This window comes from Trematomus bernacchii, unplaced genomic scaffold (assembly GCF_902827165.1).
Source record: "Trematomus bernacchii unplaced genomic scaffold, fTreBer1.1, whole genome shotgun sequence".
NCBI classification, from domain to species: domain Eukaryota; kingdom Metazoa; phylum Chordata; class Actinopteri; order Perciformes; family Nototheniidae; genus Trematomus; species Trematomus bernacchii.
Genome location: NW_022987770.1, coordinates 1 through 65,705, shown reverse-complemented (window position 1 = coordinate 65,705; position 65,705 = coordinate 1). Strand labels below are relative to the sequence as shown.

Sequence of the window (65,705 nt, the reverse complement as noted above, 5' to 3'; positions counted from 1 at the left end):
ACAAACATGTTTTTGTTAGAGAGATTTCCTTAGCTTAGTTCTTCAAATCACTTGCTATTCTTTTTCCTCTTGTCTTTCTTCAAGCTCTCCTCAACCACAGTCTTTGCGTTCTCCATGCTGCTCCTTACACACTCTCTCTCTTACTGTGTTCGTTCCTCAATAGCTAGTTTACAGATCTGCATTGTCCAACACCCAGGCTTGAAGGAACTCACACTTCTTGCTTGCCAGGAAGCATTTCTGTCTCTTTGCTCCTTCCTCTCCTTCTTTGGAAAGGGCACTTCGAGCCTTGAAGAGCACCGAGCGCAGCTGACTTAAGGCAGAATCCTGTGGCATCCTTTCTGTCTCTGCCGGTCATGATGTGAGCCACAGCTTCCTCCGCCCTGGTTGGGGCAAGAGGGTCTTCCTTGTCTAGGTAACCTCCATCCAGAATCAGAGCCTCTCCACAGCTTAAGGCCTCTTGGACAGAGTTGAACACCCTGTTTGAGTTCAGTGCCTCAGACAGGGAACGAATCATGTGACAGAACTCACACATCAGTGAATCAGTGTCATTGTTAAACAGGCAGGGTGAAGGTGTAGCCAACAAGTGCATTCATTCCACTGATAAACGTAACACTCTTTATTCACCACAGTTGATGCTGAACACTAACACAGTTCTTCCTCAGTGTGCTTCATGTTTTGGTGACACTAGTAGAAAGGAACGTCATTCATGCACTATTTGATCTGTTCTATTTGTTCTATGTCCTATATCTATATTCATGTTGCTCTGTTGGAGGAGCCTGTGTTTTGAGACATCCATTTATCCTGGAGGCAGGCAGTTCAAAATGGAAAGTGAAGTTGTGTTTACGGATGATGTGGTCAAGAGGGAGCATGTAAACAGAAAAGAGAAGTGGACCCAGCACTGATCCTTGGGGTACCACCTCTTTACCCTCTTAGTGCAGCATTTACCAATTTACAGCCATTCATAGAGAGGCTGCCATACAAGGAGCCCACTGCTCAGAGAAACTAACATCCACACATCGGCCATCGGGAGCAGCTCGGGGTTAAGTATCTTGCTCAATTTACATCAGGATCAAACCCCCAACCCTTCCATTGGTAGAAAACCTCTCACAGCCCCAGTCCCCCAAACTGGTGTCTGGACCCCCTCAACTCTAACCATCAGATCAATGTCTTCCTGTGCAGCAAACTCAAGATATCAACATGTTCAGATCAGAAGTCCAGACACGAAGAGCGTGGCTTTGAGGTAAGTCCAAACCCAGAGATCACTTGATAACTCTAACCCTTCAAAGTTTCCACTGACGATGAGATAAAGATGTCATGTTTTCGGTCCACCAATGAGAAGCTGTTGCTGAGGGTTGATACAGATCTTAGGAAGAGGTGTCAGTGTTTGCACAACACTCACGAGGAAACAAAGTCTCCTTTCACACCGGGGACACATATCTATGTATAGAACACATCAAGAAGTGCATTTTGCATGATAGGTGACCTTTAAAAACATATATATACCTCATCATCTCGTAAAAGGTACTCCTTACGTACTGGAGGGTCTGCACACATGTTGCTGTTTTGTTTTTGCTTCATTAAACGTCTTTGATTGGAGCAAAAGTCCAACTGGTCCTGAGCATCCTTAAGTGTTCCCACAATGCTCCCTTCACTGGTTCACAGTAGCTTCCAGACACTGGGACAGGCCTACAGTTCAGGACTTGGTGAAACCATTGGGATTACCAGCAGGGATACAGGGAGACAATACATCAACACACTATATATTACGAAGCATAGGCTTTGGGTGCTCTTAATCCATGTACTGTATGAACTACAAAAGAGCATATAGTGTTTGTTGGAAAAGGATCAGATTGTATTTCTGTTTTTTAAACTGTAGTATGTGCTCTTGTGTTTCACTGTTGGTTTAAAGGCTACTGCCTGCTTCATGAAAGGCAGGTTTTCCTATAAATACAATCATTTCTGATCCTAAATGTCTTTGTTTCTTCTTTGCTAAGGTCACATCGTTCTGTTGTCTTACAGAATACACTTCAGTAAAAAACATCTCATTGATAAAAGGTCATCCCAAAGTAATCAGGTTACATTACTTTTATATTGTGAGACTCAGATTAGGTTACTGAAGTTACTCGTTTGTGTTCCTTAAGTTTGTTTTGTAAATACTTTTGGTATCCAGTGTTCTGAATGATTGTAAATGAGAGAGATGCAGCTGAAGACAGAGAGACTTTTCTCCGTCTCAGTTGAACCTCTTTTTAGGCGGTGTTACAACCACTTCTGAATCCATACTGCACTGGAGCTGAACTTAATACATTAATAATAAGTTTCCCTCCATCCCAACAGAGACATTAGGTGGGTCTAGACTTAGAGAAAAATGGTCCTAGTTTTAATACATCTTATAAAACCGTTCCTTGAATACCTTTCTACTAAAAGCCCCAAAAGAAATACCATTAAAGGGGTCCTATTCTTCTTTTTGCTCCCTTTCCTGTAGTGCAGGGGTGTCCAAACTACGGCCCGCGGACCATTTTGAATCGGCCCTCACTCAGCAAATTAAAAAAGTATAATGAGTATAATAAACTTCTGCTTGTCTTATATTGTACTTCTTGAATATACATGTTCAAATATATTACACAGTATTCATGTGTTAATAAGCCCAATTTTCAAATAAATTCAGTCAATTAAAGTTGAAAACATATTCTAACAAATCTGAGTTGATAAGAAAAAGTCCAATAACACATTTACATAACAACCTTGAAATATACCCTTCATATTTCCTCTTATTATCAGAAACCTGAAGCTCCTGTTTTAAGGAATTAGCTGCCAAAACAACAAATGAAACCCTCTGGAGAGCTGTGAGCGGTTTGTGTCTTACAGCATTTTCAAGTATCAAGAATAATTTACATACATTGGATTGACTTTTCCAACTTATAACTTAAAGGTCCCATGACATGGCCATTTCTACTGATCATAATTCCATTGTTGAGGTCTACTCGAATAGATTTACATTGTTCAATGTTCCAAACTCACATTGGTTTCTCATACAGCATCTCTCTATGAGTATTCACTCTCTGTCCTACACGCCTTGTTGGAGCTCCTGCCCCCCCCCCCCCCTCCTTTTGAGCCCACTGTGCTCTGATTGGTCAGCTCGCCCACTCTGTTCTGATGAGTCCACCACCGTTACAGCTGAACATCAGTGTTTATGTGTTACAATGGCGTTTGTTAGCAACCAGAAAATGACACCAGTAAGGACAAACAGATGAGAATGCTGCGTGGGGTCTGGGTGCCGTGTTGGCGGGACGTTGCGGGGCTCGCTGCTCCGCCCTTTGAAAGTCGAGGAGCGGACAGTGTGAGCTGGATTACTGGTGTCGTTTCCTGGTTGCTGCGTGGGGTCTGCGAGACAGCGAGACACCGTGGAGCTCAGCCTGAACTCAGCCTGAGCACACACACAAAGTCACAGCCAGGCTGAGAAAAGATAAGGCTGAGTGAGTGTGTGTGTGTGAGGAGCTCCACGGATTGGTCCATTGGGACCTGGGCATGGTTACGTCACTGTACTCAGGAAGACAACAATGGAAAAATAAAAAATGTCCAACGAGGCGTTCTGGGGCAGCATCGATAGGTCTTTTCTGTGTTAGAGTTTTACTCGCTACAGGGTGTACTTTGAGGGTTTGTGACTCTGCAGACCGTTTACATGCAGAAGCTACAGAACACACAAGGGGACGGGTCATAACCGGGAAAGCATGACATGGGACCTTTAACTTATGAGGCAGAATACCTCTAGTGAGTGCTCCAGCCATTCTTATATTTTTCTGTATGTGGCCCTCGGTGAAAGAAGTTTGGACACCCCTGCTGTAGTGTGTTATATAGGTTTTAGTGCATGCATATGGTCTGCAAAAGCTGAAATCCCTGTGTTCCCTCCAGAGGGAGTTTCTCAGCCAATGCAGTAGCACGTACAATACTTTGGCTTATTTAAAGCTAAAGTACTTTCAAGATAATCACTTTTTTAATTGGATTCTTCACGGTTGAAAACACTTATTGTAAATCACTTTGGATCAAAGTGTCTGCAAGTGAAATGTAATGTAATGTCATCTTTATGCAATATCAGAGAAATGTTCATTATGGGTGTTTTTCTACAGAATCTGGACAGGAAATACATGTATTTTATACCTTTGCTATTATTTATCAGCTTGTTTTATGTTTATTTCTCTTTGCTTATAATGACTGATTTAAATGCCATGTAATGTTTTTTCTTATTTTGTTAATGCTCTTAATGTTTTCCATGTTAGCCCTTTGAATTGCCTGCTGTTGAAAGGTGCTGTATAAATAAACTTGCCTTGCCATTGTATTTTATTTCTTTTCTTTACGATTACTGTCACCTTACATTTGTTTATATGGGCATGTAAGATCATCCTCATTATGCAGAATGGACAAACCTCAGAACATGATATATTATATCACAACATGTAGAGGAGTAGTAGTATTTAAAGTAGCTTGAAATGGAAAGTATTGAAAATGTACTCAAATAGTGCATTTGAGTTGTGTGTCTTGTGCTTCTGTATCACTGGCATGAATACACTGAGGTGACATGGTTCAAGATTTGTGGAAAATTATATTGTAATTTATTACAAAGCTAACCTTGGAAAATAACCTTCATGTGTGTGAGGATGTTGAGATAGCACATGTTTCCTATTTCTTAGCATTACAAATCATTGTTGACCTTCAATAGAGTACCTTCAGAAAACAAGGGTCTACAAATAAACGTTCAAACGCGTATCCTGTTGCTCAAAAAATGAACTTTCCTCAGTTGCCAAGAAAATAGAAAACAGCAATTACATCTCTCAAACTGAAAACTCCATGAGATTGCTTCTATATGTTTTTTGACAATATCAAACCTTATTTATATTTGCTACATTCATTCAGTGTTAACAGTATATTAAGAGCAGACCAGTAATGACCTTTAAGTGGTTACATATCACAGTAAAAAGGGTCATTCATTCAAACATTTGTATTACATCATGAACATTTACAAACATGTTTTTGTTAGAGAGATTTCCTTAGCTTAGTTCTTCAATTCACTTGCAGCAAACTCAAGATATCAACATGTTCAGATCAGAAGTCTAACCAAGAAGAGCGTGGCTGTGACGTAAGTCCAAACCCAGAGATTACCTGATAACTCTAACTCTTCAAAGTTTCCACTGAAGTTGAGATAAAGATGTCATGTTTTCGGTCCACCAATGAGACGCTGTTGCTGAGGGTTGATACAGATCTTAGGAAGAGGTGTCAGTGTTTGCACAACACTCACGAGGAAACCTCCTACATTTCTTTAAATGTATACGTAAAATGATGTTTAAAATAAATGAAGATACTCTCTGTACTCTTAAAGGCACAATGTCAGCAGATCAGGTCCACAGCAGTTCTGGAGCCCTCTCTCATCTGTGGCCCGTCTGGTCAGCTGCTGCAAAAGATCAGTTTGGAGACACAGAAGTCCTAGACTTCTTAGCCGGAGGAGGAGAGGTAGACCCTTCCCCAAGCTCCCTAGGACTAATGTCAAAATAATGTTCTAAATGTTCTGTAACATACCAGCGAGGTGGTTCCCTCTCATTACTGCAGAGTCTCAGTGAGAGACCCCTCCTAGATGCTGGCAACAAATGATCAGTTAACTCTTCTCTCTGATATGAGTGTCTATTATTAACCATCACTCAACAGAACGTCTATAAAGGGACTGAAACATTGCAATAGTAAATATCACACATTTTCTTAAACATATTGTTACTTCTACTTGGTTTTAAATTCATTACTACCAACCAGGAGTTGGATAAACACCAGATACAAAAGGAGTTGGTCAAAATCTCCAAAGTGAGCAAACCTATTCTAATGACTTTTAGCAGTTAAAAAGCTTCTAACATGATTCTACTTATTGAACTGCTCCCTGATAGGAAGAAACTAATAACACAACTGAACTCTTCTTCTTAGAATAATAAGAAAAGCCAAAAGTCCCCACTTAGCTTTATTGAAAGCATAGAACATTTTTTGTCGTAAATCATTCACAAATGTCTTCTTCATTTTCCCCAAATCAGAATGCATTGGATCCTATATTGAACTAGCAGACAAAACTGCTCTGAACAGAAAAAGTCCCAGATGGGACTCGCAGGTCCTTCATTTCTCCCCATCCCACGTGCAATGACAGCTAGATATGCTGCCTTATCCTGAGGTGGCCAAGTGCCAACTACCAGCCTCGGCTGATGCTCCAAAGAGCAGTCTCTGCACAGTTACACTTTGCCTCCCTCTCTTTCCGAGACGAGGCAATCCTGTGGAGGATTCAAAGACGGCCCATTAGGGAGTCGTGCCGGCTTCTCATGGTTTGGGCCGTGCCATCTTACCGTGGCAGTAACAACTCGACCAATTACACATTCACCGGGAACATAAGGTCCCCACTCCAAAGGCTCCAGTCTCTCTTCACGAAGGTATCCTTGCTTGGCCATATTGGCACCCAGTAGGGCTTTCCCCACTAGATGAGATCACACACCCCGTCCCTGGACCAGGGTTACCAGCCCCCCGAAGGTATTCGCTAGTGCAGTCTGTGGCAGGGCCATTATTTGACTTTCTTATCTGTGTGCAGTGTACTTAAGCAAAATGTGTCAAGCTCAACAGTAGTCTTTGTATTTACCTGCACTACGGTGTCTTCTCCCTCAGTTTTAATAATAATAATAATACATTTCATTTCTAAGTGCTTTTTCAGCAACACCATTAGTTTCAGGTTTATAAGAGACAGACTAGATTTGTGTGACACTGTGTGTGTCAGGGTTGAGCGAAGCAGGCAGGACCCAAATGCAGATTTAACAGAAAATACCTTTATTTCAAGGCTACAAGTAATATACAGAGCTCCCCCCGTGAACACAGTCAACAACAAACAAGGATCTCACAAAGACTAACAGGAAAAAGCGAACCTAAATGCACACAGGACTAATCAAAGAAACAAGAGACAGGTGAGGAGGGAGGAGAAAACACAGGGGTACAGGGTGAACACAATCGGGTAATCAGGTAGGAGGGAACACACAGACAGGAAGCAACAGGCAAGACGGGGGGTGAACACTTTTCAAAATAAAACAGGAAACCAAAGACAGATCTAGACAAGACAAAACACAACACAGATCGTGACAGCGTGATTCTAACAAATCTTGAACATCAAAGTTCTTCAAATGTTTTCCATTATCTATTCTCAATGATTCAATATCTGGAAATTGAATTAACAGTTCTGTCAATCTTGTAGAAAAAGTCTTCCCCGTAATAATCTAATTCAATAATAAAACAATGAGTTGCGAGAACCAAAACAAGATTGGACTTTGTTTTGGTTCTCGCTCAGGTTGTTTATGCAGGTGCAGCCATGGTTAGAAGTATTAGTATTAGTGCAGGAGTAGTCATGTTGGAGATGGCAAGGCATTACAGCACACAGGAGGCTCTGGAGATTATCATGCACTCTGATTGCGAGGATGGCTCCTCATCCTCCTCGTGGACTCTGAGGCTGACACAGAAGAGGCCTCAGAGTCCACGGAGGACGCCTCAGAGGTGGGAACAGACTAGCTAGAGTCCAACTCAGACTCATCTGAAGCTGAGAGCGGAGGGGAGATGGAGGAAGCAGCTGCGGGATGGACTTCAAAAAATGGAAAAGTGTTTTGGTCTCCCACAAACACTGAGACGCTCCGCTACGCCCCAGCAGCCAGAAGTTTGATCCCGGGACCAACACACTATGCTGTCGCCCGAATCAGTGACCCGGCATCCAGCTTTGCACTGCTGCTGACGGATGACATCCTGCAGCATATTGTGGCCATGACAAACCTGCATGGGTCAATTGCAGAGTGGCGAGATATGGACACAGAGGAACTGCAGGCTTACGTGGGGCTGCTCATTTTGGCCGGTGTCTACAGGTCAAAAAATGAACCAACCCTCAGCCTCTGGAGTGAGAAATCGGGACGGAGCATTTTCCGGGCCACGATGTCCCACAAGAGGTTTCACCCAATCAGCCGAACACTGCGGTTCGACCACAAGCTATCCCGACCGCGGCGCCGTGATGACAAGCTGGCTGCCTTCCTCAAAGTCTGGGATATGTGGACACCGCCTGCCGATGCTGTTCAGCCCAGACAGCGACATCTGCGTGGATGAACAGCTCGTCCCATTCAGAGGCAGGTGCAGCTTCAAACAGTACATGCCAAAAAAGCCGGCCAAATACGGCATAAAGATTTGGGCAAACTGTGATGTAAAATCATCCTACGCCTGGAGACTGCAGGTGTATACAGGCTAAGCAGCTGGCAGTCCTTCTGAAGTCAACCAGGGGATGAGGGTGGTCCTGGAGATGACAGAGGGGCTCCAGGGACACATCATTACCTGTGACGATGTGTTCACGTCCTGCGCACTGGCTGAGGAGCTGCTCAGGAGAGAACTGGCCCTGGTTGGCACAATTCGCCGAAACAAGCCTGAGCTTCCCCCTAATTTGCTCCAGGCAAGAGCGAGAGCGGTCTTCTCCTCCACCTTTACGAAGACCCTGACTTCCACAACCTGGTTGACATTTCACTTTAACGCCTACGTCCTGTGGACATCAATCGAGCCATCCTGGCAGCAGCAGAAACCGTACAGGAGGAGGCTCTTCATTGAAGAGGTGGGAGAAATGCTGGTGACCCCACACATCAAGAAGAGCTTCCCCGCTCATCAGCCGCTGCAACAATAGTGTCAGATCTGCAGGGTGCTGCTGCAGGCCCCTCTCTCATCAGTGAACGGAAGAGCAGGAGGCAGTGCCACCTTTGCATGGCCAGAATAAGAAGAGTTGGCAGCACCTGCTGCACATGTGGGAACTTCACATGCAAGGTCCACCGTCTGTCCACTTGCAGCCCCTGCTCGACCTGAGCTGGACTCTCACAGCCAGACACTCAGTGTTCATCATTCAATGTTCATCTTTGTTAAATAAATGTGTTTCTGGTTCAAACTGATCTTGTATTATTCATTTTAGCCCACAAGAGGGTAAAAGGCATTTAGTGGGAAAACACCTTTTACTAGTGGTAGGAGACGGCCTAGTGAAAATCATCATATATCATTATAGGCTACAGTTTTCAACTTTAATCTGACACTGCAGAAAAAATAATGATGCATCAAAATCATTGTTGCTGCCAATCCTTGACCCATTTCAGGCTCTAATAATAATACTAATCAAATATTCATTAAAATGTATTTTATGGAAATTATTCTAGTTTTTGTTTTTTTCAATAAAAAAACAGTGGAGTTTTTTCAACAAACTAGCATTTAAAGGGTTAAAATCCCCAAAATGTAATTCATATTTCACATGTATATGTCAGGCGGGAGTAGTTTTAAAAGATTGACTCTTTTAAAGTGGAAAGAAATCAGAATATATCATATTTTTATAGCAGTTGTTGTGAAGGTGGCATTCTTTGACGTTAGGAACAAATACGTTTATTTTTTAGAAAACAATTTGATATTTGCAGAGTCTCAAATATATTGACATGTATTTTATTTGCAGATGATACTAATACGTTTTGTTCTGGTGACAATTTGAAACAGCTAATGGAGGTAATAACAGCAGACATGATGAAAGTCAAACATTGGTTTGATGAGAACACATGATCATTAAATATAAGCAAAACAAAGATTATGCTCTTTGGAAAACATCAAACAAATCCTCAGGTTAATACTAGACAGCATAAACATAGAAAGAGTATATGTGAACAAGTTCCTTGGTGTGGTTTCAGAGCACAACATCATCTGGAAACCTCATATCCATCATGTCAAAGCTAAACTGGGACGAAGCCTGCGAGCTAGTTCAGGCAGTCAACTGGAGCACCAATGATACATGAACACGTGACGCGTCTCTCTCACATCCAACCAAACACAATCTCCTAAACTTGCCGCTCTATTGAAGCTGCCAGGTCTGCTGCCTCTGCCTCGCTCATGCTGCTGCTCTGTCACATTGCTGATGCGTTCACGTGCTGCTGCTCGCCTGCCCCCCCACCACCCCAGCTTCCACCTGTAGGCTCGGGGGGGTAGTGATCTAATCATCACTCAATGCTCTATGTTCATCTGTGGAGTGATGAGGCCCGAGCCTAGACGCCAAACTCAATCTATATGTTGCTAATAAACATATAAGGAACACGTGAGTTGTCTGACTGAACTGGCTAAGACTATCTCAATGTTGGGGAAAGCAGGACACATTCTGGAGTACACATCATACTCTGTGTGATACACTCATATCTCCATGTCTGAGTTACTGTGTGGAGATCTGGGGAGACACAAAACCAACCTGCAGCCGTTATGCACATTACAAAAAAGGGCTCTAAGAGTAATCAATAATGTTGGATATCTTGAACACACTCATTCATTATTCTTGAAGTCTCACACACTGAAGTTTACTGATCTGGTTACATTTCAAACTGCATCATGTACAGAGCAAGAGATCATCTACTTGCTAGGAAACTACAGACGGTGTTCATAGACAGAGAGGGGGGGTATCATCTGAGAGGAGGTCTACATCTGAAACAAGTCAAGGTCAGAAGAACTCTGAGAAGAGCAGAACAATCTGTGGGGGGGGGTTTCATGGAGCGGCTTGGAGCAGGAGTTCAAACAAAGCACACATAGCATTCACTTTGAAGGATGCACAGAAACACTTCTTTGGGAAAGTATGAGAATGAAGAAAGGAGATTGAAGAGGAGAAATGATTGTAAATGTATAAATGTAAATATGTAAGTAGGAATAACTTGCAGAAATGATTGAAAGGATAATCATTGATCAGCAGTAAGTAAGGGGGATCAATAAGCATCTGCTTCCTCCTGCTCCCTTCGGACACATAGGATTTATTATTATTATTAATATGAACATTTTTGTTGAATATATAAATATGATTATGAATATTGATAAATACTGTATTCTAACAATACGCTATTCTGTTTTTCACATTTGCTATTTTTTATTAGTTTTTTTAATCTGTTTGAAATAAAGATGGAAATGAAATGAAGTAAACATTGATATATTGACTGCAGGGGCTGGGATCAAACCCCCTACCCTTCCATTGGTAGAACACCTCTCTCCATCACAGCCCCAGTCCCCCAAACTGGTGTCTGGACCCCCTCAACTATAACCATCAGATCAATGTCTTCCTGTGCAGCAAACTCAAGATATCAACATGTTCAGATCAGAAGTCCAGACACGAAGAGCGTGGCTTTGAGGTCAGTCCAAACCCAGAGATTACTTGATAACTCTAACCCTTCAAAGTTTCCACTGACGATGAGATAAAGATGTCATGTTTTCGGTCCACCAATGAGACGCTGTTGCTGAGGGTTGATACAGATCTTATTAGTGAGCGGTGTCAGTGTTTGCACAACACTCACGAGGAAACCTCCGAGCAGAATGGCTGCAGTCTCAGAGCTCTCCGTGCTGCTGTTTGCTCTCATCAGCAACATTCACGCTGAAGAACTCATCGTCATCCAAAAGGAAAGAGACTCTTTCACCTTCAAGCTCCCAGAGGAGGCCGGCTCCTGCCTGATCTCCAGATCTGTTGGTGAGGAGAAGCTGGTCCTGTGGAACACCTCTGACCTCTGGCCCCAGAACTCCTCAGTACCTGAAGACCTGAAACAACGACTCGTCAGCATGGCCGATACTTCTTCCTACAAGATCAACGACCTGACCCATTCAGACTCCGGCCTGTACCAAGAGGAGTGCTGGACTGAGGGCAAAGTGACTCATGAGAGAAACATCACACTTACTGTTTGTGGTTACATAGATAGATACAGAGCTGCATACATGGAAGATGAAGAAACAAAAGACCTGCGTTGTTCTGGAGCAGCTGACCACCTGGATGTCCAGTGGCTCAAACGGGATTATCGATATGAACAGAAAACATGGACCAGAGTTTTTGGGGACGATACGGCATCAGTGATGGACAATGATAGAGGAAGATACCAAGTGGTGAAGAACACATCAACTCTACGTATATCCAACATCTCAACAGCTGACCTCGGAGAATACAACTGTCTGCTGATGAACCAACAGCAGTGTGTTCGCAGTAACTTTGTAGAGTATCTGCTGTCAGAGAGGATCTATCACTCAGTGGAAGACACGGCTGTGCTGCAGTGCCTTGACACTGGTTTCAATAAAGAGAAGCCTCCATATTGGGAGACTGACTTATACAACAATCACCAAGGACAACATAACCAGTCTGTGGGTGTAATGGACCAGAACTACTCTCTGGTGTTAACATCGGTAATGGTAAATCACACAGGTCTGTACTCTTGTTATAACTTTAATACTGTGAAAACATATGTGCTGTTTGTGTGCCCCAAATTCCCCCCCCCTGCTGTAGAGCTCTTCTCAGGGGGAGAAGAAGTCACTCTCAGATGCAAAGATTGGGAAAAGGGTCGGAGTCACTATTGGTTCTTTAAGTCGAACCGAACCAAAGGAAGAACCTTTAGTTTAGGTTATAATCAGATCAGTAATGTGCGCAGGGACAGAGATGGGAGATTGGTGATTTCTGATGTCTCTCTGGAAGACACAGGAGAGTATTGGTGTGAAGTTGATGACACAAATAATCAGTGTATGTTTTCCACCAAGACCCTCCTGCACAGAGACCCCTTTGGGGTTCACTCCACCTTCTACGCAGTGAGATGCTCAGCGCTCAGTGTTCTGCTGCTGATGCTCTGTGTTGCTGTAGTCACTGTGACCCTGAGGACCAGAACACGGGACACTTAATATGCATCTGTTCATTTCACTTCCCTCTGTCCTCGTCCTCTTTCATACAGCGGCTCAGAAACAGGATTTAAACACTGGATGTTAGAAATTCATGCAAACACAACATCTGAGTCTGATCACAAGAGAGAGAGAGAGAGAGAGAGAGAGAGAGAGAGAGAGAGAGAGAGAGAGAGAGAGAGAGAGAGACAGAGAGAGAGAGAGAGAGAGAGGTTACAGAGACCAACGGCAACATGTAACATCATCATTATTATTATTATTGATAAATTCATTAACAATTTAAAAAATAGAAAAGGTGAAACTTCAGAAAGTAAATAAAATATATAAACACCCCAAAATATAAATATCCCAAAATACAGAGAAAAAAGGGTTTTAAAAGTTGAAAGTAAATAAAGATATTGTTATTAATATAAACATATATTTAGTTTTGTATGAATATATTCTTGTATATTGTAAATATATGTGTGTTTTGCTCTTTTTGTAAAGACTTGTGATGTTAGGATCCCTGCTCCGCTCTGCTCCGTGTTGTTTTCATAGATATTGTTAAATGTTCACTTATCAACCTTTTAAACATCGCTTTCACATTCAATGATTTTAATCCCCTTATTTGTAATCCTGTGTTTTTATTCTGATGTTTTATTTCAAATCAAATAATTGTGATTTTCTTTGAATTCGATGTGAAAGAATGTGATTTATGTTTGATGCATTTCATAACTCCTGTATCTGTCATGGTGTCAGTGTTATATCATGTGTTCTCATACCTTGGTATATATATCAGTTATCAAGTGTCTGTATAATAAAGATTACAAATAACCAATCAAACCTGGAAGACCCTTCTTGCTGTTTTGTGATCATTATAATATTATTATTTACAACAGAGCTTTTCAAATGACTAACTCCTATTCTAAAGTAACGTCCACAAAGTCGATGAAATGATGAATCCTTTCCCTCCTATCAGATGCTTCTCTTTGTAACGAGGCCACACTTCAGGACATTATGATTATAATGTATTATTCTTATTCATTTTCTCTCTCTCTTTTATTGAAGTAATTGTTATGTAAGCTGAGATAAACATAGATATCTTTCTACATGATTCAAGTCAGATGATTGCCCCCATGGAGAGATGTGTGTTATATGCTCAGTAACTACTCTGCACACATTTGAGTGCGTATGCAGGTCTATGTTGTATGGGGTCAGGGGTTACGTTGGGATTTGATATGTGGGGGAGGGGCTCTGTTTGGAGGTGTGAGGGGGGGGGGGCTCTGTTTGGAGGTGTGAGGGGGGGGGGGGGATCTCATTATTTGACCTTCAGGGCTATACTATGAGGCCCTAAAGTTCTGCTACATTATCTGAATCAAATGCACACATTGAAGCCAAATGACACAATACAAATAGAAAGTACTACAACTAAGTTCATTTACATCTTAAATGATTAATATATACACAACAAGTTTTTACAAATATCCAACCTTCAAATTGCTATTTTAAATCAACATTGCTCTGCATACTTGCTAAAGATCATTAGTGTGGAAATCTCAGTTCACACACACACACACACACACACACACACACACACACACACACACACACACACACACACACACACACACACACACACACACACACACACACACACACACACACACACACACACACACACACACACACACACACACACACACACACACAGTCCGGGCGGTGCTGCAGCTCCTGATCGGAGAAGAGTGTTCATGCAGCCCCTAAATAATGGTAATGATGATTACAAATCATTTCTAGGGCAGAAGGTATTTTAAAAGTGAGAACAACTATTTTAAATGGGAGGAAAAGTGTTTTTTAATATGGGCAGAGTGATGGGAGACAAGCAAGCTGCAGCACCTCACTGACAAGGGTTTGAAATGGGGACAGAGTGTACCCAGAGAGCAGGCTGCAGCACCTCACTTTCTAAGGGAGGAACAGTAGTTTAAATGTGGGGGAAAGAGTGCTAACAGTCTGATACAAGTCTGCTAAACCTCTGATAACAGTGTGGTAAAAGTCTGATTGTTTCATAGACCCATAGCAATGATACAATAAACCATTTACATCGAAAAGTATTGATTAAAATTCATTTTTAGGGGAAAAGTGCAGAGAGAAGCCTGACAATTCCTCCCCAGCACCCTGGAGAGCTCCCAGGTGCTGAAGAGGGGGAGACAGCCCCCCTGCAGCACCCCCAGCGGCTGGGCATCGACATGGAGGGGGGCAGTCCGCCTGTCAGCACCCAAACTCGGCCCTGGAACCTCCAGAACTCCTGCTGGAGGTCCCAGCCCCTCTCTGACCCAAAGGAAAACAAATATATATATTTAACAGCAGCAGTGTGTTCAGGTATTAACATATTTAAAGTTGGAATAAAGTATAAACTACACAACACAAGTCTAATGCACAGCAATCCATAAGATGAGTCCGATATGTTCATGAAACTCTCCAGGAGGCACCAACACTAACGTGGCCGAGTGGACTCCGGAGTTTGCTGCATGAGTTGCACTGTATGATCTGTGGTGTAGTGGGCTGTCACTCAAAAACTGAATAGCCAATGGGGACGCACCCCTGAAAGTCCCGCCCACCTGGGACGTTTGTGTCAGAATCACAAACAAAAAATGAGGGAGCGCAAACGAGAGCAAAAGTCTGATCATTGAGAAAGAAGCAAAGAGAACTGCAAACAAAGAGACATGATAAACTGACAAGATCACCAGAAATGTCACTTTTGTATTCGTTTTTTAATATAAACAAATATATTTAAACGTTTTTTTTCAGAGTCAGGAGGAAGTGGTTTTTACATTTTATATTAGAAGTTTACTGACATGTCCAAATTGCTGATCACAAGAGATAAAGACAGAGAGAGAGAGATTACAAAGACCAACGGCAACAAGTACCATTATTATTATTATTATTGTTATTATCATTATTGTTATTATTATTATTATTATTATTATTATTATTATTATTATGGTTGATAAATTATTTGACAATTTTAAAAATAGAAAAGGTGAAACTTCAGAAAGTAATTAAAATATATAAACACCCCAAAATATAAATATCCCAAAATACAGAGAAAAAACGGTTTTAAATGTTGAAAGTAAATAAAGATATTGTTATTAATATAAACATATATTTAGTTTAGTATGAATATATTCTTGTATATTGTAAATATATGTGTGTTTTGCTCTTCTTGTAAAGACTTGTGATGTTAGGATCCCTGCTCCGCTCTGCTCCGTGTTGTTTTCATAGATATTGTTAAATGTTCACTTAACTATGGAATGCCATTTAAGCCAAAATTAAATAAATACATAAATAATTAAATAAATACATATACATATAAATATGCCTATGAAATACATTCTGAAATAAATAAATGAGGCAATAAATATGTATACATGTACATTTAAATGTATTTATTTCAAGAGACTTTTATTTCATAACGACACATTTATTTATTTCAGGGGACTTGTATTTCATAATGACACATTTCCATTTCTTATATGCAAATGAACGGGGCGTGGTTAGCTCACAGATCCAGACCAAAGCAACAGCACTGCAACACTGATTCAATAGCTCTTGTTTCACACTCAGCCTGATGTAGCTCTGGTTCTCCCTGTTTCAGCCGCAGCGGAGCCGGCTCTAAACACCGAACACCGGTTCTTAGCTGACCCCACTTGGCTGCCCGGCAAGAACCAAGAACCACGCTCACGTCGGAAGGGGGCGAGATTGACCTGAGCCATAATAACAGTTTATGGCGAGTACGGAAAATGAAAGTTGTAACAAGCAGTAGCGCTGAGCAAAGTGACTAGAAGGCAACCACACACTTATAAACAAACACACTTTATAAAGTCAGGCAACACTAACCAGGCTTCGTGTGATTCTGTTTATTTGTACCTTACTTTGACCATCCGTTCGCTGTTATTGATCATTGTGGAGAGCAGGCAGACGTTTTGTTTTGTATTATAGCAGCTATCAGATGGAATCAATACATGGGCTGCACAGGTTGTCATGTCCGACTATCACAAGTAGAATCATAATGAAAAGGTAAAATGTGCCTGTAGGAAACGGCTTATGCCACAATAGGATAGCAACAAGTAGTCAAGATAGTCAGTTTAGCTTCGGTTGCTGTTGCATAACTGCGGTCAACTCAGCCGTCTCTCGCGTTCGCTTGGTCAAATCAGCAGCTATTCATTTTTGAGTGCGCAATTAATAGCGCCTTTACGGTAATCGCTGTACAAGAGCAAAATAATGCATGTTTTTTTCTGCTTTATTTGCAATACAAGTCATTTGTACCATAAGCTCTTAATAAAACTGGCACTGTTTGACTCAGTCCTAGTTTGACTGCTACAATAAAATGAAGTAGGCTACTTGTACTGTGTACTTTTTGGGTAATACTCTCAAAGTCCCTGAGAACAAACTCATGCCACTTCTGCTATATTTGATGAGAGATAAAATAATTTTTAGCCATAAGTTCTTAATAAAATTGGCACTGTTGGACTCAGTACTTGTTAGACTACTACCACAAATACAATGAAGTAGGCCTACTTTTATTGTGTACTTTTTGGGTAATACTCTGTCAAACTCCCTTCCCGAGTACAATAATGCATGTTTTTAGCTATCTTTGATGAGAGATAAAATGATATTTTGCCAAAAGTTCTTAGTTAAATTGATACTGTTGGACTCAGTAGCCTACTACTTGGACTACTACCACAAGTACAATCAAGTACTTTTACTGTGTACTTTTTGAGTAATACTAGGTCAAACTCCTGTCCTGAGTACATTCTTTCATGTATTCTGCTATCTTTGATAAGAGATAATATCTATATTTCAGGTATTTATTTAAATAAGAAGTGACCTTTGAATAAATATTGCAAAACAAAGCCTATATCACCTGCAGGCTTAGCCGTGTGTATTTCTTCCTGCACTACAAGATTTCGATGTGTACACATCTGGGCCATTTATTGTGTAATTTCTCCAAACATATACAAATGCCTGTATTGGAGTCAAAAAGGTGCAGCAGAAGGACTTTAGCAGCATCATAAGAGGCCAACAAGAGTGACAGGGGTGTGTCACTGTGCTGAAGGAAGGTTGTGAACAGCTATCCAGGGTAAATGTGTCATTATGAAATAAAAGTCCCATGAAATAAATAAATGTGTATTTAAATGTATATGTATACATATTTATTGCCTCATTTATTTATTTCAGAATGTATTTAATAGGCATATTTATATATATATATATATATGTATTTATTTAATTATTTATGTATTTATTTAATTTTGGCTTAAATGGAATTCCATACTTATCAACCTTTTAAACATCGCTTTCACATTCAATGATTTTAATCCCCTTATTTTTAATCCTGTGTTTTTATTCTGATGTTTTATTTCAAATCAAATAATTGTGATTTTCTTTGAATTCGATGTGAAAGAATGTGATTTATGTTTGATGCATTTCATAACTCCTGTATCTGTCATGGTGTCAGTGTTATATCATGTGTTCTCATACCTTGGTATATATATCTATCAGTTATCAAGTGTCTGTATAATAAAGATTACAAATAACCAATCAAACCTGGAAGACCCTTCTTGCTGTTTTGTGCTTTTAATAATTATAATATTATTATTTATTTAAAATTACAAGCTCATATTCAATAGTAACGTCCACAAAGATGATGAAATGATTAGTGGATATTTGGAGACTAACAAATCCAAATTCCAGCAGCTACACATGGCGCAGGGAACAACGAGCTAGTCGCATTGAATACTTTCTCATCACCTTTTCCCTGGTTCACAAAGTATTAAAATGTAGTGTTGGTGAGCGATTAAGATCTGATCATGCCATAGTAACACTGCAAGTTATCACAGCAGAATATCCCCGAGGGGGGGGGATTGGAAATTCAACCTATCACTTTTAAATGATACGGATTTTAATGAAAAAACTAAAGAATTAATCAAAGATTTGTTTCAAAATAATGACAATTCTTGGGACCCTCGCGACGTCTGGGAAGCCTTTAAGTGTGTGTTCAGAGGACATGCTGTTAAGATGGGGTCATGGAAACAAAACAGTATTTGATAAAGGAGAAGAGTGTAATAGAGGAGGGCAATGAACTCAAACGTTGGATGAAAAGCAGTTGCCATAGAAACAACTGATTTGATGACAAATACACAACTAGAACTGGAAAAGTTATACTCTGAGCGTGTAAAAGGTCATTCATAGATCCCGTGCCACATGGATGGAAAAAGGGGAAAAGTGCACGGCTCATTTTTTAAGACTCAACCAAAGAGATTCTGCCAAAGAACCCCTCGTGAGCTTGTGACGCCCGCACTTTGATTTAAGGAGTTTCTTCTAAACTGTAGTGGCAGGGGGAAAAGGTTTAAGGCATGTTGTTTATCATGAAATGAAATGAACTATGATACATGTAGATTATCCTCGCAACTGCAATGTCCACTGTTATGTACGCTTTGAGGGTGTGGGTCTGCAAGCCTCATCTGCATATTCACCTGTCGCGCGCCCAGAGGCTTTTTAGTGCGCGCGTCACCGGGACGCCAGGGGCTGGTTCTCACGGGAGGAGGTAGCGTGTGTGTGGGGAATGCGGGTATTCAGCGGGATATTGAAGTGTCCTCAGCATGTATACATTATGTTCAAATGCAACGGGGAAGTAACTGAAAGTAACTGAATGTGGATATTGCATCGACCGACCTGGAAGCACGTCTCCGTGGAGAGGACGCGCACAGAGAGAGAGAGAGATTCTCTCCAACACAGGGTGAGATCGCTCCTTTGTGCCACGCCGATCATCGTGTTTCCTTTTTTGTGGATTATAGCCTAAATAGGCCTACAAACATTTCCGTGTTTTGCTGCCGACGGGCGCAGGAGCAACAGCCTTTTGTTTGTCAATGAACTATAGCGGCCTGGATTAGGCAGTAAAGACCATTTCTGTTTATCGCAGAGCGGACTTTTTGTTGAGTTTTGTTTGTGTTTCGCTGGAAAACTGTCAATATAATTGAATAACGTATAAAACCTGTCATTGTTTATGTTGTGAATGTGTGGATGGAGACAGTAGTAAATACACTTCCGAGGGGACTATTTTGTGGAAAGAGTAGATTGTCCGTTTATCAGTTCTGTTTTTCCTTTATAATATTATTTCATATCAAGAAGCCCTCGTGCGTTTATTTAACACAGCTGTTTTTGATAGTTGATCGTTACCAGCTTGTTTACTCCAAATGGTTCTTTACTTACATCTCCACAGGAAACATTATCTGGAGAGGTGGATTATTTTAAAACTTTATATGCTCTGGAGAAGGCTCCGGAGTCTCCTGTAGGATCCAATATTGATGTATTTGTTCCACAGAATGATGATCAGATACTGTCAGTAGATCAGAGATGAAGTTGTGAAGGAAACATTTTAGAAGGAGAGTTACTGGATGCTATGAATGATTTCGCTCCTGGCAAATCACCAGGGATTGACGGGATGCCTGTCGAAGTTTATAAGACTTTCTTCACAGAAATAAAAAAAGCTCTGTTGGCATCCTTACTCCTTTACTCAAGTAATATGATCAGAGACACAGTGTCGAGACGAAAGTCAATATTGAAAGAAAAATAATAATATCTGAGAAAAACGGACGGATAAATAATTATTTGTAGGGAGAGTGGGGTAAATTGAGCCATGTTTGTGTTATGCTGTCCTCTAAGCAAGGAGAAATGACACATAGTAAAAATGAAAGCACACACCTATAATTCAGGATGTCTCCTATCAATGGCAATGATAAGAATTAATATTTGATCAAGGGCAGTGAAAATATTACTTCTAAAAAAATTAAAATGTTGTGGCGGGTTAGGGGTAAGTTGATCCAGGTCAGGGGGTAAATTGAACCACTGTTCAAACTTGGGCATACCTGTTCAAACCTGGGCATACCTACAAGAAATATTAAAGGTAACTTTAAACAATAAATAACAAACCAAATACAAGTTTAGTTTTTCAAATATTTTTAATATAAATTTCGATTGAATTGATTGATTTTTTTTTAACATGTTAATAAAAGGAAAAGTAATCATACAAATGGTGATCCATTTCATACATCTTACCAATCAAACACAGGGTAAATTCAACTTTAAATGTAGCCTACAATGAGCTCTTATTATCAACTTGGCCTACTTTCATTCATTTCTCCATTGGAAAAACTGGCTCAACTTACCCCAAGGCCCACGGTTCACTTTACCCCATAGCCACCATTTTAGAAAAAATAGCCCAGCATTAAAATTCAGAGTCATCTTTAGCTTAATGATTCACATGGTTTAATACGCTGCCAACACATCAACATATACAATATATTTGTTTAAACCTGGATACATTTTTTTTGACATGACAGCCGATATAGCTGACATCTAGAAAATGTACTTTGACAAGCAAAAAACGTTTTTTTTGTAAAAATGTTTACTTACCAGACCTCAATGAGCATCTCTCTTTCACAGGCAATGAGAAATGGGAGGAGCTTGCATAATTTCTGGTCACGTGATTACAACTATAAGGCGTTGCCTGGTTACAGGGGGTGGTTCAATTTACCCACTGGCTCAATTTACCCCCTTCAACAAAATAAATATTTTCGTTTAGGTTATTTATTTTTTATTTATTTAATCGTTTATTTGAACCGGGACAGTAGGCTACACATTAATGAACATTTTAAATAAAATAATGCTTTTAAATGCAAATGAGCCGGATTTTAGCTTTGAGCTCATTTCCATCCGTAGTCCCGTCACATACAACATTTATGAACATAACATTTATATAGGCCTACATGGCAAACAGACATACATGATATGCAGAAAGAGCATGAGCAGCATACAAGCATTTACCACAAGGCAGTGCAATGTAGCAGCTACGATATATAAAGTGCAGGAGGAGATACCCCTGTATTAAAGTGCATTTAGCGGTGATTGCACGTCTGTTTGTTTCTTAACCATTCTTTTAGTTGACCTTTGAAAATATTGAGAGTGGGACAATCCCGTAACTCAGTTGGGAGGCTGTTCCACAATGTGCTGCCTTTAATGGAGAGGACATTTTGTCCAAAAGTGGTCCGTACGGTGGACCTCACAGTCTCCTCTGGTTTCTGAGTGCAGCGTCCAGTGTGTTTTCTGTGGATGAATTATTGTGATAGTATTGTTCAATACCAGGGGGGTATTCGTTTTATTTTGAATAGCGTAGTCTACTTTTCTTAATGAGAAGCGAGCTGCTTCCGGTAACACGGCAACAAAAGGGGCAGGAATTATGATGGCCGGTCTTTTGTTCCTAAAGCCACAGAGGGAGAAGTTGGCGACAGTGTGTGTGAGGCTCCAGAGACGCCGTCGGTATGTTTCTCCGTTGTTTATTGCGTTTTGCGTTCTTGATCTGTTGCCTTATTGTGTGAGAGTGCTGTTGCGCAATCGACGGCTTTTACGCAGCGTGGTTTGTGTGCGCTCCGTTTTGTTTAGTGTATATCTTTAGACAGCGCAGATGGTGTTCACTGAGGTTTTCTGGGTTGCTTGGTTTCAAGTAGAGAAAGAGACTTTCTTATTAATTCATTCAAGTTAATGATGTTTTGTAGAATAACTCACAATTTATCATTTGAATTATAATACCCTGAAAATGGAATGTGACTGTGTTGCGTGAGACATTATATTCAGCAGAAGTCTCCACGTTTGCAGTCAACCAAAGTAGTTTGTAAGTATGCTACCGACAGAAAACACACACGACCACATCGCTCAGAGTTTGGCCTGGAGTACGGGCCGTTTATTGAATCTGCGCATGCTCATTAGCATGACCACGTTTCTTTCACTCAGGCACATTCTGATGATGTCATACACATGAACTGAAACATGACTTTGTTCTTATACAAATATGCTTAACACTCCCACTCAAAGACATGTTAATAACTCTCTACAGTGGTACACAGAATCCAAATAAACAAAAAAAACTTCTCTAGCAGTGTTCAATTTTTACACCTGCAATTCACATTACTCTCCAAACAAATACCCTTTGAACTTGTCAAATTTAGCCTTTGTCAACGGCTTGGTTAGGACATCAGCTACCATATCTGCAGTAGGACAATATGTAATAGATATCTTGCCCTCAGCATGTGCAGATCGTACAAAATGGTATTTGATGTCTACATGCTTGCTTCTCTGTCTGGATACAGGGTTTTTGGATAGAGCTATTGCTCCCTGGTTGTCCTCATATATCTTCACTGGTACATGTGGGCTATTAAGGTCTACCCCTTTTAATAGCTGTACAAGGTACATGCTCTCTTGAGTAGTAGCCGCTAATGCCATGTACTCGGCCTCACAGGTCGATAGCGCCACTGTTGGCTGCTTCCTACTTTTCCAGGATATAACTGGACCATTTCAGTTAAGCTGAAACAATATCCAGTTGTGCTTCTCCTATCATTTTGATCGGCTGCCCATTCAGCATCACTGTATCCCTCAAGCTTTAGGCTTTCCTCACTTTTCTTGTAATGTAGCTCTTGGTCTATAGTACCCTTTAGATACCTCAACAGTTGTTTTGCTGCAGCCCAATGTTGTTGTTTTGGTTCTGCTAAGTGTTGTGATAGTTTACTCACAATCCAGCTCAGATCAGGTCTAGTACATGTCATAATGTATATCAAGCTACCTACTATCTCTCTGTATCCTGTTGAATCGATAACTTCACCCTCAGTGTCAAAATGTAACTTTTGCTCGCATGGAGTTGACCTTGGTTTGCACTCTGACATGCCAAACCTCTCTAGCATCTTTGCTATGTGTCTCTTTTGGCTCATTTTGATCTCCCCCTCACTCTGTGTAAAGTCGATACCTAGGAAGTGTTTAAGTTCACCCAAATCTTTCATTTTAAACTTCCTCTTCAACATCTCTTTGACATCACTGAGTGAGCCGTTGTTATTGGCTGCTATGAGTAGGTCATCTACCCATATCAACAGAATAACTCTTTCGTTCTCAGACTCTTTTCTGTAGACACAATGATCAGCATCATTTTGCACAAACCCATTCTCTGTAAGATGATCATGCAGTAACTTGTTCCAGTTCCGCCCGGATTACTTTAAACCATACAATGACTTGTTGAGTTTGCACACTAAGTGTTCCCCTGTTTTAGATTTTGCCTCAAAACCTTCGGGCTGTTCCATATATAACTCGCAGTCTATTGGTGCATGGAGATAAGCTGTCTTCACATCCATTTGGTGTAGGATAGGATCATCCTGTATAGCCACCTGCATCAATGTACGTACAGAAGTCATATTTGCTGTCGGTGAAAAAGTTTCCTTGTAATCAATTCCCTCTACTTGACTATAGCCTTTAGCTACATATCTGGCTTTAAAAATCTCAGATCCATCTGGGCTTTCCTTTACTGCATATACCCAACGACCTCCCACTGCTTGCTTGCCTTTTGGCAGTGTGGTCAGACTGAAGGTCTCATTCTCTGTTAAAGAGTTAATCTCCTCTTTCATTGCATCAGCCCACATTTTTGATTTCTTAGAGCCTACAGCCTGCATGTATGTTTTGGGTACGTCACAAGCAACTCTGTAGAAATAATCTACATTTTCACCTTCATCATTACAATCAGCCTTACACTGATACTCCAATAAATATTCTGGAGCGTTTCTTTGTCTAATGGGATAGCGTCGTGCACTCTCTCCCTGTTCTCTTTGAGTACCATCTGTCTGGATCTGACTAGCCTCAATATTCTCCTCACTATCGGACTGTACACCCACATTAGGCTCTCTCTGATTCTGGTTGACCATTTTTGTCCCTGCTGGTGTTGTGGGAATATAGTATCTGCGCTACTCTTTGTGATACATTTTACCAGCCTATGTTTCAGGACTTTCCCTGTCTCAGGATAAAATACTTGGAATGCTGGGCTATATTTGTCGTATCCTACAAAAATACCCTTTGCACATCTAGAATCTAGCTTCTTCTTATCCTGCTTATACCCGTAGCATTCAGAGCCAAATATTTTCATGTTGGACAAGTTGGGTGTTTTGCCAGTAAAAACACGGTATGGTGTCTGCTCTAGACGCTTACAGTAACACCTGTTACGTATCTGTGCTGCTGTTTGTACAGCATATGTCCATAACTGCTTTGGGAGGTTACTCTCTAATAGCATGCATCGTGACATCTCAAATAAGGTCCTCCAACCTCTCTCGGCAGTACCGTTCTGGTGAGGTGAGTATGGTGCACTTGTCTCGTGCCTTATCTCTTTCGTCCTAAGTAAAGTTTGAAACTCATGCCCGGTGAATTCAGTACCGTTGTCAGATCTTATGCACTTAATGTATCCATATGGAGCAGTATCCGCTATGAATTTCTCAGTAGCTTTTGCTGTATCACTCTTTGCTTTGATAAAGTAGGGAAAAATCATCCCACTATAATCATCAGTAAATGCTATTGCATATCTGTACCCGTCTTTATCTGCTGGTTCTATTGGACCGCATAGGTCTGTATGTACTAGCTCCAGTACTGTCTTAGCTTTTACATCTGCCTGCCTGTTTCTGCTTTGAGTACATTTTCCCTGCGTACATATTTCACAGTTATGGTTAGACATGTCATGTTTCCCTTTGATCGACATACCTTTAACCACTTTCTCTAGTTTAGACACATCCTCAAAATTACAATGACCAAGTATTCTATGCCATGTCTGGATGTCATGACAACCATTACAAACATCATCAGTATTTTCATCCTCTACTGTGCAACCCAGTATCACGGCAAGACGTGAACATGTGACGATCTACCATGCTGGGAGACGTGAATATGTCACGGTTTCGTCCCTTCAAACGTGACAGTTACACGGTATTGTTAACATGGCCCAACCAGTGGAGAAATACCCGGAAGTGCCAAGCAAATGGTCTACCGCGCCGATTGGTCGGTTTTTATTGTCAAAATGAGATGTTTTTAATTTATTTTTTAATCGTCACACTTGATTTCGCCGATTTTCTTGTTGCCCTAGCTGGTCGACACCTCTTTTAGCAGAAACAAAGGCTACATTAATGTATTAAATCGATGTTAATCCATGTGTGTGGATCATAGACTGGTGTGGATGTGGAATTAACGGACGTGACGTTGTGCGATTGCGTTGCCAGGCAACGCAATTTACAAACTCTTCAACTACAACCCTAATTATATTTTAAAACATTTTAGAATGCCTCACGAAATACTTTAATGTAAATTAAAATGTAAATGTGAAGGGATGTGTGTAATGTGGTGATTGACATTATTCACCCACGGATCTATGGGTTGGGGGTATTGTTCCGCACGGACATTTTAGTTAACCGGACTTACTGTTGATGTGAAATCCGAAAACATTTTTTTAAATAAAATAATACTTTATTCCGAGTTTGCTTACTTTTCTGTTTGGAGGTCATCACATAACGTCATTGTAATACACGGTTCGGCTGCATTAAATATTACATATCTGCCGTAGTTCTGTATTTATAGAGCCCTGATGAGAAGACTTCTGGACAAACAGGAAGCACTGCCGCCAAAACTGAAAACGTGACGTGGATCATAAATATATCAGCAATTAAACAACATCTTACATTTCTTTTCACACAATACGTCTCCTTGCAGTATCAATACTAATTCGGCTGACTTTTATATTTGATCCAATTGGTAGATAGGCTGTATTTACACCATAACGGTGCACAGCTGATAGAAAGGCACATCTAGTGGTTAAAGCACGTTATTGAATTTGATTATTTGATTATTTTTCACAAAAATGAAACCATCAATAGCAGAAACAGTATTAACTGTAAAACACCCAAAAAAAAAGATCATTAGTGGTTTTGTTTTATATATATTTTAAGGATAATAATAGCAATGTAACACTGTCTATGACACTTACTGTATAACACTGATTTGAAAAACATACAGAAAAAACTAATTCACTGCCCTTAATAAAGTATTTAATACATTTCAGGTGTGCTGTTTTGTTTAGATCATTGACATCTGGAGCTCTTTTAATGTCCTTTTTGATTATTGTTACACCAGGTCTTGTCAAAACCTTTATTCCATATTCAATATCCATTACTAAACAAAACAGCAATTCTACTCCACTACAATTCAGAGGTTAACCTGGTATTTTTACTCCACTACATTTATTTTAGTTACTTTGCAGATTCTGATTAATGATGTGAAATATAAACAACCCTTAAATCAGGCTTTAGTTACACCTGAGTAAAATTCAGGGAAAGGTGATTGTCAAGTGCCAACAATCAGGAGAGATATTTGATAGTTGCTGCTTGAGAAGACTAAACATTTATCTGCAGATCCCTATAAAGTATATTCATTACTCGTTATTCTCTACTAATAGTTAATTAAAGACTATATATAATGCAGTGACGTGCGGTGAGGTTCATGGCTGGTGAGGCACTAACTCTTTCAGAGTCAGATTTACAAATATTATAGCCTATTTTGACCTTAATCGAAATATTCTGTTATTTTCAAAAGCTTTTTTTAGTCTGATGCTATGATTAATTTTAAACAGACCGATCAACAAAAGGATACCCAAAATCTAAATATTGGATTGTTCTTTCTAAGTAAGATCCCATTTTCATTACAGTTGTGGTCTTACCTTGACTTGAAGATGAATAGAAGTCCATGCTATCCTTCTGGACAACAATCTCTATTACTGTTTTGTAAAAGTCCTCCTTTTCTTCCTGTAGTTTGTTGTTTGCGGTAGAATAACAGTAGCAACAAGAACCTGTGGGCTCACGTGCGCCCCCTTCAGTGCGGCAGAGGTTATGGCTGCCTCCCCTTGTGATTTTTTCATTGCCGTTGTATATGTGTAGCGAGCCTAAATATCATATATACGTGAAATAAGTTATTTAGAGACTATGGATGGCGAGGATAAATGTAATAAAGGGATCTACAAACATTACATTGGTGACCTACAGTGAGATGGGAACAGGCATGCGCTTAGGGTTCGCTTTCCAGCCAGTTTCTGTGGGGTGACGCATTCTGAAGTGAGGCAGATCTCATCTGTGCCTCACCTACCCCACAGTAAATGGCTTGAGCGCGCTCACAAAATAAGTGGCCGCGCTAAATTAGTGCCCGCGCTCCAGCAAGTTACTGTGGGTTTACGAGAGGCAGAGCTCGTGCCTGCCTCACTTGTCATCGCTCCCGTAGCGGAGCTCGGCAAATTAGCTGATTTTGACTATAAAATGCGATTGGAATCATACAGAAATCACATTTACACAAGATCAGTGGAGACATTTTATTATTATTATTATTTAGTTTTTCTTTAATTGTTTTTCCGTTACATTGGAGTATGACAGGTGAGGCTCTGCCTCCCCTGCCTCCACTGACTGCACGTCGCTGATATAATGGCTATTTTGCATATCCCTTTCAAGATTTTCTAAGGTTCATTGACATATCATATACACAACTAATTCAATAACGTGCTTTAACCACTAGGCGGTGCACACAAGGTACACACAGCCATAATAACTTTGTATTATTAATGTAGGACACTTGTGTATGTATAACATCTGAAGATGTGTAGTTTTATTCATGTTTTCACATAATTGTACAGGATATTGCTATATTATTTCACATGTTTTACTTATAATATCTGATTTGTAAAACATCACAGACAGAAAGGTATATCCGTCATTTAACAGTAAGCTATTGAAATTCTGAATCCATAGATGTGTCTCCCATCACCCAAATCCCCTGACTATTCTCTCAACTCAGTATTTACATTCTTATATTCAAAGAAAATCAGTAATATCTTTAAAAACGACAAGTCCTTTTATATCAGCTGTGCACCGTTATGGTGTATAACGTATTTATTTTCGGATTTCACATCAACAGTAAGTCCGGTTAACTAAAATGTCCGTGCAGAACAATACCCCCAACCCATAGATCCGTGGGTGAATAATGTCAATCACCACATTACACACATCCCTTCACATTTACATTTTAATTTACATTAAAGTATTTCGTGAGGCCTTCTAAAATGTTTTAAAATATAATTAGGGTTTAGTTGAAGAGTTTGTAAATTGGGTTGCCTGGCAACGCAATCGCACAACGTCACGTCCGTTAATTCCACATCCACACCAGTCTATGATCCACACACATGGATTAACATCGATGTAATACATTAATGTAGCCTTTGTTTCTGCTAAAAGAGGTGTCAACCAGCTAGGGCAACAAGAAAATCGGCGAAATCAAGTGTGATGATTAAAAAATAAATTAAAAACATCTCATTTTGACAATAAAAACCGACCAATAGGCGCGGTAGACCATTTGCTTGGCACTTCCGGGTATTTCTCCACTGGTTGGGCCATGTTAACAATACCGTGTAACTGTCACGTTTGAAGGGACGAAACCGTGACATATTCACGTCTCCCAGCATGGTAGATCGTCACATGTTCACGTCTTGCCGTGATACCGGGTTGCTACTGTGCTAAGGTAATATAGCCTACCATACACATCCATTTTAAACTTGGTACCATTTTGATGAATCAGCCAATCATCACCGTCCTTGAAGCGGACCTCAGCTCCACTGGCTGTCGCTGCTTTCACGGAGAAAATGTCCTGTGGAAAAGATGGGATGTAAAGCGCTCGTTTGAGCCTCGTTTTCACTTGCCGTCCCTCGCTGTCGAGCAGAACAACTTCGGCTTCTCCCCTCATCTTCGCCATCCCGGTCGTTTTCGTTCCATCTGCCAGCTCTATCACATGGTCCTCGGGTCTAAAGCTCTTATCGATTGTCTTAAACTTTACCGGGTCATTAATCATGTGCGTCGTGGCACCACAGTCGACCATAAGACCTCTCTTATTTCCTACTTGATTTTGACAGTCACTTATTTTGAAAAAGAATGATGCACCGGTATTATCCTCCGTGTCTCCGTCTGCCTTCTTCACCTGATCACGGCCCAGCCCTCTGCCTCGGCCTCGCCCCCTTCCTCGGTGTGGCGTGTCCCACCGTCGCTCCTCTCGCCTCGCTTGGATCTCGTTAGGGCATGTCCTAGCTATATGCCCCATCTTTCCGCATGTGTAGCATTCAGTGTCGGCCAAGTCCATGTTCTTCCCTCTTCCACGTCCTCTTGTCCTTGCCCCGCTAGTCCTCATAACGCCGTCCTCATCCGCATTCATGTCACTCGTCCTATATTTGTCAGTGCTCTCATAGCTCCGCAGTTTAGCTTTGAAGTCACCGAACGTTAGACGGTCGTTGGTTTGAGTGACGTGCACGACAAACGGGTTGAATGAGTCCGGTAACCCCTTCACTACCATGGCAATCTGCAACCCGTCACTGATATTTTCTTCGGCCCTTCTCAAAGACGTGAATATAGTCTCCGCTCGAATAATATAATCAGTAACAGTCTCGTTGCTTGCTTTGTGGAGAGAAGAGAGTTCACAGTACAGGCTCACGACTCGTGGTTTGTCCTTTCCTGCGTAGTGCTCTCGGAGTATTGCCAACGCTTTTCTTCCATCTCGTTTTGCGTCTCTCATAATGAGTGATAAACTCTTATTATCTAGACACTGCACTAATTCAGCATATGCTTCTGCATTCTTTGTTGCGTCTTCTTCAAGTGCTTGTTCGTTGTTGTAGTCTATCGCTGGCTCTTCCAGGATAACTTCACTGAGGCCGCGCAGTTCCATGTGCGCCAAAAACCTCGTCTCCCATAACTCAAAGTTTTTCTCGTCACCGTCGAATAACAACTTAAACCACCTTTGGCCTCCTTGACTGGGCCCATAACCTGTTGCGTGAGACATTATATTCAGCAGAAGTCTCCACGTTTGCAGTCAACCAAAGTAGTTTGTAAGTATGCTACGGACAGAAAACACACACGACCACATCGCTCAGAGTTTGGCCTGGAGTACGGGCCGTTTATTGAATCTGCGCATGCTCATTAGCATGACCACGTTTCTTTCACTCAGGCACATTCTGATGATGTCATACACATGAACTGAAACATGACTTTGTTCTTATACAAATATGCTTAACAGTTTGTTTCTTAACCATTCTTTTAGTTGACCTTTGAAAATATTGAGAGTGGGACAATCCCGTAACTCTACGTTAGTATATGTTGGTAGTGCGTGAGGCCATATGTACAGATATGTACATGGGACATGAAAACAGTGCATCTCATATTGACAAAAATAAACCTTGCTAACCGAGTTTTCCAAATCACTCTAAAAATAAGCCGTTGTGATACACGTGTAGACAACATCTGCAGAATCATAAATGATCATTACATTGGGGTCATTAAACCATTATTTCGCTAAGATAAAAAACATTAAAGTTTTGGATTTTAGTGTAATTCACAAATGTTCCACCAGATGGTGCCACACACACCCATGGGTATATTAGTGTTTAAAGCCGTGGGAAATGTTTTAATTCAACAGGAGAGGGTAATTCAATTGTTACCCAGGGAACAGGGCTGCAAACATGGCTATATGAGTGTTAAAATGCTGTCAAACTGTTTTAATTCAGTCACAATTGTCGTTTTTAGACGGTGTACATTGGACTCAATAAACATACAGAGTTATGGACATAAATGTGTCAGTATAGACGGGATAATGTACATATTAATAATATTTAATTAGTTAAATGTACAATGAGCTAAAAACAGCAGAATCACTGCTGTTAGCAGGGTCTCAGAGACCCATAGACCCAGAGAGCCAGGGTACAGCACCTCACTGTCTTACCCATAAAACAAGGCTCTGATCAGGGCTAAAGTAATGTTATAAACTGGTTAATCTGTTTAAATGCAGGCAGCAGACTCACTGCTTTTAGCAGGGTCTCAGAGAGCCAGGGTACAGCACATCGCTTTCTTACCCAGAAAACAGGGCTCTGATCAGGGCTAAAGTAATGTTATAAACTGGTGAATCTGTTTAAATGCAGGCAGCAGACTCACTGCTTTTAGCAGGGTCTCAGAGAGCCAGAGAGCCAGGGTACAGCACATCGCTTTCTTACCCAGAAAACAGGTCTCTGATCAGGGCTAAAGTAATGTTACAAACTGGTGAATCTGTTTAAATGCAGGCAGCAGACTCACTGCTTTTAGCAGGGTCTCAGAGAGCCAGAGAGCCAGGGTACAGCACATCACTTTCTTACCCATAAAACAGGGCTCTGATCAGGGCTAAAGTAATGTTACAAACTGGTGAATCTGTTTAAATGCAGGCAGCAGACTCACTGCTTTTAGCAGGGTCTCAGAGAGCCAGAGAGCCAGGGTACAGCACATCGCTGTCTTACCCATAAAACAGGGCTCTGATCAGGGCTAAAGTAATGTTATAAACTGGTGAATCTGTTTAAATGCAGGCAGCAGACTCACTGCTTTTAGCAGGGTCTCAGAGAGCCAGAGAGCCAGGGTACAGCACATCGCTTTCTTACCCAGAAAACAGGGCTCTGATCAGGGCTAAAGTAATGTTATAAACTGGTGAATCTGTTTAAATGCAGGCAGCAGACTCACTGCTTTTAGCAGGGTCTCAGAGAGCCAGAGAGCCAGGGTACAGCACATCGCTTTCTTACCCAGAAAACAGGGCTCTGATCAGGGCTAAAGTAATGTTATAAACTGGTGAATCTGTTTAAATGCAGGCACCTGCATTCACACCTCCAGGGCGGAGACCGGGAAAACCAACTCTCTTTGCCCGCTCACAGAGCCCCGAAGGACGGACTAGAGACCTCCAGCACCAGTCCCTAACAGTGGGACTCTGTTTATTTCACACCTCCAGGGCGGAGACCGGGAAAATCACCTCTCGTTGCCCGCTCACAGAGCCCCGAAGGACGGACTAATGACCACCAGCATGTCCCCCTAACAGTGGCACCTCCATAACATTGCACACCATGAGTCCCCGGGCCCCCACAGTTAAGCACTCCCCCACGGACTAAACCCAGATATTCACACCCTCCAGAATCTCGTGCCCCTGGTAAGACTAACAAGGGGTGGATTTTGTGGTGGTCTACCGTCCGCCCTTAAGCATCCAACTGCGGACTAAACCCAGATATTCACACCCTCCAGAACCTCGTGCCCCTGGTAAGACTAACAAGGGGTGGATTTTGTGGTGGTCTACCGTCCGCCCTTAAGCATCCAACTGCGGACTCCTGACACTCAGACACTTTTCATATTTTTAGGTTACCAAGGGCACGCTTGTCTGGCAGTTATGCACATGGGGTTTTGTCCAAGGCAGTGTGCTTAAGTCAGGGGGCCCGGGGACTCAAGGTGCGCATGGCAGGCCGCCTATGAGCGGCCAAAATGTTTTAATTAACTCGTTATTGTCGTTTTTAGACAGTGTACATTGGACGACATAAACATCTGGAGTTATGGACATAAACGTGTCAGTATAGACAGAACAATGTACATATTAATCATATTTAATTTATTAAATGTACAATAAACTAAAAACAGCAGAATCACTGCTTTAAGCAGCATATCACACTTCCAGGCAGACATACACACACCCAGGGGGGGAAGAGAACACATTGACCCAGGAATAAGTGCTCAAAACGTGGGTAAAAGTGTGTTAAAAAGTCGGGGAACATGTTTCAAATGACAGCAGACTGCTGCTTGTTTGCAGGCTGACACAGTTCACTTGTCTCACACACACACCCAGGGGGGGAAAGAGAACACATTGACCCAGGAATAAGTGTCTGAATCATGGGCACATTAGTGTTTAAAGTCGGGGAACTGTTTTAATTCAGGACCAGGGTGAAAAGATAACACATTTACCCATGAATAAGTGTCTGAATCATGGGCACATTAGTGTTTAAAGTCGGGTGAACTGTTTTAATTCAGGACCAGGGTGAAAAGATAACACATTTACCCATGAATAAGTGTCTGAATCATGGGCACATTAGTGTTTAAAGTCGGGTGAACTGTTTTAATTCAGGACCAGGGTGAAAAGATAACACATTTACCCCGCTAAAGTGTTCAAAACATGGGTATATTAGTGCTCAAACTCGATTAAACTGTTTTAATTGCGGAGGTTTTACGTTTTGGTTCACTCGTCTCACACACCCAGAGTGTTAACAACATTTTTTACACATTTTATAAATTAGTCTAGAGCTCCATCTATTGTAATTTGAGTGTATTACACGTCTGTCCATGGAACGCGAGTTTTGCGCCATTTGAGTGGAGTAAACTGATATGCAGCTGGAGTAACATGTACATTGAGACGCATTGGGACATATCATCGTAACTTTCAATGTTAACCTTGTACATATGAGGCACAATATGCTTACTCTGTCAAAAAGATTCATCCATACTTTTCAGACTACCGTCCGCACGAAATCGGAAACCCAGTTTTTGGGTGCACTCAGAAAAAAAACGGCACAATATGCTTACTCTGTCAAAAAGATTCATCCATACTTTTCAGACTACCGTCCGCACGAAATCGGAAACCCAGTTTTTGGGTGCACTCAGAAAAAAAACGGCTGTTGGAAATCATGGAAGAATGTATCCGCTCACCAAGCACTCTGAGTGGGCCTAATTTTGTGCCTCAAGACCCCCCAGCCTGGTTCTCCGAATACTTTAAGTTCGACATGGAGGAATGTAGGTCACTTGGCAGGTGACTCTACCCGATTTGGAGGCACTATTTTGGGACATAATTTTTACATTTTCCTGGTTCTCCAAATAGTTTAAGTTCGTCATTTTGAGCCCTGGAGGAATGTAGGTCACTTGGCAGGTGACTCTACCCGATTTGGAGGCACTATTTTGTGACATAATTTTTACATTTTCCTGGTTCTCCAAATAGTTTAAGTTCGTCATTTTGAGCCCTGGAGGAATGTAGGTCACTTGGCAGGTGACTCTACCCGATTTGGAGGCACTATTTTGGGACATAATTTTTACATTTTCCTGGTTCTCCAAATAGTTTAAGTTCGTCATTTTGAGCCCTGGAGGAATGTAGGTCACTTGGCAGGTGACTCTACCCGATTTGGAGGCACTATTTTGTGACATAATTTTTACATTTTCCTGGTTCTCCAAATAGTTTAAGTTCGTCATTTTGAGCCCTGGAGGAATGTAGGTCACTTGGCAGGTGACTCTACCCGATTTGGAGGCACTATTTTGGGGTATAATTTTTACATTTTGACCCCTTTTGGCCGGCTCTCACAAAAGTTGAGTTTGTTGATTTTGCCCATGTCAGAATGTCAGGGGAGTCCGCGGGGGACTCTTGCGGGGTCATGAGGCACTATTTTGGGGTACAATTTTTCCATTTTGACCCCTTTTGGCCGGCTCTCACAAAAGTTGAGTTTGTTGATTTTGCCCATGTCAGAATGTCAGGGGAGTCCGCGGGGGACTCTTGCGGGGTCATGAGGCACTATTTTGGGGTACAATTTTTCCATTTTGACCCCTTTTGGCCGGCTCTCACAAAAGTTGAGTTTGTTGATTTTGCCCATGTCAGGGGAGTCCGCGGGGGACTCTTGCGGGGTCATGAGGCACTATTTTGGGGTACAATTTTTCCATTTTGACCCCTTTTGGCCGGCTCTCACAAAAGTTGAGTTTGTTGATTTTGCCCATGTCAGAATGTCAGGGGAGTCCGCGGGGGACTCTTGCGGGGTCATGAGGCACTATTTTGGGGTACAATTTTTCCATTTTGACCCCTTTTGGCCGGCTCTCACAAAAGTTGAGTTTGTTGATTTTGCCCATGGAGGAAAGCCATGGGAGTCGACAGGGGACTCCTACTGGGTCATGAGGCACTATTTCCGGGTACTTTTTTTTCATTTTCACCCAAATTTCCCTGGATGAAATATTTTTTTGTTTTTTTGTTTTTAGCCCAGTTTTGGCCACAGCGTTGCCTGGAGGATAGGACTGAGATATGACAGACTCTCTGGCCGCCTCACAAGTCACTATTGTCGGACACTTTCTTTGCTTTACCCCGGTTCTATCACTCTTTCCTCCTTTGACCATACAACCCGTTTCCTGCTGGGGTGGTGCCTGGTTCCGGGGTACCCCAAACCCTCTCATGGTCGGGGCACCATGTATTGATGCATCGGACCCAATGTTGCCATCACCAGCCCCGCATTGGTGCGGAGGTGGGACCATCTGACCCGGTGGTAACCCAATACCTCCCTTGGTCCATGCACCATGAATTGATGCATCGGACCCAGTGTCGCAACCACCGATCACGCTAACGCATATAAACGGGGCACCATGTATTGATGCATCGGACCCAATGTTGCCATCACCAGCCCCGTTGGTGCGGAGGTGGGACCATCTGACCCGGTGGTAACCCAATACCTCCCTTGGTCCATGCACCATGAATTGATGCATCGGACCCAGTGTCGCAACCACCGATCACGCTAACGCATATAAACGGAGAACTATAACATAATTTTGATCAAATTCATTATGTGTGTTTCAGTAAGGATATCATCTGAATGCCCGGTGTGCAGACTCTTCTATCTGGCATTGAACAAACACCTTAAGCACAAGCATGCAGTGCGGAACTTGGAGGAGAGGGGAATCCTCCTGAAAATAGCCAGTGGAAGGATAAATGTTCGGACCAAACCCTGTCCCATCGCTGGGTGTTCGTACGCTGGGAAGAGACTGGACCGTCATGTAAAACATGACCACCCTGAGTTGTCCCGACATGAGGCACAGCAGGTCGTGGCAAGGCTGAAGCATAGTGTGGCACTGCAGTTGCTCCATGACCTCCGTGAGACTAACCCCATCATTGGAATGGCTACATCATTGGATATAGACAATGAGGAGGAATACCCCGGGCACCCTCCACCCTTCTCCCCACATACCGAGTGTGACAACGAGGACTGCAGGCAGGTGATGCTGGAAAATGTGGCATTGAGGGCTCAGAAGGATGCCCTCAATGATGAGGTGAAGACCCTGCGCTCCAGGCTGAAAAAGGAGCTAAAACCCAGGAAGCAGAGTGCTGCTGTGGTTGAGGAAGAGGACGAATGTATACGATTTAAGGGCCTGGCAATCCCAAGTACCTCCGGCATAAACACAGTAGCCTCAGGCAGCAATACCCCTGTGAAGAGCCCGGTGAAGACTGTCATGCAGTCCCCAGTAACCTCCGGTAGCGGGACCCCTGTGAAGAGCCCGGTGAAGACTGTCATGCAGTCCCCAGTAACCTCCGGTAGAGAGACCCCTGTGAAGAGCCCGGTGAAGACTGTCATGCAGTCCCCAGTAACCTCCGGTAGCGAGACCCCTGTGAAGAGCCCGGTGAAGACTGTCATGCTTGCAGTAGCCTCCGGTGGGAAGAGACCGGTAAAGAACCCTGTGAAGAGCCCAGTGAAGACTGTCATGCTTGCAGTAGCCTCCGGTGGAAAGAGACCGGTAAAGAACCCTGTGAAGAGCCCAGTGAAGACTGTCATATTACCAGTTTCCTCCGGTAGCGAGACCCCTGTGAAGAGCCCGGTGAAGACTGTCATGTTTGCAGTAGCCTCCGGTAGCGAGACCCCTGTGAAGAGCCCGGTGGAAACTGTCATGTTTGCAGTAGCCTCCGGTAGCGAGACCCCTGTGAAGAGCCCGGTGGAAACTGTCATGTTTGCAGTAGCCTCCGGTAGCGAGACCCCTGTGAAGAGCCCGGTGGAAACTGTCATGTTTGCAGTAGCCTCCGGTAGCGAGACCCCTGTGAAGAGCCCAGTGGAAACTGTCATGTTTGCAGTAGCCTCCGGTAGCGAGACCCCTGTGAAGAGCCCAGTGGAAACTGTCATGTTTGCAGTAGCCTCCGGTAGCGAGACCCCTGTATGCCGGAAGACCCGTGCCTCTAAGCTGGCTAAGGACTTGCCCTCTCCCTCAAATTACTGGTCCACTGGGTGTGGACGGGGGAATACCATGCGTGAAATCACGTTGCCTAGAAGCATGGAGGCGTACCTTCAGACATACTTGGATCATTGTTTGGGTGTCGCTCCGACAGTAAAACAGAAAGACAATGTTGTGTCGAAGATCAGCCGGATAAAGAACTTCATAGTATACATGGCCCATGGTGTTAACCGCCTGTCAGACTGGCTGTTCCTAAGAAACATGAAGATGATCCGTGGCTGGAGCGAGTATATTGTAAAGCCGGGCCGGGCAGTCACAACATCAGAGTTCTTCCTGAAGAATGTGCACCAGTTCATGGGGTACATGTCTGAGTCAAAGCCCCGGGGGTGCAGGCTCACCCAGTCTGATATGACCCACATAATGAGAGAGGTGAAAGCCAACATGAAACACTTGAATAAGGCAGTCACTCTACATCAGTTTAAGGTGAAGAGGAACAAACTGGATCGTCTGCCGAGCCAGGCGGAGCTTCTCGCCGCCATGGCGGCCGCTGAGAAGCGCATCCCGGAGCTCCTCGACCTGATGGCCGGCACGCCGACCTCAACCACCCAGAAGCTTCTCTATGGCTATCTCACCCTCCATTGGAGCCTCCTGTATGGCCACCGTACGGGCGTGTACGCAAACATGAAAAACAGTGAGGTCTTAGAGGCAGCCATAAGGGGAACTGCTGAGGGCTACATCATCCATGTGCAGGATCACAAGACGGCCAAGACATATGGCGAAGCACAGCTGGCGCTTACAGTAAAGGAGTTTAGCTGGGTCATGCGGTGGATGGGGATTAAAGAGGCATTGCTGGGTCCTCAGAATGAATTCTTCCTTTTCACAAGGGGGAATCGGGCCTCCAAGAACCTGAACGCTCACTTGAAGAGGGCATGGGCTGATGCTGGGCTAGAAACAGCCGTCACCTTCACAATCCTGCGCACTGCCCTGGCTGACAATATCAAGCATCACCAAGATCCAGAAAGCCGGTCGATTCTCGCCAGGTTTATGTGTCACGACGTAACCACGGCGGACCGGTTCTACGCGAATGCGCCAGGAATAAAGGAGGCATTGAGAATCCGCTCCATGTTCAGGGCGTCATCAGATGCATCATCATCAGAAGGATGTCTACCGCTGTCAGATGGGGAGACCTCCGAAGAGGGCTGCTATAACAGTACTGCTTCTTCGTCTTCACCTGATGGGTCATTGGAGCGGCAGCAGCAGCGGAAGCGGAAGCGGGAGGGAAAGAGGCCAATGAAGTCGGGACCGGGGCTGGTTGACACTCCTGATGATGGGGCAGGGGCCGTGGACTCAACCTGTTTGCCCTGGTGCACCGTAAGAATTAGACGCCTAATTTGGTCCCCTGAATCCCGCTAAACATTGTGAATATGTATACCGTGTATATAATTATTATTATAATCCTGTGTATACATTTTGTAAATAGTGCAATACCTCCATGGCGCATAACTGCACTTTACAAGCCAGGGAAGGTGCCAGAATCCTGGGCATACATTTTGTTAATAGTGCAACACCTCCAGGGCGCATAACTGCACTTTAAAACGTAGGGTAAAAAATGTAGTAGTACTGTTATAGCAGCAGTACTGCTACGTGTAAATAGTTGATGTTTTAGGCTGTGTGTACTGTGGTTTTTGTTCAAAAAAAAAAAAAAAAAAAAAAAAAAACAATAACCTTGATGGTTACCAGGGGCAGATAAAGTGCCACTTTCCATCAGCACCGGGGAGACACTCTCCTTGGTGCTGAACCCTGTGATGAGCGCTCAAGTGTTGGCGGAGGAGGTGTAAGCCAGAGGAGGGTGAACAAATGTTAAAGTGTTTGAACCTCCAGCCCAGAAGGGGGTGGTGGTGCCAATAAGAAGGCCGAATTTGGATGCTGATGGGCGGACATAAATACTACTCAGAGTGGCGACGCGTGTGTTCGGTGGACAGATGGTTAATATTATGCAGCAAGGCCCACCGGGTAAGCCGGCTGCCCCTAACCTGTCGGTTATAGGCAGCATGGCTCGCTGCATACATCTGCTGCCTTTAAAACTTATTGGTTTTTAGGCAGCTCGGTTTTTCTCCTCTGTCCCAGACCTACCTCCTACACACGGTTGTAATGAGCCCACGAGTGCCATTATTACAGTGTGGACAGCACTGCACACACCTCCGCTCATCCCTTAGGGGTGTTGAGCGTGAACGCACCTCAAGGTCCGGTTTACGAGCTTTCTCCTAAATGTGACATAAATGAGAGCCTGTGTGAAATGCAGCGTCTGGAGGACTCTGGCGTGGCTCGTCACCATGACAACCACAGCACATCCAGAGCAGGTTCGCGCGCTGAGTGGACGGCGCGTGTGTTCGATGGACAGAGGGAAGTACTGTAATATGCAGCAAGGCTCCCCGGTTAAGCCGGCTGCCAATAGCCTATTGGTTACTTGGCAGCATGGCTCGCTGCTTAAGCCGGCTGTTTTTTTTTAACTTATCAGTTAATAAAACAGCAGGGCTTACTATTCAATTCGTCTACCTTAAACCTTCCGGTTATTAGGCAGCACGGATTTTTCCTCTGTCTCAGACGTACCTCCTACCCACGGTCGTAATGAGCTCACGCCCCCCAGGTGTCATGCTCACTATGTACCCATCTCCCTCTGGCCCTCAAACAGCAGAGAGCGGACGCTTTCGCTGCTGCTGCTGCTGCGGTCGAGGATGATTGGGCAGTCCAGGAGGTTTACTCCGTGGAAGAAGCCCTTGATTCCTGGGTCCGAGTGGAGGGCACAAGTCGGATGACTACGCCCCCTCCATTCATGGATCAAAGGGGCCATTATTACGCCTCGTGGGGACAGCACTGCACACACCTCCGCTCATCCCTTAGTGGTGTTGAGCGTGAACGCGCGGTTTACGAGACTTCTCCTAAAACGGCGACATAATGAGAGCCTGTGTGGAGGGCTCTGGCGTGGTTTGCCACCAACCACAGCACATCCAGAGAATGTACACCCGGCGCTATCAGAGTATTACTCAGGGTGGCGGCGTGTGTGTCTGATGGACAGATGGATGAGCAGGCGGATGGGCAGAGGGTAGTCTCTGCAATTCGCCTCTCCCCCCCGCAGTTCTACGGGATACAGGGAACCCTGTCATCCCAGGAACAGTGTCTCGCGCTCCGTGCAGAGCGGCAGGAACTCTGTTAAAGGAAGCCTTTTTCCAGGGTTCCTCAAGGGGAAGAAAATCAGGGGTTTTTACTCCCGCAATTTTCTGGTCCCGAAGGAGACGGGGTGGGGGGGAATGAGACCGATCCTCGATCTGTCAGTGTTCAACAAGGGAATGGCCTTTTCCCATGCTGACGATCAAACAGGTGCTGGAGCATCTGTCAAGCCTGGGTTTCATTATCAAATGGAAGAAGAGCTGTCTCCTTCCCTCCCAGGTTATCATTTAACTGGGAGTGGAATTGAACTCAGCCCGCATGAGAGCGCGACTCTCACAGCGGAGAGGGGAGAAAGTGACAGCTCTCCTCCGGCGCGTCACACCCCGCGGGGCGGTGACAGCCCTCGCTGTGATGCAGCTTTTAGACATGATGTCAGCTGGTCACGTGGTGATCGCCCTGGGTCTCCTTCACTTGAGGAGACTCCAGAGGTGGTTTATTCGCCTGCGCATCGACCCTGTGCATCAGAGGAGACGCATGGTGTACATTCCTCCTTCCGTGGGTTTGGTTTTAACCTACTGGAAAAATCTCCACGACTTGTCAGTGGGGGTGCCCCTGGGCAGAGTGACGTCACACACCGCAGTGTTCACAGACGCATCTCTCGCAGGCTGAGGAACGTGCATGTCGCAGGCAGAGGGGGGACAGTGGCCGGTTCACATGTCTCTCCATATAAACGTGCTGGAATTACTCTCCGTATGGAGAGTAATCCAGCATTTTTTCGCCCCGTTGCGGTACAATCAACATGTGTTGATTCGAACAGACAACAAAGCAGCGGCGGCCTACATAAATCGCAGGGAGGTGTACGATCAGCGCAGCTGCTTCACACACCAGAGCATCCTACACAGCCAAATGGACAGCGTTCCGTTTGACATGTAGGGAAAAGCCTGGACCCCGTTACGGTCACCCTGCCTCACGTGCTGTCGTTCCTCCAGCTGTTGCTGGACAGGAACTGGCTTATAGCACGGTCAAAACATATGCTGCTGCCATTTCATCTTGCCACGTAGGTTTTGGTGTCAGCACGGTGTTTAGTCACCCTCTGACAAAGCGTTTTCTACGGGGAGTACAGAGACTCAGACCTGTGTCACGCGCTTTGGCGCCTCAATGGGATTTGGCTTTAGTGTTACGCGCACTGAGAAAAGCTCCATTTGAACCTTTAGATCAGGTCCCCCTAAAAGTTCTTGTCAGCCAAAGTAGCTCTGCTCTTGGCTCTGACATCAGCTAAAAGGGGTGAGTGATTTGTCTGCTCTCTCTGTGGCTCCGTCATGTCTCCAGATCCAAGGAGATGGCAGCTTAGCTGTTTTGCGCCCTAGCCTGGTTTTTATGCCAAAAATTATCACAGTCTCTTTTTTAGATCAAGAGTGATAACTTTGGAGGGTTTTTTTCCTCCTCCTCACATCAGAGGAGGAAGCCACATCTCATCTCCTCCGTCCCGTGCGCGCTGTCATGCTATACGGCATGAGCGGCTGTGTTGCGCAGTTCCCAGGGTCTGTTTGTGCATTACAGAGAGCGCTCAATGGGGCAGCCTCTGTCTGCACAACGCCTGTCACACTGGCTGTGTGAGGCTGTGTCACAGGTGTATGTCTCCTCTGGGGTGGATCCCCTGGAGAACATCAAGCGCACGGCACCAGAGGAATTGTATCAACCTCTACGGCGTTGCACGGAGGACTGACAGTGGAAGACATTTGCACTGCGGCGTCTTGGTCTTCCCCCTGTTCTTTTATTCGTTTTTATTTGAGGGATGTCTCCCATTCCTCTCTGACACACTCAGTAGTGAATGTCCTGTCAGAGTGAGTAATGTCGGGGACACAACTGTGTGCCCTCTCTCCTGCCTGTCGGCACTCAGAGAGCTGCCCTGTTTCCTCTCTTTTTTCGTTGTAACAAGTGGGACTTTGGTCTCTACTTTTTATAACGACAGGTATTCACCTTCATTCCCTCATGGAGAATATTCATTTTAAATGCTACATTTCCAGGGACTGTGATGCTCCATTACGCATGGCGCAATGGACATGGGTTATTAAATTGAGTAGATGTGTTTTTGTGCTCCTGGTAACGGACGGACCAGTGGGGCGTGGACTACATCCTGCTTCGCCCTTAACCCAATAGCGATAGCCTTAGAGGGCGAAGCCTTATACGAAATAGAACTGGGGTTACGTACTGTAACCCAGCTTCTATGAGTATAGGCGCAGCCCTCTAAGGTTCGGGCCCCACTGGCTCCCTGAATAGCTGAAGAAAAGCTGTTGGCGTGGGAGCAGATGGTCGGGCCTACTTCCTATTTATACGGAAGTGAGGCCGTAGGTGGGGCCCACGTCATAGGTGGGCGTGGATTAAGTCTGTCAGTGCTGCACACGTGCAGTGGGATTACCCAATAGCGATAGCCTTAGAGGGCTGCGCCTATACTCATAGAAGCTGGGTTACAATACGTAACCCCAGTTTTTAAATCAACACTTAAAACTCACTTCTTCTCTCTGGCCTTCTAGCCTTTTCTTATCAAGCTCAACTCTTGTGGAATTAGCTTCCAGTTTGTGTTCGGGCGGCAGACAGCCTCTCCGTTTTAAGAGTACGCTTAAGATCTTCCTTTTGATAAAGCTTATAGTTGATAAAATAATCAAATGAGAGTGCTTTGACGCAGATACGTTGTGCCTCTTCACCTACATTTTGGTTCTTGCTCTTTCACTTAAATCCTAAAAATGTGGATCTTATATTTAAAACTAAGGTTATTACTACGCTTTCTATTTTCTCTTTATCCAAAACCTTTTCCCTCTATGACAGGGGTATTCAACTAAAATTCAACGAGGTCCAGTTAGAGAAAATCTCCCCATGCAAAGGTCCGGAACATCAAAATGTCTAAGTTGCTTTATGAATTAGTGTGATATATATTGAAGTAGCCTGTAGCTTTATCAACATTTGCATGTAATCAACAACTGACTGCCAATCAAATAAAGAAAGTACAATTCAAAAACAACAATATTTATTGTCAATTAACATTGAACTATACAGATATACAGTAAAATACTGTGGATATGTGTAATGTTCCTCTCTGGCTGCATTTAAAAATAAAATAGGAGAAAATAAATAAAATAGCTTTTGAAAATGTGTGCATCTTAAAAGTACTTAATTTTAGATAAATAAAATAAAGTGTAGCAGCAGCTTGAGTTTCCCTTTTTCTTTGTTAACCGTTTCACATCATGACCTAACAGTTTCAGACGATTATAGAACAATATCAGTCTTTACACATCATAACAATTGAACAGTTTTAAAGTTTCTCTTTCTTTCCCTCTTATATTGCAGTCCCTCACTCACTTTTTTTTAATTCAGTGCGAGAATTGAGCTCGAGCTTGTCCTGCCAGGAGTTTAAATCTGGGCTGAAATGGTGTCAGGGCCATTCTCATACACATGCAGGTGCTCATTGGTTAGCCTCGGTTAGCCTCGGTTAGCCTGCCCTGGAACGATATTTAGTTTTAATTTTGATCCTGGTGAGCTGATCATATTGGGATCTGAGACTGCTTATTTTTTGTGACCTCCGTTCTGACTTGAGAGGGAATGTTTGGTCAAACACTTTGTGTTTTGTCTCATAGTGGCGTTTTGACACTTTTAATGAGCGCCACGGTCTCTGAACAAATGAGACACACTGGCTCTGTGCTCCCAGTGGGCAGGATGAACATGAATGAGTCCGTCCACTCAGGGTTAAAAGCTCTGTTCTCACTTCTTGGAGAGCGCCATGTGTAATTATTTGTCTCTCCCTGTCTGCTGCTAACACGCCTGTTCACTCTCCTCTCCGCTTCTCTCCCTGTATCGCTAATTATTCTCTTTACTCACTCTCCTCTCCGTCTTCTCTGCCTGTATCGCTAACTCTTCTCTTCACTCACTTTCCTCTCCGCTTCTCTCTGCCGCTCTCTCGTCTCTTCTTTTGTGTTTCTCTCCCTGTATCGCTCACTCGTCTCTTTCGCCCCCTGTCGGCAGTGGTTAAAATAGACTCGCCCCGTCAAAATTGAAATCCCCTATTAATGTATTGATTATAGGTCCGGGTCCGTATAGGTCGGCGTCTGGGTCCGGATCCGGACCGCGGTCCGCCTGTTGCCGACCCCTGCTCTATGACCTCACGAGGTTTTATTAGAGGGAAACAGGTCTGCAGAGAAGGCTTATACCAGCCGGGGAGTGTTATGCCGTAGCCACAGCGTACCTCCTTACCTCTCACCAATTCCAACTAAGGCCCCAGCGGGGACTTTGCTCCCTGCGTGTGCCTGTCTGTTTTTTCTGCAGTATTTGCACAGGAAATAACAACATTTACTGATAAACGTAACACTCTTTATTCACCTCAGTTGATGCTGAACACTAACACAGTTTTTCATCAGCGTTTTGCAGGTTTTTTGTGACACTAGTAGTAGAAAGGGACGTCGTTCATGCAGGTTTTTGGTGTCAGTAGAATCATTTTTAATCGTTTTATGATGCAGCTAAATGTCATTCAGTGTGTGAATGTTCCAGTTATTAAATGCTGCAACTAATGATTCAGAAAGGGATGTCGTTCATGCACTATTTTATCAGTTGTATTAATTTTATATCCTATATATATTCATGTTGCTCTGTTGGAGGAGTCATATCTACTCTGTTGCTAATGTTCACATGACAATAAATCCTCGAAACTTGAAACAGGAAATACACATTTCCACTGATACACGTAACACTCTTTATTCACCTCAGTTGATGCTGAACACTCACACAGTTCTTCCTCAGCTTATTACAGGTTTTGATGTCTCTAGTAGTAGAAAGGGACGTCGTTCATGCAGTTCTTGTGACTCTAGTAGTAGAAAGGGACGTCGTTCATGCAGTTCTTGTGACTCTAGTAGTAGAAAGGGATGTCGTTCATGCAGAAGTTGGGCCTCAGACCCTCGAAGGTGCAGTCGGACGTCTCCATGCTGCAGCGGCCGCAGTGGCAGCTCAGAGCGACCGGGTAGGAGACGGTCGGGTCGATGCCGAGGGGGCAGTCAGGGAGGTCAAAGGTCATGTAGTGGTAGTCCTCGTACGTGCACACATGCTGGTACACTTTGCTGAACAGGGACTTGATGACAGAGTCCTGGGGGGGGGGGCAGATATTAAATCATTACATATTTTTGATTGAATTCTTTGATTTGATTTGTAAAACAATAATACAAAAAATTATAATAATGACATGAAACAAGAGAATTATGATACTGTGCAAACTTAAGCAGTATCAAATTGATAAACACAAATATTATTGACTTACAAATTATATATAAACAAATGATCTATTACACATCCGAACATTTTCCGAATATATTCACTGTTTTGCACGTGTTGTTTATCTTCTTCTGCTGATATGTATATCTTCATTGGTTTCAATAGAGCCTCTAATGCAGGGGTGTCAAACTCAATGGCACAGCCCCACCTAGTGTCAGCAGTAAGTAGTTAAAATAATAATTTAAAAAATATATACATATACATCTTAAAATATATATTAAGATCATGTTTAGTCATCTGATTCGTCTGTACATAGCTGTTTTAGTCTGTGTTCTTCTAATTAGTGTCCACATTGTGCCTATTGAGCCGTTTTGAGCGACGTGGGTCAAGCCCCGATCCAGCCCCTCTCTCTCACTGTCTAAGTGAATGGGTGCTGTAAAAACGACACTGCGCATGCTCAGAGTATTTTTCTATTCAATAAAATAATCACCATAGGGGCACTGTGCTGCCATACCCATCAAACGTCATCTCACATAATTCAGAGAGCTGATTGGCTGTAAGTACGTGTGCCACGAAAAGTGTAGTGTGTGAAGAGGAGACGAGAGAGAGCAGCGTATAGCGATTAAAATCAGTAAAACGGAAAGAAAATGAATGAAGTTGACTTCAGCTTTGGTAAGTTCATTTTATGTCATATCTTTTGTTGATCTTCTGTGTTTTGCCTAGGCTATTGCTCTGCTGGATCGATTGATATTGTGACACTGTATTGTTAACATGGCCCACCAGTGCAGAAATACCCGGATGTTGACAAGCAAGCCTCTATCACGACTTTTACTTCACTATAACACACATTTTTGTGGAGAATACGAAGATTTTTTCAGTTCTTGTCAAGCAAATGTATATGTATTACACATTGTCACTCCCAACTCGTCCTATATGTCAGGATCCCTTGGCGTCACTATCAACGCAGTGGGGGCCCTTTAGCGTCGATTTTCAACTATCAGGGAGTCCCATTGACTTGCATAGAGCGACTTTATCCCACTATTCCCCACAGTACCTTGGTGGGGCAGTGTCCGCTGCAGATGGTCGTCTCCACTTGATGACACTTCGGACAGCCGTCCTTCTCCAGAGAAACCGTCTGGTTCACGAGCTGACAGAGAGGCAGCTGGAAGGCAACTGAGGAGGGAGAGGGTTGTTGGGAAAATACTGAATGTACTCTTCCAATATGAGAGTAACATGATAACAAAGGTATCCCAACTGTAGCTGTGTACATGACAGGATGTATGATTACCTAGAAGAGCATCAGGACTGTTTGAGGCATATGATAGCTATGTGATTAACATGATGATTCAGCCTCTATGGAGATAGACATATGACAAGCATGATCATTTCTGACGTGGAGCTAATCTGAAGTAAACATTGAATACTGCTTTCTATTCCTCCATCTTGTGACTGTGTAACTCCCTCTCTTGGATATCAGCATGTGAAGGACACTGTTCAGGAACTAGTTGATGCTCTGGATGTGATGACTACTTCCATTCTGGAGAGGATCACAAATACATCGATCCTGAGATTGAAGCTCAAGCCGGTGACGAGTGATTATTAAAATGTTTAAGTATTCAGAAAAAGTCAGAATTCTGAGAAAAAAGTCAGATTTTTTGAGAAAATGTCAGAATTCTGAGATTTTGAGAAATCAACAAAACATAAGACAGACAACTACAGATAGCACCACACATGATGGTTACTTGTTGTTATTTAGGGCTGCCTGTATGGATCAGGTTTTTGCTGAAGCGAGCCCTTTTACTATAATAATAATATGTTATGTATTAAATAAACTGTATAGGTACAATGAGCGACATCTAGTGACAGATTTTGGAACATTGATTTGATTTTTCTCATGGCAGTTAGACTCTAGAGACAAACCAGGGGACTTTATTTTTATTTTTAATCTGTGTCTGTCCATTTGGTGTAGTATTTTATCCAATATTACATTTGGTTTATATATTACTCATGTAGGGGTTGTGGAAGAGCGTAGGGCTCCGGAGGAGCCCTGCGTGGTGCACTGGCTCTCGGTAAATGAGTGTTTAAAAAAACATTAAAAGACTCCATAAACATAGCCCTACTAAGACCTTATAAAAAGCCTGTTAAAAAGCAGATCTCCCCAACCCAGGGTCTCTGGAGGGGGGGGGTGTGTGTGTGTGTGTGTGTGTGTGTGTGTGTGTGTGTGTGTGTGTGTGTGTGTGTGTGTGTGTGTGTGTGTGTGTGTGTGTGTGTGTGTGTGTGTGTGTGTGTGTGTGTGTGTGTGTGTGTGTGTGTGTGTGTGTGTGTGTGTGTGTGTGTGTGTGTGTGTGTGTGTGTGTGTGTGTGTGTGCGTGTATGGAGCTGGTCCCAATGGAATCAGTAAAAGACCTTAAATGAGAAGGGGATCTAAAATGGTTGATTCAAAGTGATTCTAGTTCTGTTAGTTAAAACCATGAATAAAATACATTTAAAAGTGAAAGTGCAAGTATTAAAACACAAGTGCAATAATAAAATAAGTAGAATTAAAACAATCTCCCCAATAATTGAAACTAATTAATTGATTATTAATCATTTTAAAAGTAAAAGGAGTGTTATAATTAAACTAATAATAATAAGTAAAAGAGGGAAGGGGGGCACACCGGGTTAGTAAAATGGTATAAAAATGAACTAGATGTCACTGGAAAATAAAAACCACTAAGAGCAAGGTCGGGTAAGTTTAAAAGATTCCATAGGACAGGTGTTTAGATTGCTCTGTTTATTTAAAAAGGTGGCAGGTCGGTGAAGAGTTTCTCTCTGCGGGTGGTTTTTCTGGCCTCCAGGTAATAAAATTAATTAAAATAAATATAAATAAATAAATAAAAGGATCACTCCTCATTGGCTTTGATTACAATCATAAGGTAAAAACATGCACATATATACTTTAAAGGTGGGGTAGGTAAGTTTGAGAAACCGGCTCGAGATACACTTTTTGTTATATTCCATGGAATGCTCTTAACATCCCGATAGCAATGAATATCTGAAGTGCTTTGACAAAAAATCCATAAAGAAATATCATCTGTGGAAGCCGTGGTACTGTAAAAAGCACGACCAATCATTTGAGCCGGCCCGGCTAAAATAACTGGATGGCCTACCTGCCTGTCAGCCTTCCATCTGTGCACAAACTTATCTCGTGCCCTCATTGGTCATGTGCGCGTTCGTGTGTGTTGGAGGAGGGGCTCTGTAAGGAAGAGGCAGATTTGTTCCGGCTGTGTATTTTCAAATTTGAGCGATCTCGAGCTGGTTTCTCCAAAATTACCTACCCCACCTTTAAAGGGATAAAACATGTAATAAGTGATAAAAACATAAATATGAACACCATTAAGATAAATAAGATAGTGCTAAAAACATGCGTTAAAAATGAAGCACACCAGTAAAAAAAGTCCAGATGAGGAGGATCACTAAAATTAATTGTTTTGGAATAAATATAAAAATCTCTATTTGATCAAATACGTGGAGGGTGGATTCAAACAGACTGACACACCCGCAGAGAAGGAGATTAAAATCACCGATCTGCAGGGGAGAGAAACTGGGGGGAGAGGAGATCATACAGGTTGTTGAGGTTATTAAAACATGTTTGAGTGGTGGGAGGTGGACCCATCAGTTGTACTTTTCGTTTAATCCGCCCGGGTCAATGGTGCCCAGGCGATGGATCCACCTCCGCTCCGCCGCTCGCCTCTGAGCCGTGCTCCAGCCGCTGCTGCTCTCCAGGCCCATAGACTGCACATTCTGGAGGCCATGGAGTTTAAAATGGTTGTATAAAACGCTCGTGCCGTCCCCGTCTCTAATTCTGTATCGGTGTTGTTTTATTATGAGGCTGATCTCATTGCGCGTTTCCCCCACATAGAGGTCACCTGTCACCATCTTGTGGTGGCAGGGGAGAGGCACGGGCACATGTTTCATATCTCGGTTAATTTAATAAAACCAATGCTGTTCTTAGAGAGTATTTTACCTTATTTAGGGTAATGTCTGTGGCATGGTTATGGACACGTGGATACAACAACTATATCATAAGGTAGGGAAGGAAAAGATGGGGATTCAATAAGGAAATGGAGAAAAAGAGAGTACTGATTGTAAGTGACAAAATAATACTAAGGGGTAGGAGAGGTTTTTAGGGTTTAAATTCAGGAGGGAAGAAGGTTCGGATTAGGTAAGAAGGTGGGGAGTGGTTATGGTTAGGATGGGGGGAAGGGAAGGGTTAAATTGAAGGGAGGGAAGAGTGAAGGTTTAGATACAAGGGAAGGGAATAGATTATGGTTAGGAAAGAAGATAGGAGTGAAGTTAAAGGGGTTTGAGGTAGGGAGTAGGGTTAGGATAGAGAGAAGGGGGAGGGGTTAGGGTTAGGATAGAGAGAAGGGGGAGGGGTTAGGTTGGAGGGATTTAAAGTTTGGAAAATTAGGATTAGGTGAGAGGGGAAGGAAAGGTTAGAGCCATACCAGTTTACTCTTCCTGGGTAGTTGGGGGGGGGTAAGTGAGGGTAAGGGGGGACAGTCATAACCACCATTTACTAGAACGGCAGGTACTGGGGGGGGGGAGGCCTTGTCGGCTAGCTGGATAGCTAGGGGATTTGGGAATATAAGTAGTTCTGCCCAATGCATCTTATCTAACCCATAACTGTTTACTCTTCCTGGGTAGGGGGGTTAGGGTTAGGGTCAGGGTTATGAAATGCCAGGTTTTAGGCCTTGGTTTGAACATTCAACCCTGAAAATAAAAAATCAATCCTGACAGGACTAGATAGCAAGTAAGTAAATCTGTTACAGAGCCTGTCAATGTATAAATTGAGGAAATCAATGTTAGTCTGTTAACCAAAGTACAGCCATCTATTAATGTATTCATTACATTGCCAGTATTTTTCGTTGTTGTGAAAAAAAGAATCGCCCCCTCGGATTTTTTAACAGCCCCCTCAGTCATTTCATCCTGGAGGCGGGCCTGTACCTGCTAAATGTTCCTATCATTATCCATATCATTATGACATTATAGTACTTTGCATTGAACTGGCACTTCTATCCAAAGCGACTTACAAAGAGCGATAAGTCCTAAAGAACAAAATAAAAATGTATTCGCTTCACAAACTATTGTTGGTGCTATTTTCTTTTATAGAACATTGAATCTGCTCAAAGCCCAGAGTGAACAACTCAGAGGGACTTTCAAAAGACACTCACAGTATAATATAATATTATAAATGTAATTAAAATGAGTTGTAGTTACCTGCAGGAGCCGGTGGCCAAATGTAAGCTCCCAAAAACAGACTCAGCAAGAAGGAGAACTTCACTCCTCGGAGCTGAACAGCCATCGTCCTGCAGGAGACTTCATCAAACACAAAACTGCAGTCTGTTAAGGGTGAAAACACACAACCTGGCATCCATAAAAATAACAACCTGGCATCCTTAAAGCATTATTAAAGTGTCTACTAGACGAGATGCACTTCTACATTTTGAGAGTTTGGGCTCGTGTGCATCCATTTAATATCTTCTATCAGAACAGGGGAAAGAAAACGTCAATATAAACGCTTAGATGTTTATTTTACTAACTTTGTTCCTGTAGATTTCTCCTGAATTCACCATAAAAGGCATCACAGAATTACCCACTTTCACATTTAAACATAACATATTAATAACATTTAAAACAAAAATATATTAGCCTTAGTTTAAGTCATAACATAATGTACCTTGTTCACCTGAAGTAACTCACTAATTAAGTTTCAGTATCGACGTTTTTAAGTATATCCTATGCAATACCTGCTATAACGACTATTTCTCAACACTGTAATCATTTAAATAAAGATTAATTACTCTTACTATTGCCTGCAGGATTTATCCCACTTTCTCCACTTCTAAATCAAAGAGAAATACATAAAATATCATCCAGATAAATCCAAATCCAGATCTATGTATTAAAAGCTGGTTCTTGTTGTCAAAGACTCACCTGTGTGTGTCTGCAGGCGGTTCTGATGCTGGCTCTCCTGCTGGGTTTTTATACCACAGAAAAGACTCTGTATCCAGGATGAAAGTGGATCATATCGGACGTCATCACCTGGTTACCTGTGTTCAGGATGTCAGGTTTAATCTGCTGCGGATGGTCAACGTGACACACTCACTTCCTCCTGTTCATTATTAGTGGATTTGATCCTGTTGTTCAGAGGATCAAGGTTGTCGTTTTTTACTTCATGTCGGGAAAATACTGAATGTCCTCTTCCAATATGAAAATACATGATAACAAAGGTATCCCAACTGTAGCTGTGTACATGGCAGGATGTATGATTACCTAGAAGAGCATCAGGACTGTTTGAGGCATATGATAGCTATGTGATTAACATGATGATTCAGCCTCTATGGAGATAGACATATGACAAGCATGCTCATTTCTGACGTGGAGCTAATCTGAAGTAAACATTGAATACTGCTTTCTATTCCTCCATCTTGTGACTGTGTAACTCCCTCTCTTGTACATTACATTACATTGCATTTAGCTGACGCTTTATCCAAAGCGACTTACAATACGTGCATTCGACCAAGAAGATACAAACTTGAAGAAAACAGAATCATATAAGTACATCAGGTTTCATAGAGCCAACACATTTCAAGTGCTACTCAACTAGCTTTAGATAAGCCAGTCCTTTATTAATATATAAGTGCTTTGTTAGTAATTCTTTGTTAGTAATTCTATCGCTCGAAGTGGAGTCGAAAGAGATGAGTTTTCAGTCTGCTCCGGAAGATGTGTAAGCTTTCTGCTGTCCTGATGTCAATGGGGAGCTCATTCCACCATTTTGGAGCCAGGATAGCAAACCCACGTGTTTTTGCTGATGGGAACTTGGGTCCCCCTCGCAGTGCGGGTGCAGCGAGCCGTTTGGCCGATGCAGAGCGGAGTGCACGTGCTGGGGTGTACAGTTTAACCATGTCCTGGATGTAGGAAGGGCCAGATCCATTCACAGCATGGTACGCAAGCACCAGTGTCTTGAAGTGGATTCTAGCAGTTACTGGAAGCCAGTGAAGGGAGCGGAGGAGCGGTGTGGTGTGGGAACATTTAGGAAGGTTGAAGACCAGACGAGCCGCTGCATTCTGGATGAGCTGCAGAGGTCGGATGGCGCAGGTAGACCAGCCAGGAGGGAGTTGCAGTAGTCTAGGCGTGAGTTGGCGTGCATGTGAAGGACACTGTTCAGGAACTAGTTGATGCTCTGTATGTGATGACTACTTCCATTCTTGAGAGGATCATAAATACATGCATCCTGAGATTGAAGCTCAAGACGGTGATGAGTGAGATTTTTCTAACACTTTAATTTCATTTTTTCTTAAACAACCCATACAGTGTCAAAGACAAAAAAACAGGTGTGCAGGTTGTCAATTTTTTTCTTAACCCCCCCCCCCCCTACAGAATAAGACAAGATGAATAGTACACAAACATTTAAAATGATAGACAAACATATGGTGGAAATCACAGCACAAAAAACTAAACAACAACAAAAAAACACATACAAAGTTTGAGATAAATGTTTTGGAAGGACAATGTCGAGGGGTACATTTTACTCGTATCAAATATAGACGTCCAATAACCCTGTTACTGACTTACATCTGTTGCCTAAGGGATCTACCCCATGATACATCTTTGCTAGCTTTTAAGGGTTTTTAATGCATTAAGATTAAGATGACACAGGATGATTGGGGACAAATGAGCAAGATGGAAACCCAAAAATGTCCTTTTTCTTTGGTATAAAGGTTAATTTCCTCTGTGATGTGACCATGCATTCATGTGTCGTATGTACTTACAATTCAACAACAGCTATTTATTTCACTATTAAGAAAAATATACGACTATATTTCATATTTACCTGCAATTGATTAAAGTTAGTTTGATATATCTTAACCTCCACTTTACCTCACTGAGTACTTGCTACATGCTCCTGCTGGCCATTTAACTGCGTGTTTACCATGTGTATTGTCTCGATCACAGTGTTTCACTTCCCAAGGTGGAAATGCAAGCTGTGAAACTGAATCAAACTGTTTGAATTAAATAAGAATAACAAAAAAAAGTTTAAAAAAAATGAAAGATATGACATTTACACACCAAAAAACTAAAACAAATGGAAAATGAATAAGGTATACAGACACAAGGAAACTATTGCTGTCTGGCAAAAGCTAAACTGCTTTTATTGTTTGTTATTTAGTTTATTTGTATGTAAGATTAGAATAACCCTTTAAAATCCAGACAACAAACATACAAATAAGATCCAGACAACACACACAAAACACGAAATAAATGGGAACAAAGTACACAATACAGACATAGGACGTCACTACCGTCTAGCAAACATAATAACTAAAATATTTCTGTTATTTAATATACATTTCTCTTAAAGAAATTCAAAGTTGAGACGAAGCTTTCAAATCCGGAACTAATCATTCGTCATTTTGAGTCGGACATAAAAGCGGACGGACCGATGTGGCACTGCGCATGCGTGGTGACCAATGTGTTACGAAAAATGCTTTTTACCTGAAGGTTTTCTGAGTTTTGCTGGATAAATATTTATTGTAAACGTATTAAAATAAGACAAACACAGCGGGGGTAATGGCGGAAGAAGAGCAGGAGAGCAAGAAGGTGAGTATCTCATTCAGCTGTTGTTTTATTCATGATTTAAGGAAGTGTTTTAGAATATAGAGGCGATTCTAGAAGGTCAAAAACACCGGAAAACGTCCAGAAACGGATCAAAACATTCATACAGATCACCTCGTTGTTCAGGGTTTAGTAGTTTAACATCACCTTAATATAAAAGTTGATATGTATAACCTAAAGCTCATTCAAACATAGATCTGGTTTACCATCTGTGTGTCTGTCTTCTGTGTTCAGAGATAACAGAAGCACAGCTCATGTTAACTTAAAACAACTTCAATGTTAAATATTTTTAATATACACGAAGGAAGTTCATTTGGTTATCAAAGAAACTACATGCAGTAATACGTGTATTCTGGTCTTGAACAAAAGGCAGTCTTGGTGATGTACAGAGGTGGAAAGAAATGTGAATGAAATGTCATACTTTTACTAAACTACAATTCAAAAGTTCTTCCTCCGCAATAAGCACTTTTCCACCTAATACTTTAATTACATTTTCCTGTTTGTGCTTGATTACTTTTACTTAAGTACTTCTTATTCTAGTTTCACACCTAAACTTAACTTAACCCATAAGGACCCATTGGGTGTCACATGAACTTTAAATGTTCTGGAAGGTTCCTTATACAGCTTAAGCCTTGTTGTTATCTCATGAAGTCCCTCAGTGACCCACACTGAACAGTCTGGGGGGTCCTGGTCATGTGACTTTGTGTTCCCATGACAACATGTCCAAGATGTCCATGTGCCAGACTAACACATGTGACCGAACGAGCTACAAAATTCAAGCCATTTAAGAATTAAAATGCTTACGTAACATGTCCTTTATTACATTGAACCTGTTGTGGAAACCTTTCTTGATCAAATTGATATGAAACAAATGAGACAAACATCGCTGTGACACCCGGCACTTTGGCAAGTTACCACATACGTTTTTAAAAAGCTTAATAAGCACCGTAACTTTCATGATATCATTTCTCGGTCATAATCGGTTGTCTCCTTGAACGGCCGACTGTTGTGTGACGGCAAATGCTGCGGCCGCAAGGCATTGTGGGGCAGCATTTACTCCTCTCCTTTCGGTGAGGGAGGTCCAGTGGTTCCTAAGCTAAAGGAGGTTATAAAGGAAGTTTGAAACCTCCTTTCCTATCATCTAGAGAATTCGAACAGCAGTTATCATGGCTGCCACTGAGGGACTTCCGGGTCATTTCACTCGGTTATGAAGGTTCCTAAGCTAAATGGACTACTGGACCGCAACCCGGGACTTTAACCCTACACTTTTACAGTAAACCCGGAGTGAGCTATATGCACAATTAGAAATATGATTATGATCTGCTCCGTTAATTTAGCTGATTCAATTATATTGAGTTGATATCGTCTTATTCTTCAATTCAAACTAATTTAAACCAAAAAATCATCCTCATTAATGAAGTTATAAATAAGAGTTATTTTACCATTAAAGCCCAATGTGACACATACTGTACGTCACTTTTCAGATATGTGACACTAGGGGGGGTTTACTTGTCAGAAATGTGTTCTAGGTGGTCTATTTAGTCTAAATGACGTTCCCCTTAATTTCCCCAAAAGTAGAAATGGGTCCGGGTTCTTTTGGGACTAATTTAATTCCCCTTGTCACACTGGTGCTCAACAAGACTCCACTTTTCAATATTTCCCCACGTTTAGAGAACAAATACAAGAAAGTATGAGATTTAACAGATTTCTAGCTGTCTTAGCTAATTCGAGATATTAGTGTGTATTAACGGTGAGCAAAGCCATCACAAGTGAACCAAATCACACTCATATGTGTTGATTTAAGGTTGTAGTGAAACAACTGAGTCACTGTTACTTGGTAATTATTCACCAAATGGCAGAAAAACAATCTATTTTATATGAATATTGACATGGGAATCCAACACTTTCATCATATGTAATAGTCTCATTTGTTCATGTGAACCAGTCGCTGCAAATACAGTAAATTCTGCATTTTAAATAACACTCTTGTTGTGCAATATTCACACACACACACACACACACACACACACACACACACACACACACACACACACATACACATAAATGCAGACACTTACACGTGATACCTCTTTATAATTATTATGACTGGCTCTATCTCTTAGTGAGACCATTACATCAGAATCAAAATGTTTTTTATCACCAAGTACACATAATTAATTTGCTTTGCTACATGAGGTGCTTACAGAGACACAGCTAGAAGAATAGGTAGCAAAATTAAATTAAATACATGTTATGACAGCTATTTAAAAAACTATTATAACAATATTTAAATATGATAAATACTATATACTGTATTTAAAGAGAGAGCTGTGCTGATTTAAAAAGAGGTAGCATGGAGAGGAAATGTTCAACATGTGTAGGATTTATAATTTTAACAAGATGTTCTCATGATGTGCATTGCATAGTATAAATATATTTCAGCAAAATCAAGTGTTTTTTGTATTTTTCTATTCTCTTGACAAGTGGGACAAACCTCAGTTTATTGGATTTTAGTCCCTCGTCTATTTGTATACATAGACTGTATATATAAATGGACATAGTGTCCGTGACGTAACCCATAGGTTTATGCAGAGTTGCTGAGAAGCCCTTAGTAGGCGGAGTCGGCCGCTGCCGTCTCGACAGTGACGTCAGAGCCTAACTCCAGCCTGATCCAAATAAGGGCAAAGAGGCGGAGCCGAGGCGGCATAAGATAACTCCGATATTTAAATGAAGAATACTCCACCAGGCACCAACACAACAAACACGTCCGAGTTCAAGTTGTGTTCCCCAGATCAGCCTCGCAGCCTCGCCCCTGTAGTTAACAGAGCTAACGGAGCTAGCAGAGGGACAGAAAGCTAGAAGCAGCAGTCACCCGTCCATCAAAGGGACCACGCCCTAATTTATGCAAAAACGTTAAGACCTAATATAACTAAAAGGGGTGCGTTATAAAACAATTCACTCCCCAATCCATAGTCATGAAGGTGGAATCTAACTATATCCAGAATAATTGTTATGGCACCCAGGGGTAGAAACGTGTTTATTTCTGCTGTAAAGTTGGGCATGTTAACATGGGGGTCTATGGAAATAGCTCCTTTCAGCCATCCCCTATTGGCCACTAGATGAACTGCAGTTTGTGGCACGTCCTTATGGGCTTCCCGGCTCTGCCCCAGAGTTTGCCGCTTGTTTTTATTTGAACCTGAAGCAAAAAATGTGATTTTTTTTTTTTTTTCAATGGATAACAATTAGTTATTTTCAATAGCTTCCATAGACCTATGACATCAATAGTTTCCATGTCATGTGACCCAATGACTCCAAATCAATGCACTCTTGTATCTGGGTCACAAACACCAGGAATAGATCACTGACACCCAGAATACTAATACACTTATATAAACATATAGAGGTCAGTGAATAAGTGAGTTGAAGGATTCAAGAGTGTTGACCTTTCGGATGTGACTGGAGTTCCAGAGTTGATATGATTTAAAGGTCACCTATTCTGTAAAATCCACTTCATGTCTCTTCTACATCAACATGTGTCCCCTCTTCTTCATGTCTCTTCTACATCAACATGTGTCCCCTCTTCTTCATGTCTCTTCTACATCAACATGTGTCCCCTCTTCTTCATGTCTCTTCTACATCAACATGGTGTCCCCTCTTCTTCATGTCTCTTCTACATCAACATGTGTCCCCTCTTCTTCATGTCTCTTCTACATCAACATGTGTCCCCTCTTCTTCATGTCTCTTCTACATCAACATGTGTCCCCTCTTCTTCATGTCTCTTCTACATCAACATGTGTCCCCTCTCTTCATGTCTCTTCTACATCAACATGTGTCCCCTCTTCTTCATGTCTCTTCTACATCAACATGTGTCCCCTCTTCTTCATGTCTCTTCTACATCAACATGTGTCCCCTCTTCTACATGTCACTTCTACATCAACATGTGTCCCCTCTTCTCCATGTCTCTTCTACATCAACATGTGTCCCCTCTTCTTCATGTCTCTTCTACATCAACATGTGTCCCCTCTTCTCCATGTCTCTTCTACATCAACATGTGTCCCCTCTTCTCCATGTCTCTTCTACATCAACATGTGTCCCTCTTCTCATGTCTCTTCTACATCAACATGTGTCCCCTCTTCTTCATGTCTCTTCTACATCAACATTGTGTCCCCTCTTCTCCATGTCTCTTCTACATCAACATGTGTCCCCTCTTCTTCATGTCTCTTCTACATCAACATGTGTCCCCTCTTCTTCATGTCTCTTCTACATCAACATGTGTCCCCTCTTCTTCATGTCTCTTCTACATCAACATGTGTCCCCTCTTCTTCATGTCTCTTCTACATCAACATGTGTCCCCTCTTCTTTATGTCTCTTCTACATCAACATGTGTCCCCTCTTCTTCATGTCTCTTCTACATCAACATGTGTCCCCTCTTCTTCATGTCTCTTCTACATCAACATGTGTCCCCTCTTCTTCATGTCTCTTCTACATCAACATGTGTCCCCTCTTCTTCATGTCTCTTCTACATCAACATGTGTCCCCTCTTCTTCATGTCTCTTCTACATCAACATGTGTCCCCTCTTCTTCATGTCTCTTTTGCATCAACATGTGTCCCCTCTTCTTCATGTCTCTTCTACATCAACATGTGTCCCCTCTTCTTCATGTCTCTTCTACATCAACATGTGTCCCCTCTTCTTCATGTCTCTTCTACATCAACATGTGTCCCCTCTTCTTCATGTCTCTTTTGCATCAGCATGTGTCCCCTCTTCTTCATGTCTCTTCTACATCAACATGTGTCCCCTCTTCTTCATGTCTCTTCTACATCAACATGTGTCCCCTCTTCTTCATGTCTCTTTTGCATCAGCATGTGTCCCCTCTTCTTCATGTCTCTTCTACATCAACATGCGTCCCCTCTTCTTCATGTCTCTTCTACATCAACATGTGTCCCCTCTTCTTCATGTCTCTTCTACATCAACATGTGTCCCCTCTTCTTCATGTCTCTTCTACATCAACATGTGTCCCCTCTTCTTCATGTCTCTTCTACATCAACATGTGTCCCCTCTTCTTCATGTCTCTTCTTCATCAACATGTGTCCCCTCTTCTTCATGTCTCTTCTTCATCAACATGTGTCCCCTCTTCTTCATGTCTCTTCTACATCAACATGTGTCCCCTCTTCTTCATGTCTCTTCTACATCAACATGTGTCCCCTCTTCTTCATGTCTCTTCTTCATCAACATGTGTCCCCTCTTCTTCATGTCTCTTCTACATCAACATGTGTCCCCTCTTCTTCATGTCTCTTCTACATCAACATGTGTCCCCTCTTCTTCATGTCTCTTCTTCATCAACATGTGTCCCCTCTTCTTCATGTCTCTTCTTCATCAACATGTGTCCCCTCTTCTTCATGTCTCTTCTACATCAACATGTGTCCCCTCTTCTTCATGTCTCTTCTACATCAACATGTGTCCCCTCTTCTTCATGTCTCTTCTACATCAACATGTGTCCCCTCTTCTTCATGTCTCTTCTACATCAACATGTGTCCCCTCTTCTTCATGTCTCTTCTTCATCAACATGTGTCCCCTCTTCTTCATGTCTCTTCTTCATCAACATGTGTCCCCTCTGTGTAAAGAGACTCTGAAAGTTTCAGGAACAAAGATTCTCTCTCTTTTTGTCCTGATCCATTTTTATAAAAACCTGTCTGAAAATGAGCTGATCAGATTTTGGCCACTTTATGATGTCATAACGGTGTTTTGTCTTGTGTAACCATTAGCCAATCAGCAACCAAGGTAACCCCCCCCCCCCTTATCACCTGAATCTCCTCCTAGAGCACCATTGACTTCTTTTTAACCAAATCTCTCTCAGAGGGGCGTGGGGAGGGGCTCCTTATTTTCATCTAAAGTAACAAGACAGAGAATCAGCACTTTGGAAACAGGGCTGAAACAGAGGGGATTCTGGGATGCTGCAATGATCTGTTTGGTGTTTCAGCCAATCAGAGACAGGTTCTGGATATATCTGAGACCTGTGATATACTGATGAGAAACAGTATAATAGGGGACCTTTAAAGGGGTCACTTTGACGGTCTGTTTCTGTCCTCAGGGTTTCCGGCTGCTGGGGATCCTGGATGTTAAAAACACGCCGTGCGCCAGAGAGGCCATCCTGCACGGAGCGGGGGGGGCAGTCGGTGCCGGCCTGATCCACTTCCTGACCACCAGTGAGGCTTATTTTTAGTCTGAACTGTGTGTGGTTTTTTTCTCTGCAAATGTAGGGCATTTTATTGCACTCAACTTTAAAGAGGCCCTATTCTGATTTGTGGTGTTTTTCCCTCTCCTTTAGTTCTATAGGTTTTAAAGTAGAGACACCTGCACATCAGCAGGAGAGGACTCTTTAAAGTAGAGACACTACATACTGATATACACCTGAACATCAGCAGGAGAGGACTCTTTAAAGTAGAGACACTACATACTGATATACACCTGAACATCAGCAGGAGAGGACTCTTTAAAGTAGAGACACTACATACTGATATACACCTGAACATCAGCAGGAGAGGACTCTTTAAAGTAGAGACACTACATACTGATATACACCTGAACATCAGCAGGAGAGGACTCTTTAAAGTAGAGACACTACATACTGATATACACCTGAACATCAGCAGGAGAGGACTCTTTAAAGTAGAGACACTACATACTGATATACACCTGAACATCAGCAGGAGAGGACTCTTTAAAGTAGAGACACTACATACTGATATACACCTGAACATCAGCAGGAGAGGACTCTTTAAAGTAGAGACACTACATACTGATATACACCTGAACATCAGCAGGAGAGGACTCTTTAAAGTAGAGACACTACATACTGATATACACCTGAACATCAGCAGGAGAGGACTCTTTAAAGTAGAGACACACATACTGATATACACCTGAACATCAGCAGGAGAGGACTCTTTAAAGTAGAGACACTAAATACTGATATACACCTGAACATCAGCAGGAGAGGACTCTTTAAAGTAGAGACACTACATACTGATATACACCTGAACATCAGCAGGAGAGGACTCTTTAAAGTAGAGACACTACATACTGATATACACCTGAACATCAGCAGGAGAGGACTCTTTAAAGTAGAGACACTACATACTGATATACACCTGAACATCAGCAGGAGAGGACTCTTTAAAGTAGAGACACTACATACTGATATACACCTGCACATCAGCAGGAGAGGACTCTTTAAAGCAGAGACACTACATACTGATATACACCTGAACATCAGCAGGAGAGGACTCTTTAAAGTAGAGACATTACATACTGATATACACCTGAACATCAGCAGGAGAGGACTCTTTAAAGTAAAGACACTACACACTGATATACACCTGAACATCAGCAGGAGAGGACTCTTTAAAGTAGAGACACTGCATACTGATATACACCTGAACATCAGCAGGAGAGGACTCTTTAAAGTAGAGACACTACATACTGATATACACCTGAACATCAGCAGGAGAGGACTCTTTAAAATAGTCTGTCCTCGTTGGTCTCTCAGTTTTTCTTTGTGTCTTCAGGTCGGGTCAAGAGGTCGTTTGACGTTGGATTTGCAGGATTCATGTTCACCACCCTCGGGTCCTGGTAGGTCTTCATGATGACTCATCCTTCATCTATACCCTTTAAATCAGATGTAACTATTGCTTGTTTTCCCTTGTATACCTACCGTAACAAACAACCTGTTTACTGATAGAAAACCCTGCATGAAGCATCCACCACTTCTTTGTACCTAACTCTAAGGGAATACTTATTTTTGCATCCTAGTTACATAATGCACCGGAGTATATCATATGTGACCTTCTCCATCCTTACATCGCCAGTAGGTCACTTGGGTCTTTTAAAAAACAACTGAAGACCCATCTTTATAGAAAGTAGAGGTATTTGTGTTCAAAATGTAAGAAGTAGAAAGTACAGGTATTTGTGTTCAAAATGTAAGAAGTAGAAAGTACAGGTATTTGTGTTCAACATGTAAGAAGTAGAAAGTACAGGTATTTGGGTTCAACATGTAAGAAGTAGAAAGTACAGGTATTTGTGTTCAACATGTAAGAAGTAGAAAGTACAGGCATTTGTGTTCAACATGTAAGAAGTAGAAAGTACAGGTATTTGTGTTCAACATGTAAGAAGTAGAAAGTACAGGTATTTGGGTTCAACATGTAAGAAGTAGAAAGTACAGGTATTTGAGTTCAACATGTAAGAAGTAGAAAGTTCAGGTATTTGGGTTCAACATGTAAGAAGTAGAAAGTACAGGTATTTGAGTTCAACATGTAAGAAGTAGAAAGTTCAGGTATTTGGGTTCAAAATGTAAGAAGTAGAAAGTACAGGTATTTGAGTTCAACATGTAAGAAGTAGAAAGTACAGGTATTTGGGTTCAACATGTAAGAAGTAGAAAGTACAGGTATTTGGGTTCAACATGTAAGAAGTAGAAAGTACAGGTATTTGAGTTCAACATGTAAGAAGTAGAAAGTACAGTGTAGGAGCCACATTTGAAGTAGTAGTTTCTGTGTTTATTACGGGACATGTTTTTGAGTCACTTTAGGTGGTGGGCGTGTCTAAGGATTTGTGTGGTGACGTTTGCTGTTATATCCGGTTGCTTTTACCTGCACACTTTGTGATTGATGGAGGGGGAGTGAACTGGAGAAGGACAATTTGTGTTGACCGCACGCACGCACGGACGCATGCACACATGCACGCATAATATACATATGGATATGGACTATTGAACTTTTGCTAAGAAAATAAAAGGTCAAACGCATACTGTTTGGAAAGACTGAGTTCTTGCGCGTCCACAGTGTTTTTCTCTTCTTTAGTCCCTCGCGGCACTTTGTTTGAAAGTTTACTGCCGCAATATACAGGTATTTGTGTTCAACATGTAAGAAGTAGAAAGTACAGGTATTTGTGTTCAAAATGTAAGAAGTAGAAAGTACAGGTATTTGTGTTCAACATGTAAGAAGTAGAAAGTACAGGTATTAGTGTTCAACATGTAAGAAGTAGAAAGTACAGGTATTTGGGTTCAACATGTAAGAAGTAGAAAGTACAGGTATTTGTGTTCAAAATGTAAGAAGTAGAAAGTACAGGTATTTGTGTTCAACATGTAAGAAGTAGAAAGTACAGGTATTAGTGTTCAACATGTAAGAAGTAGAAAGTACAGGTATTTGGGTTCAACATGTAAGAAGTAGAAAGTACAGGTATTTGTGTTCAACATGTAAGAAGTAGAAAGTACAGGTATTTGTGTTCAAAATGTAAGAAGTAGAAAGTACAGGTATTAGTGTTCAACATGTAAGAAGTAGAAAGTACAGGTATTTGGGTTCAACATGTAAGAAGTAGAAAGTACAGGTATTTGTGTTCAACATGTAAGAAGTAGAAAGTACAGGTATTTGGGTTCAAAATGTAAGAAGTAGAAAGTACAGGTATTTGTGTTCAACATGTAAGAAGTAGAAAGTACAGGTATTTGTGTTCAAAATGTAAGAAGTAGAAAGTACAGGTATTTGGGTTCAACATGTAAGAAGTAGAAAGTACAGGTATTTGTGTTCAACATGTAAGAAGTAGAAAGTACAGGTATTTGGGTTCAACATGTAAGAAGTAGAAAGTACAGGTATTTGGGTTCAACATGTAAGAAGTAGAAAGTACAGGTATTTGGGTTCAACATGTAAGAAGTAGAAAGTACAGGTATTTGGGTTCAACATGTAAGAAGTAGAAAAGTACAGGTATTTGGGTTCAAATGTAAGAAGTAGAAAGTACAGGTATTTGTGTTCAACATGTAAGAAGTAGAAAGTACAGGTATTTGTGTTCAACATGTAAGAAGTAGAAAGTACAGGTATTTGTGTTCAACATGTAAGAAGTAGAAAGTACAGGTATTTGTGTTCAACATGTAAGAAGTAGAAAGTACAGGTATTTGTGTTCAAAGTGTAAGAAGTAGAAAGTACAGGTATTTGTGTTCAACATGTAAGAAGTAGAAAGTACAGGTATTAGTGTTCAACATGTAAGAAGTAGAAAGTACAGGTATTTGGGTTCAACATGTAAGAAGTAGAAAGTACAGGTATTGTGTTCAACATGTAAGAAGTAGAAAGTACAGGTATTTGTGTTTCAACATGTAAGAAGTAGAAAGTACAGGTATTTGGGTTCAACATGTAAGAAGTAGAAAGTACAGGTATTTGTGTTCAACATGTAAGAAGTAGAAAGTACAGGTATTGTGTTCAACATGTAAGAAGTAGAAAGTACAGGTATTTGTGTTCAACATGTAAGAAGTAGAAAGTACAGGTATTAGTGTTCAACATGTAAGAAGTAGAAAGTACAGGTATTTGGGTTCAACATGTAAGAAGTAGAAAGTACAGGTATTGTGTTCAACATGTAAGAAGTAGAAAGTACAGGTATTTGGGTTCAAAATGTAAGAAGTAGAAAGTACAGGTATTTGTGTTCAACATGTAAGAAGTAGAAAGTACAGGTATTTGGGTTCAACATGTAAGAAGTAGAAAGTACAGGTATTTGTGTTCAACATGTAAGAAGTAGAAAGTACAGGTATTTGGGTTCAACATGTAAGAAGTAGAAAAGTACAGGTATTTGGGTTCAACATGTAAGAAGTAGAAAGTACAGGTATTTGGGTTCAACATGTAAGAAGTAGAAAGTACAGGTATTTGGGTTCAACATGTAAGAAGTAGAAAGTACAGGTATTGGGTTCAAAATGTAAGAAGTAGAAAGTACAGGTATTTGTGTTCAACATGTAAGAAGTAGAAAGTACAGGTATTTGTGTTCAACATGTAAGAAGTAGAAAGTACAGGTATTTGGGTTCAACATGTAAGAAGTAGAAAGTACAGGTATTTGGGTTCAACATGTAAGAAGTAGAAAGTACAGGTATTTGGGTTCAACATGTAAGAAGTAGAAAGTACAGGTATTTGGGTTCAAAATGTAAGAAGTAGAAAGTACAGGTATTTGTGTTCAACATGTAAGAAGTAGAAAGTACAGGTATTTGTGTTCAACATGTAAGAAGTCATGTAAAAAGTCGTCAGAAAAACAAGTAATGGAATAAAGTACTGATACCAGAAACATGTACTTAAGTACAGTAAAGAAGTATTTGTACTCCACTACTTCCCACCTCTGCCTATACTAAATATTATTATTATTATAACCTCGTTAGATGTAAACCATTCCTCTCTGT

At 42.0% G+C, this 65,705-nt stretch overlaps 2 protein-coding genes across 2 annotated transcripts; one reads left to right on the top strand and one right to left on the bottom strand.

The window, feature by feature from the left end:
- Nucleotides 1-45,334: 45,334 nt before the first annotated feature.
- Nucleotides 45,335-51,197, bottom strand: LOC117496745 (gonadotropin subunit beta-2-like). The gene is made up of 3 exons (XM_034148484.1): nt 51,108-51,197; nt 46,900-47,018; nt 45,335-45,720 (listed from the first exon to the last, which is right to left on the bottom strand). The coding sequence occupies exons 1-3, from the start codon at nt 51,190-51,192 to the stop codon at nt 45,487-45,489; spliced, it is 438 nt and encodes a 145-aa protein (XP_034004375.1). The 5' UTR covers nt 51,193-51,197; the 3' UTR covers nt 45,335-45,486.
- Nucleotides 51,198-54,351: 3,154 nt separating this feature from the next.
- On the top strand, nt 54,352-62,137 carry LOC117496746 (cytochrome c oxidase assembly protein COX20, mitochondrial-like; the record flags this gene model as incomplete). Its single annotated transcript, XM_034148485.1, is given in 3 exon segments — nt 54,352-54,491; nt 60,597-60,711; nt 62,074-62,137. Coding segments are annotated over 3 exon segments (209 nt in total), but the record flags the coding sequence as incomplete, so codon positions are not given.
- Nucleotides 62,138-65,705: the final 3,568 nt, after the last annotated feature.

Bases quoted from the DNA above. Each gene is read 5' to 3' on its own strand.
- LOC117496745 (XM_034148484.1), bottom strand. From the start codon at position 51,192: ATGGCTGTTCAGCTCCGAGGAGTGAAGTTCTCCTTCTTGCTGAGTCTG. The intron at 47,019-51,107 runs GTAACTACAACT...CTCCCTCCTCAG, and splicing joins TTGGCCACCGGCTCCTGCAG to TTGCCTTCCAGCTGCCTCTC. The intron at 45,721-46,899 runs GTACTGTGGGGA...CCCCCCCCCCAG, and splicing joins GCGGACACTGCCCCACCAAG to GACTCTGTCATCAAGTCCCT.